This window comes from Monodelphis domestica, chromosome 2 (assembly GCF_027887165.1).
Source record: "Monodelphis domestica isolate mMonDom1 chromosome 2, mMonDom1.pri, whole genome shotgun sequence".
NCBI classification, from domain to species: domain Eukaryota; kingdom Metazoa; phylum Chordata; class Mammalia; order Didelphimorphia; family Didelphidae; genus Monodelphis; species Monodelphis domestica.
Window position 1 is genome coordinate 316,655,367 of NC_077228.1, and position 72,089 is coordinate 316,727,455.

Below are 72,089 nucleotides of genomic sequence, written 5' to 3' on the forward strand. Positions count from 1 at the left end.
CTACAATTAGCCTCCAAGTGGCAGGGGACTGGGAGGGGGACAAGGAGAAGGAAGAGACTTTTCCAAACAGGAAGTTACAAGTATGGCGTATTCTATGAGAGAGCAGTGCATTTCCTATTTCAAAGGATATTTATTGAGTGCACTTATCCTTTCATTTATCTCACCTGCGATTCAGGAGAGAAATTCATCTCCCTGCAACTCTTTGCAATTTGGACCTACCCAATTTGAGATTCCAAAAACCCACCCTCACTATGGGAAGGCAGCTGGGTGGCTCAGTAGATTGAGAACCAGGTCTAGAGATGGGAGGTCCTGGGTTCAAATTTAGCCTCAGACACTTTCTAGCTGTGTGACTCTGGGTGGGTCACGTGACCCCCATTGCCTACCCCTTACCAATCTTCTGCCTTGGAACCAATTCCATAGTTCTGACAAAAGACATCTAAATGGATAAAAAATTAACTTTAAAGAGTCTGGAGATTATATTTTTAAGACTTTTTGGACTCCAATGTTCTATAAAAATCTCTGTATTTTATTGCATTTTGCTGATTGTTTTTGTTTAAGATTTAATTTTATTGGTTTTAAGTTCATATATTAATGTATTCAATACTATTTTGTTACAGTGAATCATTTTAATGTACTGGGTTTTAACTACTGTTATATTCTGTTGCTTTTCCGCTATAACTATACTGAACAAATATTATTGAATAAGCCCATTTATAAAAAGCATCCTTTTCTACTTTGACTTTGTAAATTGTCACATAGAGAATGTATGCACTTCATCAAAACTGGTTACAATTGTATAACAACCTTTAGAAAATCTAATGAGCTAAATGTTTCAAATTAATTTTAAGGGGCTTTTCAACAACTCTGATCATTTTGCTTGCCTCTAATAGGAGGTAAGGTTCATTTTAGTAGCTGAAGTGAAATACAATTTTAATCCCCACGTCCCACATTTATAAAAATATGAATGGATGGGACATCACAGTCTCATACCAAAGGAGAAGGGAAGTTAATCCCAGGACATGATACCCCTGGATGTCTCCCCAAAGAGGAGCATCTCTCATTTATAACTCTTCAGCTCACTTTACTTCCACCTGAATGATCTCTAGATTTCTTGATGATGACCTAGACCCAAATAAGTTTTACTTTGTCTAAAATGTATCTTCAAAGGTTGAAAGATTTGCTATGTCTTTAAAAATTGTGACAAATATCCATCAATTCCTAGTTTTTTATGTCATGCAGCCACTTAAGTGAAATATGAATAGCGGGTTTGTTTGATATTGTAATTAATTGGGCTATTGACAATTTTGGGGATACTGATACCTTTTTGAATATAATATTTTTATCATTAGAAACTAATTTAATTTTTACAAAACCCAGATATTACTTATACTAAAGAGTTTAATGAAGAAAAGGGGAATGGTTAGAATAAGGGAGAAGAATAGTGGGAAAGGATGCCTTACAAAACTATTTCCACAGCAGTTGGACTTCAAGGGCTCAGGCTTAAGGTTTCTGGGCTTCTGCCCCTTGCCAACTGACTGTTTCTTATTATCTACACTATCATTAATTAACCTAAACCCTATCGTCAATTCAAGGAAAAAGGCAAGAGAGAGAGAGAGAGAGAGAGAGACAGAAAGACAGAGAGAGACAGAGACAGAGAGACAGAGACAGAGAGACAGAGCGAGAGGGAGACAGAGACAGAGAGACAGAGACAGAGAGACAGAGCGAGAGGGAGACAGAGACAGAGAGACAGAGACAGAGAGACAGAGCGAGAGGGAGACAGAGACAGACAGACAGAGAGACAGAGAGACAGAGAGAGAGAGGGAGACAGAGAGAGAGAGAGAGAGAGAGAGAGAGAGAGAGAGAGAGAGAGAGAGAGAGAGAGAGAGAGAGAGAGAGAGAGAGAGAGAGAGAGAGAGAGAGAGAGAGAAAGGGAAGTGGACAGATTGGCTCTGGTCAAAGAGTCCAACCAAACTCCTTCTGAGTCTTGAGAAGTTGTAGCCAAGTGAAAAAGGGGTCGTGGAAGGATTTCTAGATGGAAACAGGTACACCAATCTGTAGGAAAATTAGGCTCTTCTCCCTTTTGTGGTTTCAGTTCTCAGCCACACAGGACAGCTGCTCTCTGTTTTCCTTTCAAGGCTGGAAGTACTTAGCTGATCAGAATTCTTCCTCAGCTCACAGATTCTCTCCCAGGATTGTCTGCTGGCTCTCAACTGCCGCCATGCTATTGTCCATCAAACAGGGTTCTAGTCAGGGTCCCTTTTCCCTTCCTTTACAAAAGTTAGATCTAAACTATTGGAATAAAACATTAATTCCTCATGGGTAGGCAGAGCTAATATAATAAAAATGACAATCCTACCTAAATTATTTATTCAGTATAACACCAATCAAACTACTAAAATATCCTGTTTTTTAGAACTGGAAAAAATAATAACAAAATTCATCAGTAAGAACAAAAGGTCAAGATGAAGGGAACTAATTTTTTTTAAAGAGAAGGGTGGTGGCCTAGCAATACCAGATATTAAACTGTACTATAAAGCAAAAATCATCAAAACAATCTGGTCCTGACTAAAAAATAAAGGATACATCAGTGGAATAGAGTAGGGTTAAATGACCACAGCAATCTTGTATTTCATAATACCACAAATCCAAGGTTTTGAGATAAGAACTCACTTTGACAAAAAGCTGCTGGGAAATTTGGAAAATAGTATGATAAATATTAGGTTTAGAAAAATGCCTCATACTCTATATAAAGATAAAGAAAGTCAAAATGGTATATGATTTAAACAAGAAGAGTGATATTATAAGTGAATTAGGAGAACATAGAAAGGTTTGCCTGGAAGATCTATGGAGAAAGGAAGAACTTATAACCAAACAAGAGATAGATAACATCACAAGATGTAAAATGAATAATTTTCATTATATTAAATTAAAAAGGTTTTGTACAAATAAAACATATACAAAAAAGATGAGAAGGGAAGCAACAATATGAGGGGGAATTATAACAACTTTCTTTGATAATAGAGTCATTTCTCAAATATATAATAATCCAAGTTATTGGAAAACTCTATGGGAAAAAATTAGGTTTAAATCAAGATCTTAAATCCTATACCAAGATAAATTTAAAATGGGTAAATGGCTTAATATAAAGAGTGAAATCATAAATAAATTAAGTGAACATAGAATAGTATACCTGTCAGATGTGGGGGAATGGTAGAAATTTAAAGACCAAGCAAGAGATAGAGAACATTACAAAATGTAAAATAAATCACTGTGATCATATCAAATTAAAAAGGGGTTGTACAAAAAAAATTCTAATGGAAGTAGAATTAGAAGAAGAAAATAAACTGGAAATATTTTTTAATAATATTATTTTTTTATTTGGTCAATTTCAAACATTATTCCTTGGATACAAAAATCATTTTCTATTGCTCCCTCCCCTCCCACAACACTCCCATAGCTGACACAAAATTCCACTGGGTATTACATGTATTCTTGATCCAAACCCATTTCCAAGTTGTTGGTATTTGAACTAGGATGTTCACTTATAGTCTAAATAGTCAAGTAATTGTTTTTCTTCTGTGTTTCTACTCCCACAGTTCTTCCTTTGGATATAGATAGTGTTCTTTCTCGTACATCCCTCCATGTTGTTTGGGATCACTCCATTGCCACTAATGGAGAAGTCCATTACATTCGATTATACCACAGAGTAACAGTCTCTGTGTACAATGTTCTCCTGGTTCTGTTTCTTTCACTTAGCATCAGTTCCTGGAGGTTGTTCCAGTTCCCATGGAATTCCTCCACTTTATTATTCCTTTGAGCACAATAGTATTCCATCACCAACATATACCACAATTTGTTCAGCCATTTCCCAATTCAATGGCATTCCCTCATTTTCCAATTTTTTTTTGCCAAAATAAAGAGCACAGTTATTAATATTCTTGTACAAGTCTTTTTCCTTATTATTCCTTTGGGGTACAAGCCCAGCAGGGCTATGGCTGGGTCAAAAGATAGACAGTCTTTTATTGCCCTTTGTGCATACTTCCAAATGGCACTGCAGAATGGTTGGATCAATTCACAACTCCACCAGCAATGAATTAATGTCCCGACTTTGCCACATCCCCTCTAGCATTCATTACTTTTCATTGTTGTCATGTTAGCCAATCTGCTAGGTGTGAGGTGATACCTCAGGGTTGTTTTGATTTGCATGTCTCTGATTTTAAGAGATTTAGAACACTTTTTCATGTGCTTATTAATGGTTTTGATTTCTTTGGCTGAGAACTGCCTATTCAAGTCCCTTGCCCATTTATCATTGGGGGGATTGGGGGTTGGCTTGATTTTTTGTACAATTGATTTAGCTCTGTAAATTTGAGTAACTAGACCTTTGTCAGAGGTTTTTGTTATGAAGATTGTTTCCCACTTTGTTGATTCCCTTCTAATTTTGGTTGCATTGGTTTTGTTTGTACAAAACCTTTTTAATTTGATGTAGTCAAATTAATTATTTTACATTTTGTGACTCTTTCTAAGTCTTGCTTAGTTTTAAAATCTTTCCCATCCCAAATGTCTGACATATATACTATTCTGTGTTCACATAATTTACTTATAGTTTCCTTCTATACATTCAAGTCATTCACCCATTCTGAGTTTATCTTCCTTTAGGGTATGAGGTGTTGATCCAAACCTAATCTCTATCCAACTGCCTTCCAATTTTCCCAGTAGTTTTTATCAAATAGTGGATTTTTGTCCCTAAAGCTGGGATCTTTGGACTTGTCATAGACTGTCTTACTGAGATCATTTACTCCAAGTCTATTTCACTGATCCTCCTTTCTGTCTCTTAGCCAGTACCAAATTGTTTTAATAACCACTGCTTTATAGAACAGTTTGAGATCTGGGACTGCAAGTCCTCCTTCCTTTGCATTTGTTTTTCATGATTTCCCTGGATATCCTTGATCTTTTGTTTTTCCAAATGATTTTGTTATGCTTTTTTCTAATTCAGTAAAAAGTTTTTTTTCCATTTGCATTAGTTTATTTAGTCAATTTAGAACATTATTCCTTGGTTACAATAATCATATTATTTCCCTCCCTCCCCTCACTCCACCAGTCCCGCAGCTGACATGCCATTTCATTGGGTACTACATGTGTCCTTGATAGGAAACTATTTCCTTGATGTTGGTGTTTGCATTAGGATGTTCATTTAGAGTCTACATCCTCAATCACATCCCTTCAACCCATGTATTCAAGCAGTTGTTTTTCTTTGGTATTTTTACTCCCACAGAGTTTCCTCTGGATGTGGATGGTGGTTTTTCTCCTAGATTCCTCCAGGTTATTTAGGATCATTGCATTGCCACTAATGGAGAAGTCCATTACATTCAATTGTACCAGAGGGTATCAGTTTCTGTGTACAATGTTCTCCTGGTTCTACTCCTCTCACTCTGCATCAATTCCTGGAGTTTGTTCCAGTCCCCATGGAATTCCTCCACTTTATTATTCCTTTGAACACAATAGTATTCCATCACCAACATATACCACAATTTGTTCAGCCATTCCCCAATTGAATGGCATCCCCTGTGACAAGGAAATCACTTTAAAAGACTGATATATATTAATTTAAGGTCGCCAAGGAATTCAGGTATGTAATTCCTAAATGAAAACTCAAGTCAGCAGTCAACCTTTTATGGAGTTTAATTACAAACAGGAGGAAGAAAGGTATTACAGATAGAGAGAGAGGGGGAGAGAGAAAGGGGAGAGAAGGGAATAGGGCTTAAATAGCCCCTCTGTTTAGGCTGGGCCAAAAGGCCCAAGCCCTTAGATAGCTAGGGCAAAGAAAGGAGATCAGTCCCTATTACTCACGTGACCAAAATGGAGAAATAGTCTCAGGGGCCTCCACCTCTAGCTTCCTTCAGAGCAAGCTTCTCAGAGCACCTCTCCAACCACTCAGAGCCAAAACTCTCCAACCAACCACCCCTCAGTCCTCAGACCCCTCTCTCTTTAAGCAAACCATCCAAGTTCCCTCCCATCAGTTCTCACATCTACCAATCACTGTCCATGTCTTCCCTGTGCCAATGGTGGCTCTACCTTAACCCAGGACCGGCCAGAGGTCTGTGGCTTTGCACATGTCTGTTGAAGGTCATATTCTCAAATAATTAAATCTTGATCCTTTGCTACAGCCCTTCCTAAATCCTGTTACCCTGAGTAGGGTAGAGATTGGAATAATTAAATTTTGATCTATGTTGCAGCCCTTCCTAAATCCTGTTAGGACTGAGTAGGGTGGAGATTGTAATTTCCAAGACCTGGTTCTGTCATTCCAAGTATCTCTATTGTATCAATTCTAAAATCAATCATGACTCAAAGAAATTCCTGTTCTATGCTTAAGCATAGGTCAAAGCCCTTTCCATTGTTCAGCAAAAGTTTTCTGTCCTAAAGTAATCTTAAGAAGGGAGGAGGAGGAACCTCCCATGCCAATGGGGTTCACATTCCAATAGAGTTCCCACTATCAATAGGAAATTTTTCAAGTATGAAATTTCCCAATGGTGAAATTTCCAACATTTATAAGTCTAAGAAATTTTAAGGTTTATACCCCTCATTTTCCATTTTTTTTGCCAAAACAAAGAGCACAGCTATAAATCTTTTTGTATATGTCTTTTTCCTTATTATCTCTTGGGGTACAAACCCAGCAATGCTATGGCAGCATCAAAGGGCAGACAGTCTTTTAGTGCCCTTTGGGCATACTTCCAAATTGCCCTCCAGAATGGTTGGATCAATTCACAACTCCACCAGCAATGAATTAATGTCCCTACTTTGCCACATCCCCTCTAGCATTCATTACTTTCCTTTGCTATCATGTTAGCCAATCTGCTTGGTGTGACGTGATATATCAATGTTGTTTTGATTTGCATCTCTCTGATTATAAGAGATGTAAAACACTTTTTCATGTGCTTATTAATAGTTTTGATTTCTTTGGCTGAAAACTGCCTGTTCATGTCCCTTGCCCATTTATCAATTGGAGAATGGCTTGATTTTTTGTACAATTGATTTAGCAATTTGTAATTTTGAGTAATTAAACCTTTGTCAGAGGTTTTTATGAAGATTGTTTCCCAATTTGTTGCTTCCCTTCTAATTTTGGATGAATTCCTTTTGTTTGTACAAAAACTATTTAATTTGATCTAATCAAAATTATTAATTTTACATTTTGTCATTTTTTTCTTGCTCTTGCTTGGTTTTAAAGTCTTTCCTTTCTCAAAGACCTGATAAGTACTAATCTATATTCACCCAATTTGCTTATAGTTTTCTTCTTTATATTCAGGTCATTCACCCATTCTGAGGTTATCTTGGTTTAGTGTGTGATATGTTGATCTAAACCTAATCTCTCCCATACTCTCTTCCCATTTTCCTAGCAGTTTTTTTTTATCAAATACTGGGTTTTGGTCCCACAAAATAGGATCTGTGAGCTTATCATAGACTGTCTTGCTGAGGTCATTTACCCCAAGTCTCTTCCACTGATCCTCCTTTCTGTCTCTTAGCCAGTACCAAATTGTTTTGATAACGACTGCTTTATAGAACAGTTTGAGATCTGGGACTGCAAGTCCTCCTTCCTTTGCATTTTTTTTCATGATTTCCCTGGATAGCCTTGATCTTTTGTTCTTCCCAATGAATTTATTATGTTTTTTTTTTTATAATTCAGTAAAAATGTTTTTTGGTAGTTCAATGGGTATGGCAATAAAAAGTTTGGGTAGGATTGTCATTTATATTATGTTAGCTCATCCCACCTATGAGCAATCAATGTTTTTCTAATTTTTTAGATCTAGTTTTAATTGTGTGAAGAGTTTTTTGTTGTTGTGTTCATATAGTTCCTGTGTTTGTCTTGGCAGATAGATTGCTAAGTATTTTATATTGTCTAGGGTGATTTTAAATGGAATTTCTCTTTTAATTCTTGCTGCTGAAATGGGTTGGAGATATATAGAAATGCTTATGACTTATGTGGGTTTATTTTGTATCCTACAACTTTGCTAAATTTGTTGATTGTTTCAACTAGCTTTTTGGTTTATTCTCTAGGATTCTTTAAGTAAACCATCATATCATCCACAAAGAGTGATAACTTGGTCTCCTCCTTGCCTATTTTGATGCCTTCAATTTCTTTTTCTTCTCTAATTGCTACTGCTAGTGTTTCTAGTACAATGTTAAATAATAGGGGTGATAATGGGCATCCTTGTTTCACTCCTGATCTCATTGGGAATGCATCTAGTTTATCTCCATTGCAGAAGATGTTGGCTGATGGTTTTAGATATGTTCTGTTTTATTATTTTTAGGAAAAGCCCTTCTATTCCTATATTTTCTAGTGTATTCAATAAGAATGAGTGTTGTATTTTTGTCAAAGGCTTTTTCTGCAGCTATTGAGATAATCATGTGATTTTTTTGGTTTGCTTATTAATATGGTCAATTATGCAGATGGCTTTCCTAATATTGAACCATCCTTGCCTTCCTGGTATGAATCGTCCCTGGTCATAGTGAAAAACCCTTGTGATGACTTGCTGGAGTCTTTTTTCTAGTATCCTATTTAAGATTTTTGCATCTATACTCATTAAGGAGATTGGTATATAGTTTTCTTTCTCTGTTTTTGACCTGCCTGGCTTTGGAATCAGTATCATATTTGTGTCATAAAAGGAATTTGGTAGAACTCCTTCTTTGCTTATTCTGTCATATATTTTTCTATAATATTGGGATGAGTTGTTCTTTGAATGTTTGATAGAATTCATTTGTGAACCCATCTGGACCTGGGCATTTTTTCTTAAGGAGTTCTTTGATGACTTGTTCAATTTCTTTTTCTAATATGGGGTTGTTTAGGTAATTTATTTCTTCCTCTGTTAGTCTAGGCAGTTTATATTTTTCTAAGTATTCATCCATATCACCTAGATTGCCATATTTGTTGCCATATAATTGGGCATAATAGTTTTTAATGATTGCCTTAATTTTATCTTAATTAGAGGTGAGGTCTCACTTTTCATCTTGGATACTGTCAATTTGATCTTCTTTCTTTTTTTTTTAATTTGACTAGTCCTTTGTTTATTTTATTTGTTTTTTCAAAGTACCAACTTCTAGTCTCATTTATTAAATCAATAGTTCTTTGACGTTCAAATTTATTAATTTCTCCTTTGATTTTCAGAATCTCTAATTTAGTCTTCATCTGAGGATTTTTAATGTGTTCACTTTCTGGGTTTTTAATTTACAATCCCAATTCATTGACCTCTGCCCTTCTCAATTTTTTAATATATGAACTCAAGGATATAAATTGCCCCCTAAGTATTGCTTTGGCTGCATCCCATAGGTTTTGAAAGGATGTCTCATCATTATCATTTTCTTCAATGAAGTTATTGTTTTTATGATTTGTTCTTTAATTAACCAGTTTCGGAGAATCCTATTGTTTATTTTCCAATTAATTTTTGATTTGCCCCTCCATGTACCCTTACTAATTATTTTCATTGCCTTTTGGCCTGAGAAGTTTGCATTTAGTATTTCTGCTCTTGAACAGAATCAGGAGAACATTGCACATAGAGACTGATACATTGTGGCACAATTGATTGATAGATTTTTCTACTAGCAGCAATGCAAGGATCCAGGATCATCCAGAGGAATTTATGAAAAAGAAAGCTATCCATAACCAGAGAAAAACCTATTAGAATAGAAATGAAGAAGAAAAACATATGATTGATCACATGGTTCAGTGTGGATATTATTAGGGTTTTGACTTAAAAGATTGTTCTATTGCAAATATGAATAACATGGAAACAGGTTTTGAACAATGATAATGATGCATGTTTAATCCAGTGGTATTGTCTATCAGCTTTGGGAGGAGGAAGGGAAGAGCTGTGGGAAAAATCTTGAATCCATGTAACCATGGTAAAATATTCTAAATAATAATAATAAAAATAATCCAAGTTATTTCTCATTTGGTAAATGATCAAAGAATATCAATACCAGTTTTGAGATGAAGAAATCTCAAATCTTCTAAATTACTCTTGAATAGAAAAATGCAATTAAAAGAACTCTGGCACCACTTCATACCTATAGATTTGCCAATATATTAATATAAGAAAATGTTGGAGGATATGTGACAAAATTGGGACACTAATGTATTCTTTGTGTAATTGTGAATTTATTTAACCATTTTAGAGTGCAATGTGGAATTATGCTCAGAATTATTCTTTTAATACATAACGTTTGAGCCAGCAATACTACTACTAAGTCTGTATCCCAAAGAGATTTCAAAAAATATGGGAAAGGACTTATTTGTACAAAAATATTTATAGCTACTTTCTGTGATGGCAAAGAATTAGAAACTATAGGGATATCCTTTAATTGGGGAATGGCTAAACAAATTATGGGGTATGATGGTGATGAAAAACTATTGTTCTATAAGGAATGATGAACACAACAATTTTGGAAAGAGCTGAAAATACCCATAAGAATTGATGCAGAGTGAAATAAACACAACCAAGAAAATATTGTACACAGTTAAAAGTAATACTGTGGAATGAGAAAATGTGATAGGCTTTGGTACTGATAGCAACAAAACGATCCAGAAAAATTTCAAGGGACTTATGAAAAAGAATGCTCTCTGCCTCCAGAGAAAGATCTGTTGGAGGAAGAATACAGATGAAAACATGCCTTATCACTTGTTTACTTGGGTATATGTTTTAGGGATTTGGTTTTATAAGAATATTCACTTAAATGAATAATATGGAAATATGTTTTGTGTGTGTGATAATACAGGTATAACAGGGATTAAATTGCTTATCATTCCAAGAGGTAGAGGGAAGAAGAGAGGAGGGAAATTTGAATTATTTAACTTCAACAAATTCATGTGGAAATACGTTATCGAATTAAAAAGTAAAAAAGAAATCAAGGGAAAGTGTTCTGATAATCTAGAACTAGAGAACAAAATAGAAATTGAAAGACTTCATCACCTCCTGAAAGAAACCTCAAAAAGATAACTCAGGAATATTATAACCAAATTCTTGGACTCTCAGGTAAAGGAGAAAACATTGCAACTAGCCAAAAAGAAACAATTCCCATATCATGGTTCCACAGACAGGATAACACAAGATTTAGCAGCTTCTACATTAAAGGATTAAAGGTTATGGAATATAATGTTATAGAAGGCAAAAGGGCTAGGATTTCAATAAAGAATCATTTGGTAGCACAACTTAACATAATCATTTAAGGGAAAAATGAGCATTCAATGAAATAAAGAACATTCAAACATTTCTGATGAAAAGACCAGAGCTTAGTGGAAAATTGTACTCCTGAAAACAAGTCTTGAGAGAAGCATAAAATAGTAAAAAGGAGAAAGAAATCAAAAGACATTCAATAAGGCAAAACTATGCACATTTTTACATGGGGAAATATTTCTTGCAACTCCAAAGAACTTCTTTCTTAGGGTAGTTAGAAGGCATATACATATACACAAGGCAATAATATCGAATGTGATGGAATGATTAAAAAAATAACACGGCATGAGAAAAATGAATGCATAGGGAGGAGGAACAAGGGGGGAAATAGAATGTGGTAAATTATCTCACATAAAAGTCATGAAAGAGCTTTTACAATGAAAGGGAGTATATGTACTTTTTCTCATCAGAATTGGCTCAATGAGGAAAGAATATACACAATCAATTGTAGATGAAAATCTATATTATTCTACAGGATACTGGGGGGGAAGGGGATAAGAGAATGGGGAAAGGGTGGGTGATGATTGAAAAGTGGGTAAATTGGGGGAAGTGATGGTCAGAAAATGTACTATTGTACAATAAAAAATAAAAACTAAGAAAGACCTCTGAGAAACCTGGAAAGACTTACCTGAACTAAAGCAGAGTGAAATAAACAGAAGCAGGAGAATATTGTGTATAATAACATTAACACTGTACAATGAACTACTGTGAATAATTTAGTTAATCTCAGCAATACCATGATCATGATCCAAAAGTATTCCAAAGGATTCATGATAAAACATGCCATCTGTTTCAAGAGAAAAAGAACTGATAGAATCTGAATCGAGACCAAAGCAAACTTTTTTCACTTTATTTCTTTTCTTTAATTGTTTCCTTTCACAAATGGATACATGTGAAAAAATATTTTACAGGATATTAGATGTGAAATCTATATGAGATTTCTTACTATCTCAGCAAGAGGTTGGGATGTTGGGGAGGTAGGGAAGGATAGAATTCAAGACTCAATTATTTTGAAAAATGTTTGAGACATTTTACACACAATTAGGGAAAAATTAAAATAATAAAAGGAAGAAAGAAAAAAGGTACATAAGAAGCAAATACAGTAGAGGACATGATGGCAGAGTAGGGTGTGGGGTCACAGTGGCTATGCTTGGACCTTCCTCTCATCAGAATTAGTTCAAAGTGAGAATAACACCCATACTCAATCAGCTATAGAAACCTACATTACATTTATGAAGTAGGAGGGTAGGGAGAATTAGGGAGGGGCAGATGGACAAAAAAGACAGCACATTAGGGGAGGTGGTAATTGAAAACAAAATGACTGTGAATAAAGAAATGTCTAAAGAAGAGATAGAGCATAAGCAGTTGAGAAATTCAGCATTTCATTAGAAATTTTGATGGTAAAAATAAAAGGGATGAACTCACCCATATAACAGAAAAGGATAGCAAATTGAATTAAAAATAAGATTCCCATTGTATCTAGCTATCTACAAGAAACACATTTAAAACAGAGAGACACAGAGTAAAAGTAATAATCTGGAACAGAATCTACTATGCCTCGTTTGTTTGTTTTAAGGAATTAGAGATACCAAATGTGTATGTAAAGAACAAGATAATTTCAGAATTAGATGATCCAAAGTCAAAGTTATCCTTTTGTAACAATATGGGGTGTTCAGGGAGGGGTAGTATCTCTGGTATGGAGGGCTTGTCATGCCCTTCTAGGGCAGCTCTCCAGTCTCTGACCCCCACCTGACACCCAGCTCTCACTTGTGGCTCCTAGTAGCTGCTAGCATGCGGCAGCAGCCACACCCCGGGCAACATCTTCGACAGGCTGGCTAAACCTTGTGAGAGTAGCCATCGGGTCATAGACACCTGGTGAACCAGGGTCTTGCTCACCCAGCATGTGAAGACTGCTTCGGCTGAACAGACGGAAGAAACCAATAAAAAGTTTCAACGGCTTAGATGGCGACGCAGCAAAGCACTGTGGAGTGCTTAGGGCATGTTGGAACACAAAAGACAACACGGCCATCCAATGCAGCTGAGGAAGTCTCCAGGTGTAACGATTTTTTGTGCCACTGGACCCAGGCTTCCAACGCAGAGAGAGTAGGACTGTCTCTGTGCATCAACTTTTCCACTTAAATCTCTTTCACGCACAAGTGTCTTTGTACACAGTCATCTATCATAGATGAAAATGCACAAAGACAATCGTCATCCTCAGTTACTGAGAGACTACTACTAATTACTTTTATTTTATTTGGAACTTCAGATATTTGTTTATATGATCTTTAAAAATTTACTTATTTAATTTGTCAATTTAGAACATTATTTCTTGGTTACAAGAAGTATATTCTTTCCCTCCCTTCCCTCCTCCCTCCACTGGGTATTGCATGTGTCCTCGATTAAAGCCTATTTCCATGTTGTTGATGCTTGCACTAGGATTTTCATTTAAAGTCTATATCCCCAAGCATACACCCTCAACCAAATTAATCAAGCAGTAGTATTTCTTCTGTGTTTCTACTCCCACAGTTTTTCCTTTGGATGTGGATAGCATTCTTTCTCGTAAATCCCTCCAAGTTGTTCAGGATCAATGCATTACCACTAATGGAGAAATCCATTCCATTCGATTGTACCACTGTGTATCAGTCTCTGTGTACAATGTTTTCCTGGTTCTGATCCTTTTGCTCTGCATCAGTTAGTGGAGGTTGTTCCAGTTCACATGGAATTCCTCCATTTCATTATTCCTTTGAGCACAATAGTATTCCACCAACAACATATAATACAATTTGTTCAGCCATTCCCCAATTGAAGGGTATCCCCTCATTTTCCAATTTTTTGCCAAAACAAAGAGCACAGATATCAATATTCTTGTACAAGTCTTTTTCCTTATTAGTCCTTTGGGATACAAGCCCAGCAGTACTATGGCTGGATCAAGGGGCAGACAGTCTTTTATAGCCCTTTGGGCATACTTCCAAATTGCCCTCCAGAATGGTTGGATTAATTCACACCTACATCAGCAAAACATTAATGTACCAACTTAGCCACATCCTCTCCAGCATTCATTACTTTCCATTGCTGTCATGTTAGTCAATCTGCTAGGTGTGAGGCGATACCTCAGGGTTGTTTGATTTGCATCTCTCAGACTATAAGAGATTTAGAACACTTTTTCATTTGCTTATTAATAGTTTTGATTTCTTTAATGGAAAACTGCCCATTCATGTCCCTTACTCATTGATCAGGTTGGAGAATGGTTTGATTGTTTTATAAAATTGATTTAGCTCTTTAGAAATTTGAGTAATTCGACATTTATCAGAGGTTTTTGTAATGAAGATTGTTTCCCACTTTGTTGATTCCCTTTTAATTTTGGTTGCATTGCTTTTGTTTGTACAAAAATTTTAATTTGATGTAATCAAAATCATTTATTTTACATTTTGTTATTTTTTCTAGTTCTTTCTTGGTTTTAAAGTCTTTCCTTTCTCAAAGATCTGACAAGTATACTAATCTATATTTACCTAATTTGCTTATAGTTTCCTTCTTTATATTCAAGTCATTCACCCATCATGAGTTTATCTTCATGTAGGGAGTGAGATGTTGATCTAAACCTAATCTCTCCCATACTTTCCTCCAATTTTCCCAGCAGTTTTTATCATACAGTGGTTTTTGGTGCCAAAAGCTGGAATCTTTGGGCTGTCTTGATGACGTCACTTACCCCAAGTTTATTCCACTGATCGAAAGTTCTGCCTCTTAGCCAGTACCAAATTCTTTTGATGACCACTGCTTTATAGTATAGTTTGATATCTGAGACTGAAAGGCCTCCTTATTTCACTTTTTTTTTCATGAATTCCCTGTATATCCTTGATCTTTTGTTCTTCCAAATGAACTTTGTTATGTTTTATTTTTCTAATTCATTATAAAAAGTTATGTGATAATTCAATGGGTATGGAACTAAATAAGTAAATTAATTTGGGCAGGATTGTCATTTTTATTATGTTAGCTCGCCTAACCATGAGCAATCAATGTATTTCCAATTTTTTAGATCTAATTTTAATTGTGTGGAAAGAATTTTGTAGTTGTGATCATATATTTCCTTTGTTTGTTTTTGCAGATAGAATTCTAAGTATTTTCTATTGTTTAGAGTGATTTTAAATGGAATTTCTCTTTCTAATTCTTGCTACTCTGATGTTTTGGAAATATATAAAAATGCTAATGACTTATTTTGGTCTCTTTTGTATCCTGCAACTTTGCTAAAGTTGTTGATTATTTCTACTACCTTTTTAGCTGATTCTCTAAGATTCTTTAAGTAGACCATTATATCATCTGCAAAGAGTGATATATTGATCTCCTCATTGCCTATTTTAATACCTTCAGTTTCTTTTTCTTCTCTAATTGCTACTGCTAGTGTTTCTAGTACAATGTTGAATAATAGAGGTGATAATTGGCATCCTAGTTTCATTTCTGATCTTATTTGGAAGGCTCCTAGTTCATCCCAATTACAGATGATGTTTGCTGATGGTTTTAGATAAATACTGTTTATTATATTTAGGAAAGGCCCTTCTTTTCTTATGCTTTCTAGTGTTTTCAATGAAATGAGTGTTGTATTTTTGTCGAAGGCTTTTTCTGCAGCTATTGAGATAATAATGTGATTTTTGTTGGTATCCTTGATAATATGGTTATTTATGTGGATGATTTTCCCAATATTGAACCATCCTTGCATTCCTGGTATAAATCCTACCTGGTCATAGTGAATAACCCTCATGATCACTTGCTGGAGTCTTTTTGCTAGTATCCTATTTAAGATTTTTGTATTTATATTCATTATGGAGATTGATCTTTAGTTTTCTTTCTATGTTTTTGACCTGCCTGGTTTTGGAATCAGTACCATATTTGCGTCACGAAAGGAATTTGGTAGAATTCCTTTGCTTATTATGTCATATATTTTGTATAATATTGGGATGAGTTGTTCTTTGAATGTTTGATAGAATTCATTTGTGAATCCATCAGGACCTGGGGAACTTTTCTTAGGCAGTTCTTTGATGCCTTATTCAATTTCTCTTTCTGATATGGGGTTGTTTGAGTACTCTATTTCTTCCTCTTTTAGTCTAGGCAATTTATATTTTTGTAAATATCCATTCATATCACCAACACTACCATATTTTTGCCATGTAATAGTGCATAATAATTTTTAATGATTGCTTTAATTTCCTCTTCATTAGAGGTATGGTCTCCCTTTTCATCTTGGATTGTAAATTTGGTTTTCTTCTTTCCTTGTTTAAAATCAGATTGACTAGTACTTTGTCTATTTTATTTGTTTTTTTTTTCAAAGTACCAGCTTCTAGTCTTATTTATTAAATCAATAGTTCTTTGACTTTCAAATTTATAAATTTCTCCTTTGAATTTTAGGATCTCTAATTTAATCTTCATCTGAGGATTTTTAATTTGTTCACTTTCAAATTTTTTTTTAATTTTCATGTCCAATTCATTGACCTCTGCCCTCTCTAATGTGTTAGTATATGAACTAAGGATATAAATTTCCCCCTCAGTCCTGCTTTGCCTGCAACCCATAGATTTTGAAAGGATGTCTCATCTTGTCATTTTCATCACTGAAATCACTAATTATTTCTATGATTTGTTCTTTAACCGATTTTAGAGAATACCAGTTTAATTTCAAATTAATTTTTCATTTGCCTGTCCATGTTATTTTTATTGCATTGTGTTCTGAGAAGGTTGAATTTATTATTTCTGCCCCTTTTCACTTGTTTGCATTGTTTTTATGCCCTAATACATTGTCAGTTTTTGTGAATGTACCATGTACTGCTGAAAAGAAGGTATATTCCATTTTGTCCCTATTTATTTTTCTCCACATGTCTACTAACTCTAATTTTTCTAAGATTTAATTCATTTCTCTTAATTCTTGCTCATTTATTATTATTTTCTTTGGTTTGATTTATCTAGTTCTGATAGAGGAAGGTTAAGTTCTCTCACTTGTATAGTTTTTCTGTCTATTTTATCCTTGAGCTCCAATAGATTCTCCTTTAAACATTTGGATGCTATGCCATTTGGTGCATACATGTTGAGTACTGATATTTCCTCATTGGCTATACTGTTTTTTTATCAGGATGTAATTACCTTCCCTATCTCTTTTGATTATATCTATTTTTATTTTGGCTTTGTCAGATATCATGATGACTACTCCTGCCTTCTTTTTTATCACTTGATGCCCAATAGATTTGGATACATCCTCTTACTTTTATGCTATGCATGTCTACCTTCTTCATGTGTGTTTCTTGTAGACAGCATATGATAAGATTTTGGTTTCTAATAGACTCTGCTATTCACTCTTGTTTTATGGGTGAATTCATTCCATTAACATTCAGAGTTATGATTACCAGCTGTGTTTTTCCCAGCATTTTGATTTCCACTCCTAGTCCTGCCTTTTCTTCTTTCACTATTTCCTTCTACACAAATGTTTTGTTTTTAATCAGTTCCTCTAATTCCCACCCATATTTTACTTCCCTTTCTACCCTCCCTCCCTTCTTATTCCCTTCTTATTTTCTTTACAGTATTTTTAAACTCCCCCTCACCCTCTCCCTCCCTTGTATTGCTTCCCTTCCCATTAGTCCATTTGTTATTCTTCTACTTCCCTATAGGAGGAAATCAGTTCCCTGACCCAATGTACTTGATTGTTCTTCCCTCTTTGAGTCAATTTCAATGCATTTAAAAATTGAGTATTTCCTATCTCCATACTCTTTACCCTTCTAGTATATGGGTGTTCTCCTCCCTCTCAACATGGGCTTCTTTGTGACATATAAATTTACCCCATTTTGTTTCTTTTCCCGTCTCTCTTAGCATTAACCTCTTTTTACCCTCTAGTTGTATATATACATATATGTATTTATGCATACATATATCTACATACATATTTATGTCTTGGCATTTTGTCCTATACAGTTTGTCACTGTTCCCTCTATGTATAATTCTTCTAGCTACCTAGTTGCTAATAACAATTTTGAAGAGTTACCAATGTCTTCTTTTCTTATCGGCATACATATCATTTTAACTTAATTATCTTTTGATGATTTTGTTGAGTTCCATGCTTGGGCTTCATATTTTTCTGTTCTGGTTTGGGTTTTTCTTTACAAATGCTTGGAATTCTTCTATTTTGTTAAATGACCATAGTTTCCCCTGAAAGAATATAGTCAGTTTTGCTGGGTAGTTGATTCTTGATTGTAGACCTAGTTCTCTTGCTTTCCAGAATATTATCTTCCATGCCTTTCAGTCCTTCAGTGTAGATGCAGTCAGATCCTCTTTTATCCTCACTGTAGTTCCATGATATTTGAATGATTTCTTAGCAACTTGTAATATTTTTTTCTTGGTCTGATAGTTCTTGAATTTGGCTATAACATTCCTGGGTGTTACAGTTTGGGATTAAGTATAGGAAGTGATCTGTGGATTCGTTCAATCTGTAGTTTTCCCTCTTGTTTCTAGAATGTTGGGGCAGTTTTCTTGGATAATTTCCTGTAGTATGATGTCCATGGTTTTCCTTTTGTCATGGTCTTCTGGTAGACCATGATTCTTAAATTGTCTCTCCTAGAATAATTTTTAAAATCTTCTGTTTTGTAAATAAGGTGTTTCATATTTTCCTCAATGTTTTTTCATTCTTTTGATTTTGTTTTATAGTATCCTGCTGCCCTGTGAAGTCACTTACTTCTAATTGTTGCATTCTGGTTTTTAAAGTCTTGATTTCATCTCTGGATTTTTGGTCATCCTTCTTTTTCTGGTCTGATTTTCTTTTGAGATCATCTTTCATCTCCTTTGCCTCATTTTCAAGCTGGTTAATTTTGGCATTCAAGACACTACTTTTTTTTTTAGTTCAAGTGCCTCTGTTTCTAGATGACTTATCTTGCTTTTCAAGTTCTTTTCCCACTTGTCTCCAAACTCTCTTAATTGTGTTTTGAATTGTATTTTGAGTTCTTCCAAAGCCTGTGTCTAATTCTCTGGAGTTTCTGTGTTTTTGCTTGGTGTTCCTTCATCCTTCTCTGTTGCATTTGCTCTTTGTTCATTGCCTGGGTAGAAGCTGTTGATTGTAATTACTTTTTGTTGTTGTTGTTGTTGTTTGCTCTTAATTGCCCCTTCTTTTTCCCCTGTATTTGCCTGCACTCTTGCTCCTCTTATTGTATGTTGTATCTGTGGTTTTTGTTTTTTCTGTCAGCCTTCCCCCTAGGAGCTTTGTCAGCTAATCTCTCAGCACAGTCTGTGGGGTAGGGGTGTTGGAGCTTGAGCTTCCCTGTGCTCTGAAGGCTTTGATGTGATTAAGCCCATCTAAGTTGTAGAGGTGGATGTGCCTTGAGGCTAAAACCTTGCAACATGGGGGAAAATATGGGGTTTCTCTGCTGCTTCAACTAGGATCCCCACTCTGAACTTCTTCTCCAACTGCTTTCCCACCACATGTGTTCAACGCTCTGAGCCTGGAACAGCCTTGCCTGCAAGGTACTCCATCCAGACAAGCACCCTTGTCAGCCCAGAGATTCCAGCTATCACTTGAGGTTCAGTGCTCTAGGTGGGGGAGGGGGAGGATGGAGGGGAAGGCCCTGGGACCTTCCTTCTTTCTTCCCCTTAAACCTAAGAGTTCTTGATCTCAGGCTTTGGGGGAGCATACCTTTTAAATTGAGTCCAACAGGAGGGTTCCTTGGCTCTGTCCTGTTGTTAGGTTTGATTTTCAATTCCCTAGGAGCATTTAGTTTGTAATTGGTAAGGAAGGGTTTTCAGAGGCCTTAACTTTCACTGCCTCTATGCCGCCATCTTGACTCTACCTCCCTGTTTATATAAATTTTAAAAGAACTTTCCCTTGCAAAAATAATTGGTTTTAGAAATAAGAAAAGAAATTTCTGCTTCATGAGAAGAATGGTTTTACTATTGGCAAATGAAATAGCCCTACTGGGCCACTATCATAAGGAATATATTATGAGTTAGTTGTTTTTTAAAGTTCACGGATATTATTGAGTCCATTTTATTTTTTCTGTCAATGATCTTATTTCCATCCATCACCATTAATACATTTATCCAGCTTCATAACATTAATTCCATTCTTCACTCCTCGTTTTCCTTTATGCCACATCTTCAATCAGTTACTATATCCTGCCTTCTCTACCTTACAAATACTTTCATCACTCACCCTTCCTTTATATACATAAAGACTAGAATATGTTATGATCGTATCAATCTAAGTGGACTCTTGGTGTCATACATTAAATAGAACCCCTACCTCTAATCTCTCCCTGCTTTATTCTCCTAAAACCTTTTAAGACAATTTTCTTAATAAAAAATCTGCCCATGATGTTTTACTGATCAATAAACACTAAAGTTTCCCTGTTACTAAAAATATCAAACATAAACTTCTCTATCTTTCATAAACCTTCACAATATGACTTCAGACTAAAGTTCCAGGTTCCTTGCATAGTATTCTCTTACACATTATTGTCTAATCCATCCCTTTAACCCAATACTGAACATCCTATTTTTTCTTCCATCTCTGTATATTAGAATCCCCAGTTTCCTTCAAAACATAGCTCAAATACTACTTTCTAAGAAAGTCTTTTCTTCTTAATGCAGTCTTTCACCAGGCTTCTAATATTTCTCTAATTCAAAATTATCTCATTTTACTTTGAATCTATTTTGCACATACAATATATGGATCACATTATTTTGATTCTTCTGTCCTCTTCAGTGAAATGCAAACTTCTTTAGTTGATGTACTATTTTATTTGTCTTTTTATCCTCAGAGCTTAACAGTGTCAGAAACATAGTAAGCAAGCTTAATAAGTGCATTTTGATTTACATATGCCCACTGTCTGTTTCATACACCTTATATTCGAAAATAAGAAGTATGGACTATTTTCCCTTCCCTTTTTTCTATCAACATCTACCTTGATTCAATCCCTTTCTTTCTGCATCTCCCCAATATTAAGATCAATTAAGATTAAAAATAATAGGATTGCCATTCACTCATTTATTTTTGCCAGAATCTTATTTCAATTTTTTCTTGCCTTTCATTAAAAGGCAGATTTTTTAGCACAATATTTAATTAATTAAATTAATATATCTAAAGGTAGAATTTAAAGGTAATTTGGCTTTACGTATAAATTCATTAGATGGAAGTCACATCCTTGGTAGGTTCATTCTTCTAAATTGTGAACACTTGTTATTCTACATAACTCTCTAATGCCAGAGGTTATTCAGTCTCAAAATAACCAGGTACAAACACTTTAAGGACACATTTTAAGAGAGGCAACAGAATGTAGTAGGTAGAAAGCCTAAAAGAAAGGAAGACATTAATTCAACACTTACCACTGAAGCATATGGCTTGTGTGAGGGCCTGGTCTGGTCTTGGAGTTAGGAACACCTGGCTTCAAATCCTGTAACTAACACAAACTGACTGTGTGAAGCTCTCTGGTGAATTAGAAAGCTCAGTGGTTAACAAGGACTTGGGTTTGAATCATGCCTTTCATGATTATTATGTTGGTGACTTTGGGCAACCAGTTAACCTTCTTGAACTTCTGTTTACATATCAATAAAATAAAGTAATTATACTAGATAATACCTGGGGTCTCTTCTGTCTCTGTCTCTAGTTTAACCTATAAAACATGAATCACATAATGTTTCATTTCTAAGACTATAAGTTGCACAACTCTTAATGATCTGCATTGGGAAAAGAGAGTTCAATATATCATCTTTCAACATTTTCTGTAGGTATACTATGAAGTACCAATCCTAGACGGAGGCATGTGTCAACCAGTTTCTTAAAATTCTGATTTTGTATTCATTGTGCAAAGTTTTTAAACTTTCATTACTTATCTGCTTACCTCCAAACCTAGAGCTTTATCTCTATAAAAATGTAGCTGACTACAATAAAATGCCTAAACCTAAGAATAAAATTTGAAGTGATATTAGGTTGAATAAATCATCTTAAATTGCTAGAAAGAAATAAAAAATTGAGGGACATGATCTTCATGGTCTTTTGGATGTTGCAGTAACTATAAAAAGTTAAACTAGCCTTATATCTACTTTTGTGATTAGTTGCCTTTACAGTTCATCCATTTCTCTGGTTCTTTGTTACCTAATTTGTTCCTCGCATCTGTCTTTAAGGCCACAATGCTTCAAATTATTCTCATCTGTACTCACTGAGTCATTCCATGAGCCTCAACTCATGTCTTTCTCCAATCCCTATGTACTAGTCATGTTTTTCCATTAATCCTTATCCCTGACCTATGCCATCTCAAATGCTTACTTGAGAGGAGTCTCCTTTTACTTTTATATTCCCTTTGTAAAGATTAAAATTTAGGGGAGACTGAGGCAGGTAGAAATTAGTTTCTCTCTGCAAGGAGTATTATATTTTTAGAGGTTTATTAAAGTTAAGGATTAAAGAAAATACAGGATAAGAAAAAACACGTGCCTAGGCCAGAGGCCTAGACAAGACCTCACCTACATTATGGAAAGAGCCATGTCTGCTCCAAAACGGAAGTCCAAAAGAGACCCCAAAACCTTTAACACCAGGTTAAATCCTTTCTCGATCTTGGCCCACCTCAGAATTCCCATGAGATTACAAAGCATTTTGGGGAAGTGGAGCAAGGGCTTGTGGGGATTGAAGTCCAGAGTTCAAATCGCAATTTTACACCTTTCACCCCTGTAATTGTATATTTCAATAATTTTCAATTCCCTTTGGCCATTATAATTCAAATGTTTCATATTAGACATAGTTCAAATAAAATATACCAAGTCCTTCCCCTTCCAATATGATAATACTAATCTGGGTAACCACTTGGCAAATGTATGATAATACAAATATTTTATGAATTCAGCCATAATTTCAGAGGAAGTTATTTTATAAATATTTTTATATTTTAAAAAAAGGATGGAACAGAAGTTAATTTGATGCAAACCTTTTGATCTCTCTTTTTAAAATACTGAGACATATATATTGCTTTATAATTGTTAAATTCAAAATAACAAATGCCATATAACAAATATATGGCTAAGAAGTTATTTATTTATTCTATAGGACACATGTTAGATTGTTTGATATACTTAATCTTACTATATATCCAGCTTGTCACAGTGCTTACATTGAAAATTAAAATGACAATGCTAAGAGTGATATAGATTTCTGTAAGTAGAAAACCACCCTCTTTAGGTTTCAGGCCCCAGCTTGCATTGGGAACCACTCCATAGACCAAAATTTCCAGGTGAGGAAGGCCAAATTGAGCAGCCTTGAAAGTTCAGGAAGGCCTGAACAGGGAGCTGGCTAGCCTTGGGAGTTTGTCAGAACCATAAATATGCCAAATACCCCAGCTGCAGTGGGTACTAAATAAAGGCCAAGAAGACCCCAATAACATAAAATTGTCATGGTCCCAAGAATAGTATGTAACTGATAAGGGCTGAGGGGAGCCATACACGCTGGCAATGTTCCAACAATGGTATGTAGCAGATAAGGCGATGGAAGGGGGGCCATACATGCTGAAAAGTACTTAAGGCCAAGCCTTTCAGAAGCAGCTTGGAACTCTGATGGTAGAGTTCCCACTGGTGCACATACCAGTTCCATAATAAATGGCCTTTTTCCTTGCCTGATTGCAGTGTCTGTGGTCTTCCTTGGTGGTGGGTGAAATCCCCGGTCTTAACACAGGTATTCTGATTTTCCACTTATATCATATGTCTTCTTTTTTTTCCCATTTCAGGGGCTAGCATCTTAAGGATATAACAGTTGTTTATTTATAAGAAAAAATAAGTTAACTTAAAGTTTACATCATGACTACATGGTAAAAGAAAATCAGAGTACTAATTCAATCCAAGGAACCTTTAATATAAACTAGTTTTCCTCCAGGTCTCATCATATATCCAGATACATAGTTCTTGTGGTCATGAGTCATTTTGTGTTTTCTAGTCAGGGTGCCAGATCCCAGGTTTATTTATTTTTTCTCAGCCTCACTTTAATGATATTTTAAGTTCCTTAAGAAGCTCCCTGTAGGCCCAAACTCAGCCTCTCCTCATGGGAAGTGAATTCAGAGAGGCAGGAAACCTTCAAATTCTCATGTGTCAACAGAATGTTTGAGGAAGTGAAGAGGCAGTGTGGGAAATAGGGTCAAGCTAAGATAGTCTGCATGGGAATTGTTAACTTGGAAATAATACAGAACTATTAAATAGTCAGAAAAACCAAGTCTTTAATCAGGATAGGGATAAGTCCAATTTGGCCCTTTACTCAGAGTTGGCGCCACAACCTTTTCAGGGTGCAAACCCTGGACTCTGGGGATGTTATCCCTAGGGAGCACCACAACACTAGATGACAACTCTGAGGAACAAAAGAATTTGGGGAACTTATATACCATTTGGAAATCCAGGGGCAGGGAAAGATGACTGACATCACCATAGCTACAAGGAAAATGAGAGTGTTCAAACTACACTGACAGGATACAATAAAGCTTGGGAAAAGAATCATAGCTAGAGGATAGGGTGTAAGAGAAGGGGCTGCTTACAATAGATACTAAAGGATGGTTCTTTCCCAGTGTGGATCTTCCTAGGAAAGGCTACCTAAAACAAAGAAGGTCCTTAGCATATGCTTATCTCAGGCAACCAGGATTGTCATTTCCCTTCAGGATAGATTCCCATGGGAACAGGGAACAAGTACAAGCTTTGGGGTCTCCAAGCTACAAGCTAGTCCTGAAAATTGGGGTTCATCAGATCTCATTAGGTAACAAGTTTGGGATTCCTAGATTCCATGTTGACAGAATCAAAGGCAAAGAACAAGACTCTACTTACTCCCAAGTGGAAGCAGAGCATTTGAGGCAACAAAGTGACATATTGGAGTATCAGTCCAGCCTAAGATACTAATTATGGATAGCAAAGGTAGATGGTAAGTATCTACACATTTACATGAAGTAACAGAATTCCTGATGCACTAAAACAGTAGAATGTGTGAATAAGACACCTTGCAAGGAAAGCAAAGGCAAAAATGGCAAGAAAATGATTCGCTACCCTGTGGGAACAGAGCACCTGAGACATCAAACCAATATCCAGAACAAAACAATTCAAATATGAAGTTGGAGACAGAATAACATAGAAACTAAAAGCTTCTACATTAAAAGATTAGAGGTATAGAATATATTCCAAAAGGCAAAGAGTCAAGGATTAAAACCAAAAATTATTTATGCAGAACAATTGAGCATAATCCTTCAGGGATAAATTTTTATATATAATGAAATAGAATCAGATTTTCCTGACCAAAAACTCAGAGTTAAAAGGGAAAAAAAAGATGAGAAATTTTGGTGCTCAATAATAGCAGCAAAAGGTAATGTGAAAAGTTAAGGGTTTAAATATGGTTTAACTGAATATATTCATATCTGTGAAGGTGATAATTGAAATAATTAAGATATCTATGACAATTAAGATACTTAAGGTATCTAAAATATTCCTAAAGTACTTAAGAACCTTGTTACTTTTAAAGCAATGAAAAGGAGTGTGTATAGAAAGAAGTTAGGAATCTGAATAATATATGCAGATATAAAAAAATCAGTGAAGGAATGAGATAGTGGGAGAAATGGAGAGAAGAGAAAAGGAGAGATGGAAGGAGAATGGGAAAGTAGTGGGACTATGAGAAGAGAGGTATGGACAAAAAGGGAAACAAAATGGAGGAGGTACTCATTGAAAACCCAACACCTATGAATACGGAAAATGTAAAGTGAGAGAGAGAAAAATAAACGGAGGGAAAATAAGATGGAGGAAAACACAAAATTAACAATCATACCTGTGAAAGCGAATGGGATGAACTCACTCACAAAATTAAAGACAATAGTTGAGTGGATTAAAGACCAGAATCCCACAATGTGCTGTCTATAAGAAAAAACAAAACATTTAAAGTAGGGAGACACACATAGAGTCAGATTAATAGACTGCAGCAGAATCTACTATGCCTCAACTAAAATTAAAGCAAGATTAGCAAACCTGATTTTAAACAAAGTAAAAATAAAAATTGATCTATTCAAAAAAGATAAGGAAGAGATTATATCATGATAAAAGATGCCATAAATAATGAAACATTATTATTATGAATATATGTGAACCAAATGACATAGGATGAAAATTCCTAAAGGAAAAGTTACATGAGTTACAGGAAGACTTAGGAAGTAAAATGCTACCAATAGGGGACCTCAACCTTCCCCTCTCAGAAGCAGATAAATCCAACCAAAAATAAGTAAGAAAGAAATTAAGGAGGCAAATAAAACTTTAACAGATTTGGATATGATAGATCTCTGGAGAAAACTTAATGAGTATAGAAAGAAATATATCTTTTACTCAGTAGTATATGCCACCTTCACAAAAAAGACCATATAATAAGGCACCAAAATTTCACAACCAAATATAGAAAAGCATAAATATTAAATGCATCTTTTTAGATCTTAATGTAATTAAAATACATTCAACAAGGGGTAGTAGATAAATAGACTAAAAATTAATTGGAACCTAAATAATTTTATCCTAAAGATGAAAAGAGTCAAAGTAAAAATAACTGAAACAATAAAAAAATTCATTAAAGAAAATTACAATGAAGAGACAACAAAGCAAATTTTATGAGATGTGATAAAAGTTGTACTTAGGGGAAAATATATATCTTTAAATGCTATATCAGTAAAATAGAAAAAGAACATATCAATGAATTGGGCATATCACTAAGAAATAAAAACAACCAAAAACTTAAAAAAGAACAAATTAAAAAACCCCAACAAAAGGCCAAATTTGAAAACCTAAAAATCAAGGGAGTGGTTAACAAAATTGAAAGAAGACCACTGAAATAACAAATAGGAAAAAAGCTGGTTTTATGAAAAATAAATAAAATAAACAATTGGTTAATTTCATCCAAGAAAAAGAGGAAAACAAAATTAACAGTATCAAAAATTTTAAAAAGTAAGGTTACAAAAGATAAGGAGGAAATTAAAATAATTTATTGAGTTAATTTGCTCAACTATCTGTTAATAAACACAATAATCTAAGTGAAATCAATGAATATTTACAAAAATATAAACTACCAGATGAACAAAGAAGGAAACAGAATATTTTGAAAAATTCCATCACAGAAAAATAAATGGTTCAACAAACCATCAAAGAAATTCCTAAGATAAAAGCCCCAAGGCCAAATGAATTTACAAGTTATTCTACCAAACATTCAAATAACAACTAAATCTAATGCTACATGAACTCACTGGAAAAATAGAGGAAGAAGAAATTCTTCCAAATTCCTTTTATGACAAAATATGATATTGATGCCTAAATCAGGATGAGCTAAAACAGAAAGATGGAACTATAAACTAATCTCCTTAATGCATATTGAGGCAAATTTTTAAATAAAATGCTATAAAAGAGTATTATAGCATTATATTATAAGGATCATATACCATACCAGGTGTATATTATACCACGAAATCAGGGATCATTCTGTATTTAGGAAAACTATGAGTATAACTGAACATCTCAATAACAAATCCAACAGAAACCATATTATTATCTCAGAAGATGCAGAAAAAGACTTTGATAATATATAATGCCCCTTCCTTATAAAAATTATAAACTAAATAATCTTATCCTAAAGAAGAAAAGAGTCAAAGAACAACTCATAGAAACAATCAACAAATTCATTAAAGAAAATTACAATGAAGATAGAACAAAACAAAATTCATGTGATGCAATAAAAGTTGATTTTACAGGGAAATTTATATCTTTATATGCCATATCAGTAGAAGAGAGAAAGAACAGTTCAATGAATTAGGCATGCCACTAATAAACAAAAACAACCAAAACCTGGAAAAAGTCATTTAACTTCTTAATTTTGTAGGCAAGTCTCTAAAACTGTATGTTACTGAAATAATGTTAATATGCATTTTTAGATGAGTTTCCTCATCTAGAATTTCCTTATGCTGATAAAATTACAGACTGAATCCTATTTCTTCTTTAGAGCATTGGGAGGATTATAATCAGTGACACTGTCATCCCTTGCTATATCACAGTTCACTTTATCCCTTTTTTTAAAAAAAATATCTAATATGGACTGTGGGGTTTTTACCATATTGTAGGATTTTGTGGATGAATACCATACTGTACACAATGTAAATGCAGTATGGTACACTATTAGCTGATGGAATGAAAGGCAGCTGACCACAGCTCTGTGTTCTGCATCCTGGGCACTGATTGGCTCATTGACTGTAGCATTGATCTCTATACTCTTCTCCTACTTTGTGGATTTTCACCTATCATGGGGTTTCTGGAACGTAACTCCTGTAGTAGGTGAGAGATCACTGTATGCTACAAACCAATAAGTAAACTGACACTATAATTGGCACCTCCTCGGTGTTCTGGCCACATTACATCAATCAGCTAGGATCTATTGTTCACAATATTATAAAACCCAGAGTATACCTGCTTCTTTATATGGTTATACATCACTAACTTTACCCTGACATTTCTTACCTTCTCTCTATACATTGTCTTTCATAACAACCTTATTCAATACCATACCTTGAATTAGGTCATCTACAGTTGATTACCAAATCTAGATCTTTAGTGCTTATCTCTCCTCCACACTATAGATTTCCACTTACTGTATATTTTAAAAAACCCATTCAAATGTCTTACATGGACTTAAAAATCACAACTGAGCTTGCTATATTTTCCCCTAAATCTATTCTTCCTGGTTTCACTACTTCTGCAATTGACATTATCAATAATACCATCTTTTCATTTTCAAAATTTGATAATTATGTCTTTTTCCATATTTCATAGTCAGTCATTTACTGTCTTGCCAATTCTACTTTTGTAGCATTTATCTAATCCTTATTGCACCCATACTTATTTCCAAACATGACTACTATACTACAAAATGTTTATTAATATTAAAATATAATTACTAACATTTTCTTGGATCTTCATTCTCTCTTCATTCTAATGCTTCCTCAAATTAGGCAGAATAACCCTTCTTGTACATAGAAATGATCATGTTACACATCTCTGCTTAAAATATTTTAATGATTTATTTTGCTCAATGAGTAAAGTTTATATGACACTTTTAATGTCACATGGTGATAGAAGGATGTCTACTAAGATCCCCTGCTGTGGAGGTCCAGTATCCCACAGGGGATGGGGTTTTGGAGGTGGGACAGTGTCGACAGAATGATGAATAGGACACAGATTTTGCATTCAACCCACAGCACACGTTTCACAGGAAAAGCTGCTCCACCTTGGCTGAGGCTTGACTTTATTTTATACCCTCATGATCACACATCTACTTGGCACACAATTTCATTCACAACATACATATTTCCATAGTTCCTAACAACAGACATGAAGCCTAAGGAAATAGTCAACAAAAATACTGTTGCCAAGTGTAGGGTCAGAGTGTAGAATCAACATGACCCAGATTTAGGTTGGGGAATTCTGAGCACGGATTTGCCCGAAATCTTAAGCCTAGAAAAGAGGGTCCAACCTAATTGGGCACATGAGAATCCTTAGGTTTAATTTTATGAGTGGGATCTCCTGGTAATATTCTGGGGGGACAGAATGGGACATCTGTATTAACCCTACAAACATGTTGCTCTCATCTACTTTTCTTGGGGAATAATCGTAGCAATTCCAATAATAAGGGGATGTTAATGAGGAAAGTCACTTAGAGAGGTTTCAGTGGATGTTTCCATCCTTCCTAGGAGTCACTTTGTGACCTCCTGGTTTCCACAAGTGACTCTTTTAAAGCATCATGGCTTGATGACTCCCAGCAATCCCCTACCATGTGGGCTAAGTGAGTTCTTTTCTTTAAAAAGAATTGAAACTATATGCAAGATATGGTTGGCTAATGACATTAAAGGCTCAAAGAATTGACTCCAGTTCCCAGTTCCTGAGCATGTGTTCACACACACACACACACACACACACACACACACACACACACACACACACACACACACAAAGAATGAAATACTCTTAATTGTCCCCTCTGCTTAGGAAAATTGAGCACTGAGTCAAGGAAGCTACATTCAGATAACAAAATTCCCTAAAGTTGCTGAATAATCTTTTCCTGTTCTAAAAATTTTCCCTATGGCTATACTTAAAAGTTCTTCTATTAACTTATATATATTCTACAAGTGTCCCCACACAATATTATGCCCTTCTACACTTTTTGGTTTATAGTTTATTACTCTCCTCCAGATACATGGCACTGTAGATAAATTGAACTAATTCCACCTCCCAACTCTTAAGTTTAAGTCTTCGTTCATGCTACTCCCTCTAAGAGGAGTATCTTCCTCTCAATATCCTAGAGTCTTTAATTTCTACTCAGACTTTACTGATCAATTCAACTGCTTCCTGCTCTATTAATTCTCATAGATTCCTCTGTGTATAGTCTCAGACCTCATTTATCAATGTATTTATCACTTATTCATATTTCTAATAAATCTTACATGTAGTAATGTTATTTAACTATGTATATATATGTTTATGAACATGTATACATAGAAAAATTAACACAAGTTATATATGGATATATTAATTCATATGTATATATGTATTTAATATACTATTATATTATATTTATTATGTATCTCTCATCACTTTTATTTTGGTTCATTAGTATAATAAACTCACAGAGAGGAAAATCCTCTAAAGGATACTATTATGAAATTTATAGCTTTAGAGAGTTTCCCTATTAGACTTTAAATAACATGAGTACAGAGTCTGTGTCTTATCTGTACTCTGTACCTTCCTAGCATAGAACACATTGCTCTAAACACAGAAATGATGTGATGAATGATTATTCAATTGAAGTGAATGAAATAAGATCATAGGGACTTGCATGGCAACTTAACCAGTTTTTATGGCATCATTTCCTATTAGAAATCTGTTCCCCAGCCAAATGATCAATGTACAAATGAGTTTTTGTAACTCAAATCATAACTAATTTAATAAAGCTTATACAGAATATATATATTTGGTACTGAGTCTGATATATGAAGTTTTGCATTTAAGTACTAGTTTTACCAAGTGCTAGCTTGATTTCATTGTAACTTTTTAAATCAATAAAATGGGGAAAATAAGATTACTTCTTTCTATTTCACAGGATGATTGTGAAATATTTTTGTGAATAATATGGTATCTAAATATCAGCTATTATTAATTAATAAAATTTAAAAAATACTGTGCACCAATTACATTCAGAAAGCTATGCCAGATAAAAGTACTATTAAAGATGACTCACCCTCAGAAGTTTGCAATCTAGTTGTACCGATGAGAAATAAGTACTTGAATTATGCAATAATTTAATTTTTGAATAACAGCTAAAGATAATAGAAATATTCCATCATTAATTGACTGATATATTTTATAGAAAATGGGTATAGGTATCGTGGGAATTCAGAAGACAGGAAAATCCCTTCAAGCTAGGATGGTCAGAGAAGTTTTACTGGAGGAAAAAAAATAATTAAATGTTTTTTAGAGTAGAACAAAGTTCACACATATTTGCACTATTTAATTTTTCCCTAGATTATTTATAGGCATGGTTATAGTGACCCAAAGATTCCATTATATATTTAAACTATTATTTTTAAAGTAAATCTTCCCATGTGATTCATTATATTGCTGTAAATATGTAGAGACACACCAGGGTGGATGTTAAGATATAGGCTAGCTGAATTAGACTAATTTAATTCTCACCCCAATTCTGCCACTGAAAGACTGCATGATCTTGTCTAAGACATTTAGCCTTTTTTGCTTCAAAATTCTCAGTTGTAAAGTGGGAATAATGATATAACATTGACTTAAAAGACTGCAAATGAAAAAATAAATTATCAAGTGCTTCAATACTATTTATAAATATGAATCAATGATATTTAACTTTTCAATGTATACAAATACACATAGAATCCTTTAAAAAAATCCCATAAAGTAAATTCCTGCAATATAATTCTTCCTCACTATCATTCTTCATTATGAAAATGGAAATAACTTCATTGAAAAATAATTGATTCCAAGAAATAAGCAAAATAATGCTTCTGAAAGAATTTGCCTTCCTCTATCACTTATTTATAAGGATGAAAGTAATTGATTGACATTTTTTTCCTTAATCTTTCACATCCTTCCAGTTTCAACACATAGCACTGACTCCTCTAATTTTCATTTATTTCTTCTTTTTTTTAAATATCACATTCATTTCTAAATATGCCACTGTCAATCCCTTACTCTCAATAGAGTATAACTTGTGATAAAACGAAACCAATTAAGTGAAACTACTGACCCAGTGACCATTTCTAACAAAACATAAAATCTCAAGTACTCTTTTCCACCCCTCAAGAGAATCAAGGTTCTAATATTTTTTCCACCTCTTTAGTCCAGATCCTCATTACTAATTTCCAGAGCTATTGCAATTACTTTCTGAGAAGTCTTTCCATTTTTACTCTTTTCCCCTCTTATTATTTTCTCTTATTACAGTTAAAGGCATTTTCTTAATCTCTCCCTCTGTCTCTTTAAGAGGCAAGAGAGCAGGAATTTTAAGTAGATCAGAACTTACTGGAGTCAATGAGCCAGAGCTGAAAATTCCATTACCAAGGAGACCAGGAGAGTGAAAAGGAAGCAGTGCTGACAGTTAGGGGCTTTTGTCTCTGGATCTCAAGAGAACATGAGGTCTGTCTTTGAGGTAAGGGGGACCACCAGGGTGATAGAAACTGATTGAAGGAGTGAGTGGGTGGTGGCTGTCATAGTTAGTGAATCATTTATAGATAGAGTATGTGAGAGTAGGCCAGGCATTTGCCAGGCAAAAAGAAATTGTCTTCAGAACACAGAAGTAGGATATTAGAAATTTTAGATAGTATTAGGAAATTTAAGGTATTAGGGTATTAAAATAATAATCACTCTTTCCACTTTTTCTTTTTTCTGTCTGTACTTCTCAAATTAAACTAAGTGTTTTTATTCAACTGCTCTCCTCACTTTTGTCAAACTCCTACTTTTAACCCTTATAATCCATATATATATACTTTAGTATAGGATAGTGATGGCAAACCTTTTAGAGATGGAGTGCTGGGCCCCACCCCCAGACCAAGTGCAATACCCACCCTCCCCCAGAGATAGTGTGCCCTGCCCCTCTCCCCCACTGAATGATGGGTGTTCCCCCTCTCCCTTTTACCCCACACAGGGGAAAGAGAAAAGGTTCCCCTTGGACTGCTGAGTAGAGGGATAGGTGAAATGAGGAATGTAATTAGTGAGTATAGATAGAGAGGGGGTAAGGAGTGACCCAAGTGCTCTGTTCCCTTCTCACTCTGCCACCTGTGAGGCCACCCACCTTATCCTTTGTGCTCTCCCATTGGGCTGCTGGACATGGGAGGGAAGTGATGTGAAAAAATGTCATGAAGCATGTTGGAGAGAGGGAAGGGAGCAGGTCCATCTGAGTTCCTCTGTCTTTCTAGAAATAAACTCGGTGAGGGAGGGGAGGGAAACCATGTGCCCACAGAGAGCTCTCTGAGTGCCATCTTTAGCATTCATGTCATAGGTTTGCCATCACTGCTATAGGACTAGATTTCTTCCCTCCTGCCACACTAGTCCTACACCTAATCATACCAATTCTCTGCTAAAAACCCTTCAATAGCTACTTCAGCAACTTAGATGATATAACCTATTTAGAATGGGCTCCTTTTTCAAGGTGTTATAATAGGTTAAATATGGACAGAAATCAGAATGACTAAGGTTTGTTAAGGCCCTGACAAAAAACAAATATTATCCTTAACTCAGCTCAACCCAAAAGTTATTTATTAAACACTTGGAATAGTTTTTTAAAAACCTGCCCACAATAAGCTTATAGTCTGTTTTATAGTCTGTTTAGGAGAAATATCACATATATATATATGTATATTTATATTTATATTTGACACCTATTAAGTTAAGGCCCTCATTACTAATTTCCAGAGGCATTGCAATGACTTTCTAAGAAATCTTTCCATTTCTTCTCTCTTATTTTCTCTTATTACATATATATCATATATTTATTACATATTACATACCTGTTACATATATATTATTTTATCTTATTACATATAGGCTTCCTTTATTATAGTACACAAATTACTATAGTTTACAAATATACTGTATTTGCTTATGCAAATTTGGTTCATATTTAAAGGGCTCCAAATGTTTTATCTGAATATAAAATCAGACAGACCCTAACCTATCCAGGCTTTATAAATTCAGTCTATACTTTTTTTTCAGAGTTTTTGCTTTAAATGTTCATAGGAATTTCTTCATCTCTTAGGAATAGTAGCAATTCTCAGCCCTGTAATGGTGGAGTATATTAAGTACATTAAGTATCCATATCATTGTCCAACTAAATCAGTTAATAGACTGCTACTAATAAGCTCTATTTTGAAAATGGTGTATTTGGATCTCTCTCTGTGGCTTGAAATTTAGGATGACAGATTCAATTGCTTAAAGGATTTTAAATTCTTTATCTCAGCATTGAAGGTCCTACAGTATGAGGTGCCATTTTACTTTCTCAATATTATCCTACACTACTTCCATATATATTACTACAGTTTTTCTTGGCTATTCATTATCTCATGTTCACAGCCTATACTACTGAAATCCTGTGCTACTTTTACTCATATGACTCATATACTAAAAATGGTCTTTTTTCATATTACACTTTTAAGGTATAGTCAATCCTCAGGGGGAGAATCAATGAATTGAGAGCCAGAGCTAAAGATAGGAGGTACTGGGTTAGAATCTGACCTCAGACACTTCCTAGCTGTGTGAACCAAGGCAAGTCACCACCATTGCCTAGCCCTTAACTATCTTTGCCTTGGAACGAATACACAGTACTGATTCTATAACAGAAGGTAAGAGTTTGGAACAAAAAAGATATATATATATATATAAATATAAAATACTTGAAGGGTCAGTTAAAATACTACCTCCTCCATTAATCCTTTCTTGAACATTTAAATGGTAGAATGAATAGAGCACTGGGCCAGGACTTAGGAAGACAATTTAAGTTTGGCCCTAGTGTTAAAGTCAAAATGTTCAAGAGACTGTTTTATTTTTTTTTTTAGGAAGAATATCAATTTACTGAGAAGGCTGACATTTAACCAATAAATTAATAGGTCAATGATCCTTTTGATAACCAGATATCAGGGAGTTTCCTCACTCATGTCAACATATAAAATTGGGGATCTCATAATTCAATTGTTCCCTTGGCCATCCCAAGAAATCTTTTATTGGTGAATAGTTAATAAGGAAGTTATTAATTAGTATTCTCAACCTCTCCCCATCCACCACAGAGAATGAGGGTGGGGGTGGCGAGTAGTTTCGTACCTAAATGGAATAACTTTATCTACTAATCAGGTTTTATTAGGAGAAATAATTCCCTGGAACTTCTAAGAACAAAGGAAATATAGTTAACAGACTGAATGGAGCCTCTTTAATCCGGGATCCTAATTAATATAATCTGTAAATAGTAAATTTTCACATCAGACACTTACTGGTGACTATAACCCTTGGCAAATCACTTCATTTCTTTACATCTCCGTTTTCACCAATTATAAAATCATGATATTAAAAGAACCTAAGTCACAGGGTTTTTGTGAGAATAAAAAGTACTCAGTTTGTTGACTAATAAATGGTAAATACTGAACAAATATGCATTCTTTCTTCCCTCTGCTTTTTATTTTGGATAACTCCAACTGAAAATTAACTTCTCTGGTATATTATGTTTAAATATCTAAGGATCTGAACATAGCATAGTTTGAAATATGTGTATGCATGTATACTTATGTGTGTTTATACATACATATATATATATATATATATATACATATGCATTTATGTGGAGAGACAGAGACAGAAATAGACAGAGAGTGTGTATAGAGTAAAGAATGTTGTCCCTAGAGTAAAAAGATTCTGGCTCAATTTTTGGCTCTAAGACTAGCTATATTACCTTGGATAGGTCAAGTGAATTATTTTTACCATTAGTGTTATCTTTTACTTAGTGGAAAATTATGATATTTACATTATCTACCCCTAAAGCATTTTAAAATTGTGACTATTTCTTTTAATGTGTTATAAACAGTAGATTTTAAGCTGTTTGAAAGAAGATCCTGTCTTTTGTCTTTTTGTGTATCCCCTGCACTTAGCATTCTGATTGGTACATAATAAGTACTTAATAATGGTATATTGTCTGATAGATGGATAACGTGATTAAAGACTAATTTCCTTAAGGGCAGGAGGTTAATTTTTTTCTGAGTTCCTAACAAATGGTCTTTATATACTTATGCTTACATATGTATTTAATATAATTCTAGATTCAAAAAACTGGAAAGAATCTAGCATATGATCAGACAGATGTTACTAAAATTAATATTTTTAATGAGGAAAAACCCAATAACTTGTCAAGATTTCTATTAATTTCTAGATTGTCCAAAATGTTGGGAAGTCATCAAGCTCAAATTTGTCTCTTTACAATTTATACATATTGAACCTTGTTCTAGGTCATAGAGCTAAAAAGAAGTCTAACTCAGATAATAAGAATAGGTCTAACCAGAATAATGTCATCACCAGCAAACTCATGATGATGAAGATAGTTTCAGTTTTTCAACTTATACCTGCTCAGTATAATCAGTTGTTTCTGCCTCTCTAATTAGAAGGAAGAGCAAAAAGACACTTCTAAAACCTTCCCATTACAGAGGATTTGAAGTGCCAACCATATCTCCATTTGCCACCATCTATTCTACTTGTCTTCAATTCCATCAACATCATACCTCTTCATGTGCACTCTCTGGCAATCTACCTTCCCTCTTTTGGCTTCCTTTTTTGTATTAACCTTCCTCATTAGATTGTATGCTCAATTTGCATGCTAAATGTTTGTATAGGGCTTGCCACAGAGGTTTTATTGATTTACCTGAAACAATGTATGTATGTGTATGTGTATGAGACTGTAAAAAACACGTAAGAAATAAGGCCATCTTTTCCTAAAGTCTAAATTAAGTTACTTCCCTGCTAACCTAAAACTTTATAGAATATTAGTCAAGGCCTTCTGATCCAAATAATTCCATTGGTATCTATATTTTCTAAGGTCATATTTCAGACCACAGGGTTACTTATTCTGAGGAATTTCTCTAATCTTAAACATTAGCAATAAAATCTGAAATAAATCTTGACATTTCCAAAAGATATAAAGGATGAGATAAAAGAGTTAAAAACAGACTAATGCATATTTGAACATTTCCAAAGAAATATCAAAATGTTAACAAGCATGTATACAAATATGTCCCTTTCAAAAAAATTCTGAATCACTGGGCTTTTTTTACTAGGTCAGCAATGATCATATAGTCCTTAGCTGAGTATTCAAATTAATGATGTGTATGTGTCATGTTTATATATAGTTATATATGTATACACATTATACATTTTATATGGTGTGTGTGTTTTGCTGTATAATTGTGACTTTTTGTGAGGAAGTATTTACTAAATCTTAGTTTTTCATCCAATGCATTGAATTATGATCTTACAGTTGATTTATCCATTTCGTATACTGATTTTACACATTCTGTTAGGATAATTAACTGGATTAATATAATATGAATACTGTATTAGTGGAATTATATATATAGAACAAGTTCAATTTAAACTTTTATATTGATTAGATAGAAATCAGATGCTGAAAATTATTTTTATTTCTTTTGCAGGATGATGACTTAAAATTAATCAAATTAAGTTATCAACAATAATCTGATTTATAATAAAAATAAAAATATCTCTAGATTATCATTGAAATACAGTTAGTAATTACTATAGTCAAGACATCACAACTAACTCTACTCATCCACTAAGCTGTTTGTGTATGTATGCACACATATGTATTATACACATATATGTATGTATATGTGTGCATATATATATGTATCATCAATGTGCAAGTGTTGATATGATATATACATACATATAAGTCATAGTCATTGGTTGGTCTTAGTTCTATATACAAAAGAATATAAACTTCATTGGTATAAGAACTATTTCATTTCCCCCCTTTAAATCTCTAGTTTCCTATGGCATTTATTCAATAATGTTGAAATGAACAGGGGAAATTGATATGATAAAAAGCATATATAAATGTCATTAATTAATATATCCTAATGCCTTATATTTAAATGACAAAATAAAAACTGACTAGAAACTATTTCAGTTACAACTATAATTTATATTGAAGGAGGGGTTCAGAAGAGAGTAAAGAATTGTAACTTCATTCAGAGGTACATGTAGCAAAAAGTTTACCTGGTGTAAGTTGATTTGTAAGCAAAATCATGAGATCATAACTTTAGTTTTGGTAGGAATCTCAAAAGCTATCTAATTGAACTGGTTCATTTTTTATTAGAATTTAAAGGCTGAGTCAATATATATGAAATCATCTCATTGGATCTTTGGGAATTTCATGTGAGATGATATTGAAGAGGACTGAATCTATAATGTTGATCATAATGATGGAACTCCCTTGGATTTCCCCAAATGAAGATCCTATATCTGGTTTGAACTGGTTGACTAAGAGTGTCTAGCTTAATTTGCTTAAGTGAAATGAGTAAACATAATATTACTGTGATTAGAAGCTACTAAAAATAGTCATCAACTGTGTGACCTTGAATAAGTCTCTTACATTTCCTGAACTTCAGTTTTCTCAAATGTATAACAGTGAAATTATGTCCCATAGAAGGCTGTTGAGGGTAGCAAATTATATAAGCTGTATACAATTCTTAATCAACCTCCAAGTTCTATATAAATAGGAATGGTTAGAAATTTAAGTGAGGGGAAAAAAGACCTCATAAAATAACACTTAATTAAATTATAAACTTATATGTATATTTATATATATTTGTCTTTTTATGTTTTGCATTATATATTTGTATACATAATATAAACATTATATTGTATTATTTACATACATAGAATACAAACAAAAATAAATATACACAGATATATACCCACATATATTCATAATAATTATATATAATATGTAACACATAATATATAAAATAATGTACAGCATATACAAACATATATAATAGCATTGTTATATATTATATATAATATGCAATACATAGAACCCTTCTTTCTATGTAAAACATTGAAAACTATATTAATAGAAGCTTTTTTATGGCAGTAGTATTATCATTATTAAAGAAACAGGAAAAAAATGCTTCCCTGTTGCTTCTGTGTAAAACTATAGACTTATTAGCTTGACACTGAAAGCTTCTCACTGTATATTGAATCTATTTCCCCATTTATTTCAACTAATTATGCACATATATTTCCTGCCTCAAGCAAACTAGTCCCTAGAATAGCCTTACTTCCCTTTTATAGATTGTTCTACAATCCTGGAATATTGTACCTCCTTAAATTCTCTTCTTCACATAATTACTTTTTTTCTTCCAAGCCCATTTCAACTGCCATTTACTCCAAGAAGTCCTTCCTGGTCCTCAGAATAATTAAATACTCTTTCAGGCCTCTAATAGCATCCATTGCTGTATCTCCTCTACATAATATTAACAGCTTTAGAAAAAAAGATTATTATTATTACTATTATGATTATTATTATATTTCCAACACTTTGAAATGCCCTTTGAAATAGTGGGAAGTTAAATATATATCATATTGAAAAGAATCAAAGGGAGAAAGGGAAACTCATAACATTTCCTGGAATTTTTATCTGAGGTAATTTTCAAAGTTTTTGTTATATCTTAAAACCAAATCAAACATTTTAAGTTTAATCTCTCTACCAATGACTCAGAAGCACCTTGACAGAAGGAACTGCTATATTTCTATTATATGTTTTGCACATAACAGTAGTTAATAAGTGCCCATTGATTATTTTTATTAGGATGTTCTACTAAACCTTATGTTCTTAAATCACTTTCCACAAGTCTCCATTTCAGCCCAATTTCATTTTCTTAAAAACATTAGCATAAGGAGGGCCAAATATAGTGTGCATCCTTAAAATGGGTGCCTGCAAAAAAGAACATCTGGCAAGGTGAAAGTCACTAATCTACTTTTCATTATTAATTTCTGAAGGGATCTTCAACTGGCTCTACAAATTGTATAACGATGATGAATTAATCTAATGGAAAGGGGGAAAGAAGCAATAATCTTCACTAGGTTGTTATTATTTTTATTCCTGATTCGAAAAGTAATTCATTCTGAATGCTAATAGCTGCCTGTTAGACACAGCTTGTAATCAAGTTTCTACTCAGAGAGAGTTAACACTTTCAGCCTCATCTTCCATAAATCAATGTTTCAGTATTAAACATGCCCATGCCAAGTTTTTAAAAGATTCTAAAGGATCCACATCTGGCATGTATAGATAATAAAACTAGGTCTGCATGTAGCTATTCTAACTTTGCACATAAGCACTTAGGTCTTTTTTATTCCACTTCTCTAATACACATCTAATCCTAAAAAGTGTCATCTCTTAATAAGAAACAATTTATTTTGTTTCAAACAGCCTATAAAAGTATTATGAAGCAATTTAGAATGTATAGGGGAAAATGTTTAAATATAACATTGATTTGTAAACTTCTCTCAGTTGTAGAATTTTTGCCACTATTGAAAAAGGATTAATAAGTATTTAGATGATAACTTGAGAAGCAGAAACTCACTGTACTAAGGCTCAATGGTTCTGCAAATAAGTATACAGGTAGCCCTTGATGAGTCAATTTAATCCCCCAGGCCTTTGTCTCCTCTTCTAGAAATGGAGTGTTAGATGACATAATCTCTAAGGCTCAATATAACTCTGAAAACCTATGGCTCAAAAAATAAACAATATCATTTTAAGTCTCTTCAAGGACCACATTAAAGCTACACATCTCATTTAATGTTAAATGATCAATTCCAGTGACAGCAATAATATAAATCTCAGCAGAATCTAACAAATAGAGATAGCCCATGTATAATAGATGACTGAATAAATAAATATGTACTCTTCCCAGCTGGAAAGCTTTCATTTTGATATGAATTTCTAATACTCCTCAAGGTGTTCATTTGAGATGTGAAACAGACAGAATTTATCATCAAAAGGTATCAAGCATCCCTCTTATGTCACTTGGTGTAGCCTAAAAAATGCTGGTTAAGAAATTTTAATTTGAAAATATTGCCCTTACATGTATAGGCAAATTTGTGTTATAGTTAGTGCTACAGACTCTAGTCAGGGGAATATTAAATTACACAAAATAATCATGAATTATAAAATTAAAAGTTTGAAATCCTGCATATTATTCAGAAATGTTAAATTTCTATAACTTCAAACTTTACATTTTATCCCTATAAACTTTTTTAGTGTCTATGTGTTTTCATTATGTCTACAAAATAAAGTTTAAAAAGGCTTATAGATAACATTTTTAAAAGAGTACCAAAATAATCTTATTACTATTTCAAGAAACTCTGTATATAAAGATTTTTTTTCAAGAGCATGTGGAAGAGAGTTAACTGAAGAAATGGATGAAGAGATGTCAGTTTGTTGTTGTTTGTTTAATTTATTTTTTTCTGATACTGAATATATTTTATATTTGTGTGACCAACTTGTTAAAGTAGTCTCATTTATACTGTATACAACCTGACTGACAATATAGTCTTTGATAAATGCATGCTAACATTTAGAATTAACACCTATCATTCTGAGGAAATAAGAGCCAATAAACATCACTTAGCCTTCTTGTTTTCTACTTGTTTTTGTACTTACTAGAAAAAAATATATTAAAAAATGATCTCATGTGGACATTTCTACATTTTCCTATGAGACACTAAAATTTAATTTTGTTGGAGTTTGTCTATTACTGTTATTGACAAATCTAATTTGTATGATATTATTTCAGCTAATGTCTGTAAACCACTAGTTCAATAAGGTGATTTGCTTTACTAATGTTTGTCAATTTCTGTTAATTTAGTATCAACATAAGGGCAATGTATTATTTCAGTATGAATTTATTATGACAAGGTCTGCTAACAACTAGCAATAGTGAATTTTGAACAATCATGTCAATTCTAAATTGCCATTTAAGAATAATAAAAACAAAGGAACCGAAAACAAACAAAAACAAAGCTTGAAAAATGGGATTTTTTTTATTTTGGAAAGTAAATACAAAGATGTTAAGGATTAAGTTCCAAACCCTTAAATTTAATATTTTATTTTTCTCATGTATAATCATGCTATTATACATCATTTATACACCTAATTAATTTTGTTTGGGTCCCTATTTAGAATCCTTATTCCTCAAGAACAAGTATTGTGTTTTTGCCAAACTTTATATCTATCCATAGAACTTAGGATAGTATTTGGGGAATAGGGAGGACTTTGTTGTTATTGCTATTTTTGAATCATGTCAAATCTTTGTGACCCCATTTAGAGTTTTCTTCACAAGTATAGTAGTTTCCCATTTTCTTCTTCATATCCTTTTACTAATGATGATATTAACTCAAATAGTCAAGTGACTTGCCCATGGTCATATTGCTTGCAAGTGTCTGAAGCCAGATTTAAACACGTCTTCCATATTCCAGTCCTGGCTCTCTAGCTATTGTGCCACCTAGCTGTCCATGGCACCATTACTATATTCTAATTTTATTACATTGTCATCTTTAAATATATCATAAATAACACTTGTTTTGCATAAAGTTTGAAATTTACTTTGTGAGCTTTATATGTATATTTAAAAATTATTTCCTAATTAATTAAACAATCATTACCTATAAATTATCATATGTATTCATTTTTCTTCTTGACATTATTCATTTATATCTTTCACTTTTTTCTAATTTGAATTTTACTTTATTAGATACATATGCAATCAAGATATATATTTATACCAACTTAAAATATTAATCATATTTTATGTTTCTTATCAATTTATTAATGTATTATTGATGGGTTTTATGTTATTTTTCTTTGATGGACTAATTCAGACCATTCATACTTATTAAGTATTATTTTAGATATGCTTTTGTGATTATCTGTGGGAAACCAGCAAGACCACATTGTCTAATATGGTCATGCATGAGTGCCAGAGTTGCAAGGTGACTTTCTGGAAAGATGAAGCATCCACTGAACCCCTTCTGTGTGACTTCTCCCACTAACTTCCCCTACTACTGACTAGGATTGTTTTTTTCCTCCCATTACAGAAAAAGTAATATGAGAGCAAATATTAATAGGATTTATACATATGCCCACTTTTATCCCCCTAGAATAAAACCCCAAAGATCATATTCACAGAATTAAAAGGTAAAGATCATTACCTACTACCCCCTCCTTTTTCTCTCAGCAAAGGTACATTTAGTTTCCCCACACCCATTGCTAGCCAAACATACAAGCATCACATCAACCACTCTTCTAAAACATAAGCTGCTGACACACTACACTGAATCCTCTTGTATATGATAACCAGAGCAACATCACTAAGTGTCTGAGTGAAACATAAAGAAAAATGCAAATGAAAAATTAGAAAGATACATGATTCTGGTCTGTATTAAATTACCTTTTAACCCCATACCTAGCTGCAAAATGTTTTGTTACCCATCTCCTAAGTAATGCTGATTGACTGTAAAAGCTGATCAAAGGAAACAATGATTCTCTTTGCTGGTCATCCCACAGATCAAGGGGAACTGGCCCCCTGGTTACCCTGTTTATATCTTTTATCTCTATCACATACTTTTCTGTTGTAGTAAAATGGTATATGATCACAGAATGCTTATTAAGCAATTTGTTAATGTATGATATATCCAATTATCTGTAGAAGATCATGTATGATTAAAAATGATTGTGTGTGAGAAAAGCATGTACCCACTGAATTATATAATAAACACAAACCCTAAGTCAGGGGGAACAGCTTTGTGATGTCTGAGCTCCAGGCCTGAGCACTCAATTGTCTCCCATCTCTTCATTATTTGCCTGAACCACCGCACCTAGTCAGAAAAACAACCCTTGGCTTTGAGAGCCTGCTGGACAGGCTTTTGAAAATTATCTTTTCATTGGTTTTAATTGGCCTTTATGAATAGATTTTGTTTTAATATCTTCTAGGTGCCCCTATATATGTATTAAAGGGATTTTCTTAATCTCTCACTGTCTCCTTAAGATGCAAGAGAGCAGGGTTTATAAGTAGATCAGAACTGACAGGAGTCAGTGAGCCAGGACTAAAGATTACATTACCAGGGAGACCAAGAGAGTGAAAAAAAAAAAAGCAGCACTGACAGTTAAGGGCTTTTTGCCCCTGGATCTCAAGAGAGCAGGCTGTCTGTCTCTGAGGCAAGGGAAACTGACAGTTGGCTACTGACACTTGGGTGATAGGAACTGATTGAAGGATTGATTGAGTGGAAGTGGTTGTCGATTATTTCAAAAGATAGGTAGTTAGTGAATCAATTTTAGATAGAGTAGGTTAGAGCAGGCCTGGCATTTGCCAGCCAAGAAGATCCTGTCCTCAGAAGACAGCTAGAAGTAGGTTATTAGAAATTTTAGATAGTATTAGAAATTAGAAATTAGAAAGTATAGTCATAGCATATTAGAATAATAATCTGTCTTTGCTTCTTTTCTATTTTCTATCTGTACTTCTCAAATTAAACTGTTTTATTCAACTTTTCTCCTCATTTTCATCGAACTCCTACTTTTAATTCTTACATATGACTACTACTTTATAGTAATATAATTTAAAAATTACCACCTACTATGATCTGAAGCCAATTTCCATTTCTCACTCCTAAATGCTTTATTTTCTTTTTTGTTAGTTATCTCTTCCAATCTATACCTTTGATCATGACCACTTGGTGAATAATTTATAGGGATTTTTTTCTATAACCTTTACCTTCTGTCTTAGAATGGATAATAAGTATCAATTCCAAGGTGGAATAATGGTAAGGGTCTAGGCAATTGGGAATAAGTGTATGAAGACAGAGTGTGAGTCACCCAGCTGCTCTAATTTATGAGTTTTCAACCTGAAATCCTTTACCAAGCTGTTGTGGAAACATACCATTAAAATTTTGGTTGTTTCAAAAATAAAAGAATCATTGTTTTAATACTTTATCTGGTATTCTTAATCTTTTCTGGATCCCTAAAAATAAGTATTTAAAGAAACATGATGTACACCATATGATGAGATCCATAGAAGAAATTTTTTTTCTTTTAATTAGAAAACAGGAGAAGCACTTCTTCATTTTGGCGTGGAACAAGTTAAAGTAGTGTTCCCTTTGCTTCCTGTTGTCTAGATTTAAAGAGGAAGTTCTTAATTTTCTTGGAAGATTTTTTCTAAGGATATATGTTGTCACTTAAATTGATTTTTTTGTCTAATATTTTTATAATTGTCACTGAAACCATTTATTTTTCACCTTTCCCCCACCCTGCTGCCATGATATTTGATCTTTTCTTTCTTGATTATGCTATAATAGGTGTTAAAAATTATATGAAGAAGGAAGACCTTTCTGCTTGACAAGAGGAATTACTTTTTTTCAGAAAGAAATTTCTCTCCAAACAGAATACTCATAAATTAATTAAAGTGAATGACAGATTTGGCTAAACATATAGAATTTAGAGTATTTTCTTTCTAAACTCTATATTCTTATATTCAACTTCTATACATGAGTATTCCACCTATATCTAATCTAACACTTTCCATGATAAAATTTTCTCCCCAAAATAAATAAAATCTGTTTCCTTTCCTGTTGTCCCTGGCTCTAACAATAGCAGGACCATTCTTTCCATTATTCAGACCTGTGACCTTGAAATTATCTTTGATTTTTCTCTTTCTTTATCTACTCAGTCATCATTTTAAAATTATACTTCCAGTATTTTCCTCCTTCTTTTTAGAATTCAGCTCTCTTCCTCCCTTCAATTCTTTACGAACTCTTTCTTAGACTAACTTAACAGTATCCTAAATTGTATTTCCATGTCATGTCCTACCTATTCTCTATTCCGAACTGCCAAATTAATGTTATCAGCACCAAATATCACCAACTTCTTTTCAAAAACCTTTATTTTGTAACATTTTTTGTAGAATAAAATATAAATTTCTTGATTTGGAATTAAAGGCTCCTCATATATGATTCCGGTTTTACTTTCATATTTAAGATTACTTCTTTTCTGTCCATATTGCATTGCTTACAATTACCCAGAAGATATCCTTCATTTTTATTACTCTGGGGAAATCTAAAGTCCTGGTGTGGTCTTCTGCCTCTATCTATGGAGATTCTATTTCTTTTTCAGTACTTATTTTAGTACTGACAAGCAGAAATATTTTTCTCTTTCTTTTCTATAAGCTTCATTTCCTAAAATTTGCTTTATGCATGGTGGGTGACATGGGCACTGTACCCCCAGAAAACCAGGCAAACTATTATCAGGGAAACTCCCTTGCTCCCTTACATCCTCATCCTCGTGACTCTTGAGTCGACAAACACCCAATGACCCCCTAGGGTCCTGAGATGACTATCTCCCTTTGATCGTCCTCTAGATTTAAGATGGACAGAGAGAAGCACCTCCAGGCCACACCTCGATCCTATCAGACATCTGTTTGTTCCCTAAAACTAAGGAATCTTTATATCCCCAGGCAGATGATCACCCCACCTCACCTAATGCTTGGGTAACTAACACTCTTCTTTGTAAAAAGTATAAAATCCCTGGAAATGATGTCGTCTGGGGGACGGCTTTTCCATCTATGCTGTCCTCATGAGGAACAGCCTTTCCATTCATGCTGTCCTCCCAAGGAACTGCTCCCCATCTTGCTGTTCTAACTTGCTATCGTCCTGGCCATTCTCAACATTATTTTCTAAATTAATAAATTTCTCTTTTTGTTTTTAAGCTAAGTTTTGGAGTCTTGCATTCTTGCAAAAGGTATCCTTCCTGAACCCCAGGGTTAAACATCCATACCCCATAACAGTGGGTACTTAATAATGTCATCAATAAACTAATTATTTTCTATATAACATGAGGTAATCATCCCATAGGCCTTTTTATCAATACAAATACATCTGTATTATTATATCTAGTTATATGCAGGTAATACATTTATATATGATATTGGTTACATTGGAAGCTAGTAAAAACATGGGATATGCTCTGAAAAAAAGAGTTGCTATTGGAGGTGATATGATCAAATGAAGAAGTGGATAGTGAGGTTATTTTGAAGAATTTTAAGGATTATCATGCAGGAGAAGCAGGCAATTTGTTCTTTACTAGAAATAAAAATAAATAGAAGATAGTACATGATTTGCAGGAAGGCAGCTTAATAAAGATAGACTATTTCAAGAAGCAGTAAACTACTAGATATCATTTAAAAAATTTCAAAGTGATGATTTTTCAGAAATAATTGAATTAGTAAAATTGTACTATATATCTTAAAGGATTCTTTTCACCCTAAGTAGTTCATTAAGCCATGAAGAGATTAAAATAGATCTATCTTATTCTGCCAATTTTTGATATGTGATATTCTAATAACATACTAGATCTTATCTTTTCTCACCTGTATAATGTGCATAAGATTATTTTTGAATTTTCCAAAAAGAAGTACAGAATTTTATAACTTTAGGTTATATAAGTTTTACTCTATCTAGGAAGTCATCATTATTGTGAATGAATAAAGTTTTCTATGGTGTTCTCATCAGGGAAATGTGTAAAACTAAAGGCTTAGTTTTACATATATATGCTATATTCATTTTAAAAATCTCATATTAATTTATATATTCTATTGCTAAAAGCAAAGGGAGTGAACTTTTAAATATAAATGAATACCAAGGGGAATAATAAATTATAATAATGAATATTCTGTCCAATTACTATATGTACCAAATTGCCAATCCTTTATTACTTCAATATTCTTGAGGTTTTCTTGACTTGGCAAACAAAACTTGTCATTTTAAAAGCCATCACTAAACTAAAGCTATTCATTGTTTGTTTGTTTTTTTTTTTATTTTCAAGGTTTCACAAGAGATAGAAAACATTACAAAATATAAAATTAATGGAATTGCTCAGCAGCTCTGGGATTGGGGAAGACAGTGGAGCAGAGGGGTGAAGGGAATCATGAACCATGTAACCATGTAAAAATGTTCTAAATAAATTTTTTAAAAAGGCTCCAATATTGTCTTCAAATGAGCTGGAGTGATTTTGAATTCTCTTTCTTTGTTATGAGAAATATAAAGCTTCATTAATATTATTTTTCAAAGTTTTGTCTGAACTGGAACAATGAAAACATTTTATTTCTCTCCCAACTTTACAAACCTTACACCATTTGAGAAAATATTGATTTTTTTAGCTCCTACATTTAAAAATTTGGAAAACAGAATATTCTTTAAAGAAAAGTTCTATTTTATGTAGCAAGGACAGTTCAATATAAATTCAAATTCACTCCTTTAAATTACACTAAGCCTTTTGGAATACCCCTCTGAGTGTGTGTGTGTGTGTGTGTGTGTGTGTGTGTGTGTGTGTGTGTGTGTATTTAAAGGACTGTTGAATTATTCTAATCAGGAAGTGTTTTTCTAAGAATTTCATAAGTTTGAAAAAAAATGAATCCAAATTGTAAATTTTATGTATATACAAATTTATTTGAATTTTTATCCACTTACTTATGTGTTCCTTAATTTATTCATTTATCTATTTATTTGTTAGAAAAAGATTAAAAGGGCAATAGATATTTAGATAATAATAGTATACATAAGGAATCCATTCCTATTGCTATGTGCCAAAAGGAAATTTGGATACCTCAATTTTACTTCTGCCCTTTTGAGAAACCCCCTTTACTAGGCACACTTGTTTTGATTTGAACTATAGACTTTAAAACTCTTTGGGAACCCTAGTGTGGGTGGGATCTGTGGACATAGTAAAAATGTTGATGCCTTTATTTGTTTGAGGCTTCTCTTATTATTTTAAAGTTCTCTCAGGAAGCCCAGCTGTTAGTTTGAAGCTTTCCCTTTGTAATTATTATAGTTGACGACTCTCTGATACCTGAGGCTGGCTGCATACCCCTTTGCATCCTGCTTGCAGTATGTCTATGCAGGTTTGTGGTACTGAGTTCTCCAGAGGGTATAAAGGACCCCCAAACTCTGTCCCTTTTCAGAGCTGGTATCTGTCATGGTGCCTCCTCCCAGGGATATGTCCCCAGAATCCCCAGGGTGTAGGACCTCTGTAGACTTTGGCACTGGGCTCTGTGTGACAGCCAAATATTGGACCTATCCCTATTCCTGATTAAAGACTTGGGTTTTTCTGACTACTTTGGTAGTTCTGTGTAATTTCCAAGTTTATATGTCCTGAATTAAGTGAGTATCAAACTATCAAAGAAATGCCTAAGAGGAAGATGTGTTATAAAATGGTTGAAGTCCTATTGTTTGCTCAATGTGCAGAGAGGAATAGAATTTCAAATTGACTCATCTTTTTTCCTGTTAAAAATTAAAACTGGAAGCAGATGTTAAAATATGAACATTTTATCATGATATAATATGAATCAGTAGACTAGATGAAGGTTGAGGTAGCTACACTAATGAAACAGATTCCACAAGTGAGATCTGTAAGCAGTTTCATAATTCAGATAAATCCACACCATGATGCTACTCTAGATTCACATGAAAAATCAGTCATATACAGCACTACATCCTGAAAAGTTTAATGTTACTAAACATGCTCTCAATTCAATTAAAGAACTGTTAACAACCCATTTGGAAAGATGCCAAGCTGAGGTATAAACACTCTGAAGAAGCTGCCTTTTATTTGTGACTTTTCTATTTCAGGTGATTAGTTTTGATATCTAAGTTCTAAACTAATTAATTCTATATTTTGAAGAGCTGAACAAGTTTTAAATTTTGCCACCTTAAAACATACAGCCATCCACCCTATTTTCATCTCTGCTAAAAAAGGACTTGAATAGACATACAAGGAATATGCAAGTCATGTAGAGAAAACAGTCGTTCAGTTATTCAGTTGTGTTCCATTTTTTTGTGACTCTATGTGCCATATTGTCTATGGGAGTTTCTTGGCAAAGATATTAGAGTAGTTTGCCATTTCCATCTTCAGTGATTTAAGGCAAATAGATGTTAATAGCTTACCCAAAGTCACCAGGCTAATAAATGTCTCAGATTATATTTGAACTCAGGTCTTCATGACTAGCTTTGGTGCTCTATCTAAGCCCTCTAGCTACCCTTAAATAAAGAAGACAGGAATATAAAATTAAGAAATGAAGTAATAGCAAAATATATCATATTTAAATGAATTTCTGTGACAGAAAATTAAAGAGATTTGTAACTGGTTAGGTATTTTTTAGAGGACTGTGTAATAGACTTTTAGTAGTTAGTAAGTTTTAAGTAAATCTCTGCCCACCATGAGAGACAAGAGTCAAGTACCTTTGTTTCTCTGCACATGCCCTCTGTTCACGCAGCTCCTCAGCTTCTTCTCCTGCTCCTCTGGCTGCTACTACTGCTGCTGCTACTGCGTCCCAGGTTTGACCAGACACTGGGGGGCAGGGTGGGGGGGAATCTTTGCCTTTTTTGTGATCTGCAAGCTACCCTCTCTCCTGCCCTGGCCTTCCCACCACTCTGATGTGCTGATAGGTCTGAGTGCTGTTTGGAAGCACCTTCTTTTTCCTTACAGAAGGAAAATATCCCAATCCTGTTGGCCATCTCCCTCTCCACCCCATGGGGTAGCTGTTTGTTCAGATGCGCATACTCCCAATTATTCACCCCAAACCCAATTTGCCTAACTTAAGTGGGGTCTCCTCTGCCAACCTCTATACCCTAAAAACCCAGCATAAATGGGAGGAAGGTAGCAAATCAGTAAATTTGAAGCCAAATTTTTTTTTGAAATGAGCCTCTGATTTTTTTCTTTTTCTCCAGACAAAGAAGCCTGCATTTCATATTCAAATAAACTTTTATTTCTCCCTGGAATTTTTGCCCCTAGGGAGGAAGGGAAGGAACAATACTTTTCCAAGCTGTTTAGCAAGCACCTGAAACTTTTTTTTTAACTTTCAATTTGGGGTCTTTTGTTTTCCCTTTAATCAAAACCCATTGAACTTTATTTGAGCAGTAAAGCTGTTACAAAGCATGATTGAAAATATGAACAAACACTTTGTGTTCCCAGAGAACTTAACTGGGCTGGAAAAGCTTACAGGTTCATATTGGCTCAGTTTAATTTTGTTCCTGGGGGTTCTTCTATGGATTGGATACCTTGCAGTTGATACCTTAAGAAATCCTGCAATTCAAGGGAGACATCCATCTCCCTATACACCTTTGCCATTTTGACCTGCCCACTTTCTGCAACACACCCAATATGGGATTTGTCCACACTATGCTCCATGCAGATATGGGGAACCCAAGAGGTGTGACCAAAGGAATGAAAATGGATGATGATACTGGGCAGGGGAAGGAAACTTAATGATATCTGTAAGTGAATTTTAAGCCCTTTCAGGCTTCATTCTTTTATTGATGTTAACTATTTCAGTTATGTTCCCCTACAAATAGCGAACATGTCTTTATTAGAATGGGAGAAAATAACTCTTGAATTAAATGCCCTCTATCCTGTTACACTTATTGTATTTGCTGAGTGTTTGCTTTAAAATTCAATTTTGTTTTTTTAAGTTGATACATTAATCTGATCTATACTATTTTGTCAAACTGAATAATTTTCAGCTACTGTATTTTGTCTGTTAGCTATATGTTTTGTTACATGTGACATATGACTGGACTGGAGAAAATAACATTGTAAAAGCCCATAGTCAACTTGGGCAAACCCTTTTCAGTGGCAAAACCGTAGGTCCTTATGGATGCTGAGTTTGTCACAAGGTCCATTGAGGTCACATATTTTCTATGTGGCCTTTTGTTCCTTTATGCTTTTGTTAATTGTCAGATAGATGATGATGAATGGACTCTATCAAACTGGTTATAGCCTGTATACAACCTTTGGAGAATTTAATGAGCCAAAAATCTTAGTTGATTTTAAGGGGTCTGCAGAAGTGATATTATGACATCGAGTAACATTCCTACCTCTGGCTGATCATTTGCCTGAGGTAAGGGTCCATTTGTAGTTGAAGTTACGTACAATAGCACTGTTTTATTCCCCATCTGTGCATTTATTAAAAATGTAATGGACGAGACATCTGAAGTGATTTTCTCTTTAGTCCTTGGATTCACATTGAAATGAATTGGACATATTGTATTTTACAGTGTTACAGTCTCATACCAGTGGGAGGTTCCCCAAAAGAGGCTTGGTTACCCTGTGAAAGTTATAAACTCATCTGGGAAGTGGGAAGGATTTTACTGAGAAGACTAGTAGCTTCTGAATGGGTTTTTAATATTTGTAACTCTTCAGCTTACTCTACCCTTCCACCAGAATAGTCTTAATTCTTGGTCACATTTTAGACCAAAAAGATTTTCATCAGCAAGACACAGTTTGGGGTTTTTCTGGTTTCTATTGCCAAATTTTGGAATGATTGCAGTAAGAGACTATTAAGCATATTTCAGCAACTCATGTGAATACTAATAATAGTGTGTTTGTTTGCTATTGTCATTAAATAGGCTATTGTGAATTTTGGGAATTTTGATATTTCTTTGAATGTGCATTGCCTTCTGTACTCCTGTTTTATAAAGCTTTTACTTGGTGAAAATCATTTGCACTCACTCAGTGGATTATGGTCAAGTTAAAAAGGAAATGGATCTCATTTGGGGGTGAGAAAACTTTGTATTCTTCCTCTCCTTGACTGACACAGTGTGTCACTAATTGTGAACTCTTTCTCTCTCATATATCTCATATATATATATGTATATATATATATATATATATATACATATATATGCACATATATATGTTTTACTTATTTTTTAACTTTTATTATTGTTTTTCCTTGTATGTACAATACAACATTTGAGTTTTCTTTTTTTCTCTCATTTTTTGTACCTCAAGAACACGTTAGCAATATTAACAGGGTATTTTTTTTTTAATTTTACACTATGGTAAGTTTAAAATGTCCATTAGACCTAATGCCAATGAATACCAAAAGCTTTAGACTATGGAAACCTGCTATTCATTCTTAAAAAAATTATGGGACTTTGCTTAATGATTGTGTCTGATTCCAGGACAATGAAGGGATCACAAATAGAACTACTTCACAGAACCAAGGAGCCCAAAGTTAATCTGCACAGTGCCAACAAGCACAAGGTCAAAGAGACCAACAAATTCTGTTGGGATTGATGAAATTCTGTGCCAAAAAATGGAACTGGGACTTGATTGAGGTTCAAGGTTGTGGCTGTTTGACATATGTCATATACAGGTCTATCCCATGGTGCATTCTACCAAGTACCAAAGTTTGGCTACCATCCTGGCTCCCCTATTCCTAAGGAAAAAGGTAATATTGTATCAGGGAATGCTATTTCCCATTTGCTGCTAAAATGTAGTCCTTTGTCTTTCCTTAATAGTGTGATAATTTTCTATACTCATGGCTGGGAATTGGATAAGTGCGTAATTGCTACTACAGGCTTCTGGGACATAAATCACTTTAATTGGACACTGATTCAATGGCCTGTTATAGGTTTATTTCCCCTTACTTATAATTTTTATACTTTGATATTTTGATACTTTTAGACTTTGATAGTCTATATTTCATCCAGAAATTATTTTTTCTCTTTTATTTGGATTTTTGATATTTTTGATTTTCTTTTGCCAATTGATTCATATACCTCATAAGTCAGCCATGTATTCCTGAGTGATCCATGTATTTGTCAACCCCCCTTGTCAAGAGAGTTTGTATTATTATATTATAATGTAAAGTTGAAATTCTTTTGAGAATAATTTTAGGATAAGAAACTTGCTACCTCCCTGAATCCAGAAAGTGAACTGTTTGGATAAGGAGATATGAAGATACAGGCATAAACCGCACACTGCACCAAAAAATCCAGAGTGAATTTTGGGATGTGGTGAATTTGAACTGGGGGGGAGGGGTTAACACATTTGTTTTGAAAGTATACTCTTATGCCAAAGGGGACTGCCCCAAAATTGTTTTTTGTCAATGTAGCAATCATTGTGTTTTTTTTTCTATTTTCTTTCCCATTTATCCACAAATCATTGTAATTTCTCTTTAGAAACTGCAATATTGTATATACCTTTTGTTAAAAATCTTAAGAGCTTTAAGCTGGTTATTTTTAAATGATCGCTTAGGGAGACTGATTTCCCAAAGGATAACAGGGAAGAATGTGTAATTAGAATTTTGTACCCTTGAACTATATTTCCAAGCATTCCTCTTTTGTCTTCACTTGGGTCCTTATGTTTTGGTAGATAAAAGTTTCTGTAACTCCACCCTCTCTCTCTTCTTCACTTTCACAGTCTGGGAAACTGCTCTTTACTCAGGCTATTTTTTCCTCTACTTCAAGTAATTATTAATAAATATTATAAGATATAATACTTGGAGTTATTGTATATCAATTTTAATCTTACACAACCAAATTTAAAGGCTAAAGGAGAAGAAATAACTCTAAAGTTTGAAAAGAATAATGCTATCTAGCAGTTTTATTGTGCTTTGAAGGATAGCAAAATACTTTACAATTATCTCATTTTGTTCTTACAATAACCCTGGAATGTAGGTGCTTCCTTTATTCTCTTTTATGGATGAGAAAACTAAGGAAGACACAAGGAAGTGACAGACTAGATTTATACAGTTAGTACACATCTGAATCAGGATTTGTCCTCATTTCTCAGTGCACTGGAGAGAATGACAGGCCTCAAGTCAGGAAGATCTGAGTTCAAATGTGATCTCAGACACTAGTTCTGTGACCCTAGGCAAATCATTTAACCCTTTTGCCTTAATTTCATCATCTATAAAATGTGCTGGTGAAGGAAATGGGAAACCATTCCAGTATCTTTGCTAATAAACCATAAATGGGGTCACAAAGAGTAAGTGTGGCTGAAATAACTGAAGAAGAAACTTCTGACCAGTTGTATCACTTTATTCACCTTATCACAGAACTGTTTCTTATTACTATAGTTATTAATAAAGACTGAAGCAAGACAGAATAAATTAACTAATCTTTGGAGTTTTAAAAATCTACTTTTGTAGTGCTCCTACTAGTATAATTAGACAGATTTTTTCTTAATAGACATTAGGAAGGATTGTGAAACAAAAGTCCATTAGAAGCGGATTTCTTTTTGGTGAATCAATATTGGAGAAAAAAACAAGAAACAGAAGAGTAGACAATTCTTGGAAAGTACTAATTAGATAATTTTAAATAAAAGTTAAGGTCAGAATTGCTTTGCTTTCTAAAACAAGTGATGACTATACTCTAGCAAGCCAATGGATCTCTGATTTCTTCAATGGTGATATTTTCTCTGACAATGGAGATTGTAAGTCATTCATGCCTGTAAATTCTGTGCTGTTTTTGTCCTTATTCCCCCAATAAATCAACCATGGTCAGTACATTCAATTACTGGAATTCTTGCAACAGTATGGAAAGATATGGAATTTGTTTATTATTGATCCATTCCTCTTGCTATGTAATGTGTGCTTTAAAATTTTGTACCCAGGGCACTTCATTTCCCACCATTCTTTTGTTTATAAATTTGCTGAAATCCACAGTGCAGGGACTTTTGGGCTATTCCTTTGGATTGAGCGCAGCAGGTGTGTGACTCTGACTCGTTGCTCTGCTCACTTGGCTGAGGGAATCCCTTTCTCTCTCATTTTGTTGTTATTAAATCCTATAAATTTAAATTCTTGGTGTATTCATTCATTTTTAGTCTTATAGTAACCAACCACTTTACAATAGTTTTAATGATTTTTTTGTTTATTTATATGTTTGCATTTGTATGTAGAATGATATAGAAATAAGAATAATATAATAATAAAGTTCTTTAAGGAGAATTGTGAAGATTAAATTTAACTCTCCCGATTGTGAAAATGAAAATAATTAACTCTCTCCTGATTGTGAAGATTAAATTGTAACCCCTGCCTATTTTTAGACATAATCATCAAAAGTGTAAATAGCCTACTTAAAAGTTGACTAGGAAGATCTGCCCATTTTTAGATTTAATCACCAAAGGTGTAAACATCCCATTCACACTTGAGTGGGGGAGGACTGTGACCCCCATGTGTAATAGTATGTGACGAAGCAGAATCAACTTACTGCCTTCTGGGTAGTCATAAAGCAGGGCTTCAAATGTGATTGGTAGAATTAGGGAAAGGCACAGGAAGTGACACAAGAGAAAGTGTCTTTAAAAGGGAGTGACAACTTCCTGAGTGAGTTCTACTGGCAGTTCTTCATTCTTTGAAGTGGAGACTGGTGAAGATTGTGCTGACTGGACTTGAGACCCTGTTTCCTGGTGAGGCTGTTCTAAAATATTTTCCTTTGAACTGACACATGGTGAGTGAAAAAGCTGACTCTTACCTGCTAGATTTTTCTGAAGAGACTTCCCCAGGTACTTGGCTTTGCCAAGGCCTAATGACTTAGTCTCCCTGCCCAGGGCCAGGAGTAAATTATTTAGTGCTTAAGCTAGATATCTGATTTTCTTTTTCATTCTTTCTACATTTTGTAAATAAATTGTAAGTAAATATCTTTGGAATAAATTAAATTCCTGGTGACCACACTCTTAAATTATCCCGTCCAACCCTTTTATAAATAAGCCCTCTTTCCCCCTTACAGAAGTAATGCCAAAAGATTATTAAAGTATATCATTCTTAGGCATCTGGTGGATGGGTGGAAAGAGCACTGGAACTGGAGATAGGAAGATCTGATTTTATATCTTCCCTTAGGCATTTACTTACTATGTGGCCTTGTTCTAGTTACTTACTTGACTTCTTTATTCCTCAGTTTCCTCAACTTTTAGAATGGGAATAATAATAGCAACTACCTAAAATAACTATTATGAGGCCCAATGAGAAAATATTGATAAAAAACACTAAGTACAATGTTTGGCACATAACAGACATTTTATAAATGTTTAATAATCTTCTTTTTACACATTCAGTTTAGGGTCACAAAAGATTGTGGCCAATATTCAGGAAATCTTACGACAGGTTAGACAGTATTTGGAGTTGGCCTATCTACTCTTTGAGACTCTGAAGAATAAAAATTTCAGCAACAATGATTTGCACAGAAAAATCAGCATACTTTGACAAATTCATCTCTGAATCTATGATTTCATTGGTATAAAAATTTCACAATAAGGAAACACTGTATATAAAAGAAATTAGGCATATGGTTTGTAATTTATACTTGTGAAATTACCTGATATAGTAAGACATGAAGTGACTTTCCTTTACTCATACAGCTACTATATGGTAAAGATAAAATTGAATACAGGTATTCTAAATTCCACGATAAGGCTTTTGCCCAGTATACCACACTTCCTCTTTTTTGAGAAACATTTAATAGACATTTAATATATTTAAATGAATATGATAACAAATAGGCAACAAGGAGAGATTATTATGAAATCAGATGCTTAGAAAAAGACATTCTATGGAATTAAAATTATTAATGTGACCCTCCAATCAGATAATTTATAAAGAGAGTTAATTACTAAGATTCTTTTCATATATTACTTCATTATTAGAGTGGGTCTAATTCTTCAGTATGGGAATTCCTTCTTTTGATGTGAACTGCTATGTATGCTAGTAGATTATCTACATGAATAACTATGAATGAAAACATTATCACTATGGCCAATTTGATGCTTGAGACCTTTGAATTTAGCTTGGATGATTCTTAGATTACTGACAATTGTTACCAGATTAGACTTGAAGTTTTTTTAACTCACTAGTATCTAAAAACGTTTACTCCATTATGATAAATTTCAAGAATCCAAAGTCATCTTAACACCATATTGGAGCATCAAGAATAGTTAGCACAGAAAGCATATCTGGTTATTTTTATATAATGTTGGTTTTGTTATTTATCTTTTATTATTAATAAATCTTACCTATAAAATATGCATTATTATGTATTCTCATTTCTTTTCCAAAACATAAAGTAATTAGAGTTTTCACAACATTAAGTTTTAAAAATCTACTTAAGACCACTCTTTCTATATAACATGCATAACTTAATTACTCAATTTTTTAAAAATTTGCTTATGTTTTAGCTTAGATTTCTCAAATTATGAACACAAAATTGCTTGAGTTTCCAGGTATGTTGATTGCAAAAAAATTAGCACTAATTACTTGCACTTGAGCGGAATTTTCTGAGGAAATTAACTTTGGCAAGAAAATATCTCAAAGAAAAAGATACTCCAACTCAAATCATATCACAGTTTTGTACAAATGCAACAATAACAACAACAAAAGAGCAACCACTAAATCAATGGAAAGAATCGAATTGTATTCTTACCTTAGGCGGAAGCTAGCTTCCTGAATTTTATATATTATCTCTTATGAGGCCATAATTTATCTAAATACAAAATGAAATGTTTTAATGATATAATGTTCAAGGTCCCTTTCAGCATTAATATTATATTAATTCAGTTCTAGAATGTAGAGGGAAAAATCAGGACAAAACAATTTAAGTGATAAATTGTGGATCCAAATATTATCTAATTATTTTTTCACAAAGCACTTACAGATATGTGTGTGTTTTTCCCTGAAAAATTATTTTGGCCATTAATATAATCTCTAAATATGAATTTCTAAATTCTTGGATGAGTGTCAAGGAATATACTAGGAAACTCTTCCTTTCTCCTCAAAAAGATTTTAAAAAATTGTTACAAATCTGCCTTAATTTTTTTTCTAGAAGTTTAAGAACTCATTAATGCCCCCTTGTGATGAAAGCATTTAAAATATTTTTAAAATTTCTTATGTTTAATTTTATTTTAATGTTTGAAGTTTAGTATTCTTTTAATATTGAAACCACAGAGGTTCTATATAAGTTTGACATTAAAAGATGGAAGAATAGATAGTTGTCTTTTTTAAGTTGAGTGAAAAGTAACTTTATTTGAAAAAATAGAGAAGTTTTGCATCTTCTTTTTTCATGGAAAGAGGGAAACAAAGAAAAGATTAGAAAATAAATTTGACTATGTTGTTATATTTACTTTCCCCCACCCCTTTAAATTTCTTCCTTCTTTTGTTGAAGGGAGAGACTAAGATTATTAATACATGATTCTGAGTCATGGGCTTTTTTTCCCCTTACCCTTGTTCCTAGCCATTCATCTGCATAGTATTCACAAAGCAGTAAAGGAGGTAAAAATTACTGAACCAGAAACTAATCACCTTACAGAGAAATGTAGGGTCTTAAAGAAGGAAGGCATTTTTGAATGAGAACAATTTTGTAAAACTTAGGTCTTTGCCTTTAACTGAAGGACTCATAACACTCTATCTCAAGAGTAAACCTCTCCAGTCTCTCAAGGACCTAGGCAATTCTCTAAGACTATAAAGAAGGTGATCATATGTATTGACAAATGATTTTTACCTCATGTAGGAGCTCCTTACATCAAGGAAATTATAGTTCAATTCCCCAGCTCTGTCCTCAAGAATCATTAAAATATTTAAGACACTATTCCCCTCTACAACTCTTTTGAACAATAGTGTGGCAGGCAAAAGCATATGATGAAAGAATGTATAATATTTTGTTTTATGCAAAGCCTTTGGATAAGTGCTCTCTGCTTCCTCTGCAATAGCAAATTTATTTTTTACTTAAATTATCCAAATTACTATGCTGATTAAATTAACCTATTGTGCAAAAAATACAAATTTGTTTGTGGCTTACTCCAAACTTCATTTCTTTAGATTTAGTTGACAGAGGACTCTTTAATCTCTCTAGTCTCCATGGAAGATAGGTAGTACAATGGATAAAAATTTTGGACAGAGTAAAGAAGACCTGAGTTCAAATCTACCCTTTGATATTTAATAATTGTGCAACATTAGGCAATTCAGATAACTATTGTCTGTCTCAGTTTTCTCAGCTATAAAATAAATATACTAATAGCAACTAAGAGGGTTGTTGTGAGGATCAAATGAAATAATAATTAGGTTGAATTAATAAAATATCAACAAATTTAAATTATTAGATTTATCTTTTGTGCTTTCCCCATTTCTTAAATGTTTTAATTTCTCTAGAAGATAATTCTCTCTCATATATACATATAAATGTATACATGTATGCATATAGGTATGTATATTTGTGCATACAGACATTTATATTTAAATATACACATACATAAGAATATAGATCACATACATATAATCTATCCACTCAATGTATCTATTTCTCTATATTTCTTTACTTCCTCAGGCTTTTGAGTTAAAAAATCATATGCTTATTACATTATTATACAATGTGTATAATATTATACACATATTATAGTTCATAGAGAACAAGGAAAAAAAAACATTCTTAGTATCTTCCCAGGGATGAAAGCAGGTAAAAAAGCAAGATTCCTACTGGTTTACCCAGTTCCTATATTAAACATAATTAATTATCATTTATGACTCAAAAGACTATAAGTGACACTTGATTGTGACTGCATTTTCTCCTCAAATTAAACTCATATTATGCAATCCCAGAATTGTACCATCTTGCCACACTGGAGGAATATCAGCTTTGCATTTAATTCTAAAGTACTGAAATTACAATTATTCTGTTACATTTTTATCTTTTAATGCATTAGTATGAGACCAAAATATTACTTTTAAAGTTCAAATATCTGCTATGCTATGCTCCCCTTCGGAATCCCCCTTTCAATCAAGCACCTTAGCCTTGTTTAATATTACTCTCCTTCTAAACATTATTTTCTAAATAAAGAATATTCCCTTTTCATTCTACCCTCTCCTCTTTCAATGAATTTGTCTCACTTCTTCCATACTTGAAATACACTATCTTTTTATTTCTAGTTTTTGAAATCTGTCCTTTATTTTATAAGGAGTACTGTTCCTTTGTCACTGACAATATGAAGGTTTCTTTGCTCATCCATATCTAGAAGCTGTGGAAAGGAAAACTGAATCAAGCTCTGGACTTTCTGCCCCTTAGGTGGAGTAAACAGCAGTTGGAAGGTTAGAGTGAAATTGATGAACAGCAATGACAATTGTTTGGGGGAGGGGCAACTGAGAGAGTGACAGTTGTTCTCAAAGGGCTGTCCTTTCCTGGCCCTTGGACTGGAAGGAGTTCTCTCTCCCTGTCTCTGTATAGAAGTACCTCTATTCCTGGATATTTCCCAACTGTGTGCGCTATCTGAATTCCTGTGATTGTGTCATCCAACAAAATAATTTAAGGGGAGCAGTTTGAACTGTAAGGCCGGTCTTTAGGGCATCAGCCTGAAGAGACAGGTCCAACCAGCTCTTGTTATAATTAAAATAGTTGTCTGCCTTAAACTCTGGCAGTTAAAAGAGTTGGGAGCCTTAAATTGTGATAGATAAAATGGTGGAAGGTATAAATTGTGATAGATATAAGAGTGGGTGAGTAAATTTGTGACTGTGGAAAATATGTTTCACTACAGTGTCTTGTTTTTAAATCCTTGGTTTTTAAATCAAATATAAGGTGGTCGCCAGGGAATATATTCCCAATTATGAATATACCCAAGTCAATTGGGTTGTATAGAGATTTTAATTAACATTACAATGAGTAATCAAAGAAAGAGAGAGAGATAAAAGATATAAGTGTGAAGGGCCTTAAGCCAACATGGCTTAGACCTGAGTCTTAAGAGAGAGAGAATCAGTCAGTTTTTTTTATCACTCACCACAAGATTTGTCTTAAGCAAGGATGTCTGGAGAACAGAGTCTCCCCAGAGGGAGTTCCAGCCAGAGTCAGCCTCCCAAGGGACTTCTTCTCAAGAGATCTTCAAAGGGCCTCTTCCAAAAGGATCTATCTCCAAGGATCTATCTCCAAGGATCCCTTGCTCAAGAGATTCCTTTTCTTAAATAGGGTTTTTTTTCCTATGTCACCTCCCCTAAGTTCTTCCATCTACCAATCACCGTAGATGTTTTCTAAAAGACAGCCCATCTGAATTCCAGCTAAATCGACTAATCCCCTCAGTAAGTCTGAATCAGAGAAAACACTGCTGTGTCGACTAATCCCCTCAGTAAGTCTGAACCAGAGAAAACACAGCTGAGTCGACTAATCCCATCAAGAGAAAACCTGCCCGACCTTTATAGGTACCTAGCATCCTATTGTATCTATTCTAAAAACAGGCATGGCTCAAAGAACTCCCTGCCTCATCATAAGCATGGGTCCAAGTACTTTCATTGTTTAGCAAGAAGTTTTCTCCCCTAAAGAAGTCTTAAGTAGGGGTGGAGTAGAGGTCCTCCCATTTCTGATCCTGGTGAGTTCTCACATCAAAATCGGGAATGTTTCCAGTAGGGAATTTGTTCCAATGGAGGATTCCCCGATGGGGAAATTTTTAACATTCACAAGTCTGAGAAATTTCAAGATTTACACTTTGAAGATCAGAACTTTTTCTTCCTCTTCCTGTCTACTGCTAAAGACTTTGAACTTAAGAAAAGCTAGTATAGAATAGCATATACAGGAATAAAAGAAACCCTCCACCAGCCTGTGAGGTCTGGTCTCAGTTCAAAAGCTGAGATTCAAACCCAATCTAGGGAAAACCCAATTTCCTCTGCAGTGATATCTTCTTAAACCAAACTTGTTATTAAATGCATTTTGAGTTAAATAGCCTCAAGTAAGATAAGAGGGCTGTCATTCCAGGGGGACATAGAGGGAACTGAACCTAAGGACAGCCATTCAACCATAAATGGCCCTTATTGGACCCCCGCTGATCAACCTTGGTCCAGGGGGTGGCTTGTCCCTCAGGGGTCCATGCTTACCTGCTCTGGGGTATCTTCAACATCAATCAATAGAGAAGACATCCCCTCAGGCTATCATAGTTGGCCCATTTTTTTGGAACTCCATTTTTCAAAGATAGCCTCTCAGTAGGGGGTATCTCTCTCCTTTTACCTCACTAGCAGCCATATTCCTTCTGTCCCTTCAACTCCTCCATTCCCTATTACAAAACCGTTTTTATCCCCTGTACTTCTTAAATCCCTACAATTCCTTTAACTATTACAAACCATGATCCCTTTGACCTCTTGTGCACTTACTCTTGCTTTATTTGCCTTAGAGTGGGTGTGGGTGTGGGTATGTATTCATATACTTTATCTTCTTACTAAACCTTAAGCTGCATAAGGAAACAAAGCCATTGCAATTTTTTTTCTTTCAGACCCAAACACCTAGCAGAGAGATAGTCACGTCCTTCAGTACTTTAAGCATCTTTGATTTTCTATATATGGTTACTGATGTTATTTATGCATATTACAGTTATGCCATTTTTCAGTGGTCTCTAACCAGTGCCATGGCCTAAAAGTCTCCATATAGAAACCACATAATCATCATATAGTAATGAACCTTCTGGTTGGCTTAAAGCTTAACTATTTTGGTCCTAAGAAAACATGCACAAAATCTATTTCTAAAGAACCTAAATTTAAAATCTTCCCAGGTTGATATGAGCATCCAGAGTTTTTATTTGTTACCATTACATTTGAGAAACAGAGGTCACCTGCATACTATGATTAAGCATTGGAATAGGGACCTTGTGTAGATTAAATATTTAATAATTATTTATTGACACAAATCAACTATTTACTAATATTTTTCCTATGGAATTTTATAATTTTTCAGGAATATTTCTGATAATGGCTTATTTTTCAGATTTTCAAGTTTCTAAATTAAAACCTCTTGTCCTATCCACATATGTCCTTTTGTTTGTTCAGATATTATTGTTCTGCTAAAGAGAAACTAATTATTCATTTATTTATTAAAGCATTAAAGGAGGCATGCTGTTTGGCAGGGGTCCAAATCCAAGATATTATGAAATTATGAGAAGACTCATAGAATCCAAAAAAATTCTGAGACCTAGATGTCCTATTTATTTGTTTGTGTTTCCCTGCTTTGGAAAAAAGAAGGTTAATTATATCAATTCTGTGCAAGCCATTGATTTTTAGGAACATAAGAATGAAAGAAGTCAGTATATTCTTGTACATGAAATATTTTATTTACCATTTGACTGTACTCCTCTGTTCTTCCTCATGTCCCATGCAATTCTTTACCCTGAAATACTACATCAGTCCTGGAACTCATACCTTATCAATTCCATCTGTTCCTGGGGCCTCTCTCTCATATGATAAGAGGGCAGAGATCTTCCTTCCAGAATCTCCATTCAAAGGGAAAGTCCAAGTTTCTCATTTCTTTATTTCCCACTCAGTCTCATTCCTCTAGATATCTTCATTATTCTGCAAAGCAGAGTTCTTTCTCCTCCCTCCAATTTCTTCTTCCTAATACATATTGTTTTGCTCATTTGATTATAAGCTACCTTGAAGGAAGACTGCCTTTTGATTTTCTTTATATACCTAGTACTTAGTACAGTGACTGGCACATAGCTATTTCTTAATAAATGTTTATTGTTCAAGGTGAACACTTAAAAATAGTAACATCTCATGGCTTTCTGAATTAGAGATTGTGTGTGTGTGTATGTGCATGTTTACGCATGTGTGTCTGTGTGTGTTTCACCCTGGGGAGACAAGAGATTTTAGCAGAAATCAAACATTCAATTAAACAATGATCATCAGATATTTTAAGTGCTTACTATGTTCAGGCACTGCTGATACAAATATTATGAATAAAATAAACTCCACTCACAAGTAACTTATGTTCCAATGTGGGAAACCTCAATCAACAGCAAACATTTATTAAGCACTTACTATGTGTCAGGCAAGCTATATACACAATAAATAAGAGATAATTAACAGAAGGAAGTCACTGGGATTATGAAAGTCTCAAGGTTTCCAATAGAAGGTGGAATTTTAATTGGCACTAAAAAACAAACAAACAAACAAGGAAGTTAGTAGTCAGAGAGAACGATATCAAGAATATATAAAAATAAAATTGCAATAGATTTAAATGGAACAAAGATTGGGTCTGGACCTAACCCTAACCCTAACCTTAAGATTTTACTTATAAAAAAAATTGTCAAATAAGTAAATGTCTTTCATCAGTATATTGATACCTTTTTGGCAACTAATAATCTTTTAGATTATTAGTCTAGATAACTGAGAAGTAAGTGACTTCCTTATGGTTAAACAGTACCACAACAAGACTTGAACCAATATCATCTTATGTCAGGGCCATTTTTCTGGCCATTATATTTGATGGCATTTACTCTAGGGAAATATGTAAATAAGGCATATGAAATAGTTTAGTAGTTACAAAGGTAGCATGTTCACAAGTTAGGGGATCAGAAAAGGATTCAACTTAAGCAATTTACTTGGTAAGAAATAGAACAGCCTAGTTAGTATCTGAAAAATGTTTCTCCATAAAGAGTAGATAGATAGTTGACAGATTATTGATGGTCTTGAATCCAGGGTCTGTCGTGTTTCCTAAGGTGATATGTTTCACAGGCATAGAGTAAGGAAATAATTGATATTCCACTTTGCAAAAAGAGCCTCTTTATCTAAATTTCCACAGGAGTAACAGATAGAAAACCCCTTGAAAATTAAGTGGAAATATAAATGTGCCAGTGACTCTCCCCTCCCTTCTACAAAAATTTATTATGATAGAATCTTGTTCATTGGTCATGGAAAGACAGAAAAGAAACCAGATTATGAAAATCTAAGGTGATTTATTTTAATGTGTCCACTCTTGTTTGTATTGATTTAGAATCTTGAACCCTAGAGAATACATTTCCCATAATCCCCTTTTCCTTTTCCTGTGTGTGTGTCTCCTTAACTGGATGGAGTTTTAGTTTCCAATTCCACCCACAGGGTCTCTTGGGTATCAGGGTGAAGGAGGGAGTGGCTTTTTGGCTTTTCTTTGTTTTGTTTTTTTTTTATTTCTCTGGTTGATTTTAATTTCTCTCTGCTCTAAGTTGATTTTAATAAATAGTATTCAAATAATACTTGGAGTATTGAATATTAATTTTAATCTTTACATTTTTGCTAACTCTGGTGGGACTTTAGAACTTAGAGCTCTTTTTTTTTTTTTTAAGCTGGCAGCCCGGTTGTAGTCAAGCAACTCTGTGGTTTAAAACTGCTATTGGTTTTGAACCAAAAGTTGCTTTTCTGCTGGGAGTTTTTAAACCCCCACTCCAGCCGCCCAGCTGAGGCTCATTCCTCTAGCTCTCATTCCACCTTCCAAGGCTCCAGCAGCTGTGAGTATTTACCACCCTGGCCTGCCTACTGGCCCAGCTGCCTTAAAGGGGACTTTGTGGAGAAGTCACTACCTGCCCATAGCCTAGAGAGCAGCCCAATCAGGCTGATTGGTCATTCCTGCCCACAGCTTGGCTCAACCCTGGCTAAGCAGCAGCCCACTCCTCCCCCACTGCCTCAAACTGCTACCTCAGCCATGGCATCCAGGGCCCACCCCAGTGCTGCCATTGCGTCCTGCTGCTGCTGAAGCCTAGTCATTACTGGCTTGGTTTCTCCTGCCCATGGCCCAAAGTGGAAGTTGGAGGCTTTTTTTAGCCATAGTGAGTTCCAGCCTGGCTCACAACTCCTGATAGCTTGCACAGCTGGAACACCCTGGGCTGGCACCAGCTCGAGCTGTTACCTCAGCCCTGGACCCCACACCCACATTGCTGCTGCTTCTTCTGCTTCTGCTGCTCATTCCATCTGGTGAGTATAAGCTTCCCTTTCCCCAGCCAGCACAAAAGAAAAACCCCATTCCCTGCTGGACAGCTGATTGCCTCCTAGGCTCCACCAGGCTCTTTTCCTTGGCCAGTAGGGTCCTGAACCATTTTTAACCACTCCAGGTTAACTCCTACCCTTCCTTACTTTATTAATTTGCCTTGCTTTCTTCAATCTCTCAGTCTCCAACTGATCTTTGTAGTCAGATTCTACATTTTGGTTTCTGGCAGTCCCTAATCACACCCCTTACCCTGAAAACCACACCCCTTACCCTGAAAACCACATCCCTTACCCTGAAATCCACTCCTAAGCACACCCCTAACCTCTCCCAGTTATAGTGCCTCTTGGCCACTAGAGGTCAATGTTGAGCACTGAACTTTTTCCCTTTTTCCCCCCCCTCTCTTTTCTTCTTTCTTTTTTTGTCTCTTTTATTTTTCTTCCCCTTTTCCTACTTAGAATCTGAGTCTCTCTACATTGTCTTCATAGACCTGACAAAGGCGTTCGACACAGTGAACAGTGACACATTGTGGGTGATCCTCAGCAAGCTCGGTTGCCCAGCAAAATTTGTCAAACTGATCCAGCTCTTTCATGTCGACATGACAGGGGAAGTCCTATCTGGTGGAGAGACTTCCGACCCCTTCAACATCTCCAATGGCATGAAACAAGGCTGTGTCCTCGCTTAGGTGCTATTCAACCTATACTTCACCCAGGTATTATGACATGCTGTGCCTGGGCATCTACATCAAATACCGACTGGATGGCTCACTATTCAACCTTCGCTGCCTGACCACAAAAACAAAGACAACAGAGAGACTCATCCTGGAAGCTCTCTTCGCAGATGACTGTGCTCTCATGGCCCACCAAGAAAATCATCTCCAAACCATTGTGGACAGGTTCTCCACCACAACAAAACTGTTTGGCCTGACTATTAGCCTCAGCAAAACAGAGGTGCTGCTCCAACCTGGACCAGGGAGGCCAACGAACCAGCCGTGCATTACAATTGACGGCACGCAGCTTTCTAATGTCAACACTTTCAAGTACCTGGGCAGCACCATCGCCAACGATGGGTCCCTAGACCACAAGATTAATGTCAGGATCCAAAAGGCCAGCCAGGCACTCAGGGGGCTGCACTGCAAAGTCCTCCAACACAGTGGTGTAAGCACTGTGACGAAGCTCAAAGTGTACAACGCAGTGGTCCTCAGCTCGCTCCTGTACGGTTGTGAGACATGGACACTGTACCGGAAGCACATGAAACAGCTGGAGCAATTCCACCAACGCTCCCTCCGGTCAATCATGAGGATCCGAAGGCAGGACCGAAGCACCAATCAGGAAGTCCTCGACAGAGCCAACTCCACCAGCATCGAAGTCCTGGTCCTCAAAACCCAGCTATGATGGTCTGGACACATCATCCACATGGACCCACAGCGAATACCAAGACAGGTATTCTACGGTGAACTGTCAGCTGGACTCAGGAAACAAGGCCGACCAAAGAAAAGATTCAAGGATCAGCTAAAGTCCAACTTGAAGTGGGCTGGCATTATACCAAAGCAACTAGAATTTGCTGCCTCTGTCAGAAGCAGCTGGCGAACCCACATTAACCATGCCACCTTTGAAGATGAGTGACGTCGACGTCTCGCCACTGCACCTGAATGCCGCCACCAGGCCACAACCTCACCTCCTGTAACAACTGGCGTTCTATGCCCCATGTTCCACAAAATTTGTGCCTCAGTCTTTGGACTTCAAAGCCACATGAGGGTACATCAATAGATGAAAATGCACAAAGACAATTGTCATTCTCAGTCACCGAGAGACTACCACTACAATGGTTGTTTGCTGTCACTAGCAGGCAGGAATAAATAAATAATTAAAATTTTTCCTTTTTTTCTTTACAAATAAAATCCAATCAAATCATAAAAAAATAAAATAAGCTAAGTACCTTCACTTTCTACCCCCACCTCTGATAATAACAATTTAAAAATAAATCAAATAAAAGTTATATACATTTTTTTTTCATTTTTTGATCAAAATGTTAACCAACATAAATGCTACCAAGCATGAAAACCTTCTGCTTTTTACCCAATTAGAGGCATGTAAAATTCCAAATTCCCTCCTTATCCTTGTACTCCAAGGAAATTTTATTTTTCTGATCTTCATTCTTAAGACAAAAAATGCTACTATACAAGAGATTAAAGTAGAAATGCAGGTCAACAGGAAAATTCAATCAATTTTGATTAATTTGAAATGTTATTTGTACATCCACCTATTCAGGCACAACCATTTGCCCCTGCCTATACCTCACTTTTAGGAGGAGATACAACCATTGCTACATATATCAGACAATTACAAACAAAATTAAAAGAACTCCACAACTCTGGAGCTACTGTTCAAGCGGGCCTCATTGATATCTCACTTCATGATTTAAATCAAGATGATAGTGTGTACATAAAGAATTTCAAACATACTGGGTCAACTGAACCTGCTTATGATGCATCATTCCAAGTCTATTAACTACACCATCAGCCATAAAAATTGGAGAGAGGGACTCATGGATTCATTGTAGCCACGTAAAATGAGTACCTTCTGTTGATGATGAATAATTTCTTGCACTGATTGTATTTGACAATTGATTGTGATTGGACTTCTTGATTGCTGGATTTGTACTATTTTGTTCCACTTTATTTGATTGATCCTTGTATTTGCACAAATTGCCTTGTAGGGCAACACATGTACTACCTAAGAGAAGAAAATCTGTATTAGTGACCTATATTCACCTGATGTGCCTTTTATAACATTATGTGACTTTACTAATTATTTTTGTATATTTTAATGTATTATTGCTTTTTCTACCTCATTTGCACTCATATTGCTTTATCTGCCTTATTTGCACTCACTGTGGATCATGGTAAGTCAAAGAGGAAATTAATCTTATTTTTTAAAAACTAGTCCCTATACTTTACCTCTGTAATTGTGAAAGGTACACAAGTTTAACATTTTGTTTTTTTCTTAAATGTGTCATACAGTATTTGATGTTTTCCTTCTTTTCTCATTTTTTGTCTTTGAAACACATCACTAGTATTGAAAATTTTTTAAACTATTTTTACTTTTTGCAATAGATGTCCATTTACCTAACTTAAAAAAATACCCCAAAACTTAGCACTATGGCAACCTGCCATTAGTTATTTAAGTATTATGAGACTTTTGCTCAATGACTATTTCTAATCCAAGGTCAAAAGGACCACAAAAGAACATAGTACTTTATTTGCAAAGTACCAAATAAGCACAAAAAAAGTGAAAGAAACCAAGCCATCCTATGGGGATTAATGACATTCTACACAAAAAGAATAATTTGATCATGTGTGAGACTCGAGGTTGCGGCTGTTTAACGTGTTAATGTAGGACTTCTTTGTACATCACTCTATATCAAGCATATAACATTGATTGCTCTGGCTACATTATCCCCCCCAAAAATGAAAAGTGTTGAACCAGGGAATTCTATTTCCCATTTGTCTCGAGATTTAGTCTCTTTTTTTCTATTTTCCCTCATGATGTGACAACTTACTATAGTCCAGACTGCTAAATTGGGTTGGTGATTAATTGTTGTTGTACTCTTATTGGACATGGATCACTACAAGAACCTGTCTTTCTTCCCAGAATTTTTTTCAAGTTTTCTTTTTTATATGTTTTATCTAACTCAGAAGTTATTTTTAATTTTAATTTCTTTGATTCCTTGATGTTTTTTGATACTTGATTCATATGTTTTATGACTTGACCTTGTATCCCTGTGTAATTCCTACATGCATCCCTGTATCCTCCTTGGGGAGGGGGGATGTATTATTATTTTGCTCAGGGGGGGACAAGTCAAAGTGAACTTTGACTTGAATTTAAGTCAAATTTAGAACAAGAGACTACCTCTCAGAATCTAGAAGGCATAGTGAAGATGCCTGCAGAGATCACACCCTATACAAGAAGATCCAGAGTAAACTTTGAGATATGGCAAATTTGAACTTTGTATGTGTGTGTGGAGGGGTGGAGGGGGGGTTGAAATGCTTTTGTTTTGAATGTACACTCTTATGCCAAAGGTGACTTCCCCCTTATTGGCTTTTTGTCAATGCATCTATTATTGATTTTGTTCTTTTTCACTTTTATTTTCCTCTTATTCCCAAATTATTATATTTTCCCTTTAAAAACTGTAATGTTTGTATATACCTCTAGTTCAAGGTATAAGTTAGTTATGTTTTCATGGTCCATTTGGGAGATCGGTCTCCCAAAAATCACAGCAAGGGAATGCATTGGTTTAGAATCTTGAACCTTAGAGACTATATTTCCCACAATCCCATTTTCCTTTTTCTGTTTGTGCATCTCCTTACATGTATGGAGTTTAGAGTTTCCGTTTCTGCCCACAAAGTCTCTTGGGCTGGTATCAGTGTGAAGGAGGGAGTGGCTTTTTGGTTTTTATCTGTTCTTTTTTTTTTAATTTCTCTGGTTGTTTTTAATTTCTCTCTGCTCTAAGCAGATTTTAATAAATAGTATTCAGATAATACTTGGAGTATTGAATGTTAATTTAATCTTCACATATTATATCCCCAAACATGTTTTTCAATTCACATGATTATTTCTACACTGAGAGACACTAAATAGTACTCCATTAACATTCTATATTAGAGGAAGTCACTTCTCCTCATCCCTATTTCTATTTTTTCATATTCCATATGTATATGTTATCCCTAAAGGCATATATTGATGCTTGTCTATTCTTTTAAATATAGGAGTTTTTAGTCTTTTTTTTTTCTTGGTTCTGGATCATACTGGCAGTGTGATGAAATTTGTGTGTGTAGGATTGGGAAGGGAAGCTGGTGGTGAAGAGGAAGGAATAATCTCTTAAAACTACATTGGATTATGAAGAAAAATAATTATATTAAAAACAATTTTTTAAAATAACTTCATGGATCCCTGGTATTCTGGACTATATCTGATTTAGAAGGAATAGAAGAAGAGACAGAAGAAGAGGAAAGGGAAAAGAGACAGAGACAGAGACAAAGAGAGACAGAAACAAAGATTATTTCAAGGATAGGCATCAAAGAATCAACCTAACTTGATTTGGCTAAGGAAAGCTCCCTGGTCTTATCTATTGTGTTGAACCAGCTAAATCTCTGAAGTTCCTCTGGAATTCTTCATGCTAATCTACACTCAGGCAATGAGGATATCATGTCAACTATAGCTTTGTATGAGAAGAAAATTAGTC